Source organism: Oncorhynchus mykiss, chromosome 20 (genome assembly GCF_057628025.1).
Source record: "Oncorhynchus mykiss isolate SJ-2025 chromosome 20, ASM5762802v1, whole genome shotgun sequence".
Taxonomy (NCBI): domain Eukaryota; kingdom Metazoa; phylum Chordata; class Actinopteri; order Salmoniformes; family Salmonidae; genus Oncorhynchus; species Oncorhynchus mykiss.
Window position 1 is genome coordinate 3956410 of NC_143041.1, and position 72089 is coordinate 4028498.

Sequence of the window (72089 nt, forward strand, 5' to 3'; positions counted from 1 at the left end):
TATGCATAGTCACTTTAACTCTACCTACATGTACATATTACCTCAATTACCTTGACTAACCTGTGCCCCCGCAATTGGTACCCCCTGTATATAGCATCACTACTGTTATTTTACTGCCGCTCTTTAATTACTATTATCTATTTTTTACTGTTATAAGAAAAGTTGTATTAAAGATAGCCGGTTTGATGAACTAATAGCTCAATTCCCCAGCCAAGCAGATACAAACAAGTAGCAGTCATTTTGGTTGTGAAGAGAATTATCAAAAAGCTTTGTCCCTTCTTTATAACAAAATGCAATTTGTTACTTGGCTGTCTATTGTATCACCCTGTCACAGCCCCTCCCAGTCAACACCACCTCATAAGACGAGGAAGTACAATGTTTATGAGGATTGCCTGCTGCAGCTGTTCGAGAGTTTGCAGCCGAACATGCAACATAGAGAAGACAAGCAAGGGGACCCTCAGGATCACGCAGACATGCCCTCGCTGTGAACATTCCTGTAAATGGAACAGGGAAGACACTTGAATCAGGTTGGTGACAGTTTTGAGTTTTGTCCCAATTCCCTTTCATAACCTAGCCTGGTGGAATCAGCCTGATTGCTGTGTTTACCATTCTACCCGGGCATGGTCGATTACATTATCGATGGTGGTTATGATTAGCCTGGTGGAATCAGCCTGATTGCTGTGTTTACCATTCTACCCGGGCATGGTCGATTACATTATCGATGGTGGTTATGATTAGCCTGGTGGAATCTGCCTGATTGCTGTGTTTACCATTCTACCCGGGCATGGTCGATTACATTATCGATGGTGGTTATGATTAGCCTGGTGGAATGCGCCTGATTGCTGTGTTTACCATTCTACCCGGGCATGGTCGATTACATTATCGATGGTGGTTATGATTAGCCTGGTGGAATCAGCCTGATTGCTGTGTTTACCATTCTACCCGGGCATGGTCGATTACATTATCGATGGTGGTTATGATTAGCCTGGTGGAATCAGCCTGATTGCTGTGTTTACCATTCTACCCGGGCATGGTCGATTACATTATCGATGGTGGTTATGATTAGCCTGGTGGAATCAGCCTGATTGCTGCATTCACTTTTCTATTTCACATCAGATATCATAATTACATCGATAATGTAATCAGTGTGTGTGTGTGTAAGACCAGTATCTTTGATGAGGGGCCAGGAGCTGATCTACCAGCTATGCCCATTAATGGGGCGCTGGCAAAGACCTCAGCTCCAGTCTCGTCTCTTGCTTGTTTACCAGTTGTTGTCGATGGGGAGACCAGAATTAGGAAGGACACCCCCTTGGCGTTTTTCCTATTTTGTTGCATTACATCCTGTAATTTAAATGGATTTTTATTTCGGACAATATAGTCCAAATTTGGGAAGTGAAAAAAATAGCTTGCTTGAAAAAATAAAACAAAATTAAGAAAAGTGGTTTGTGCATATGTATTCACCCACTTTGCTATGAAGCCCCTAAATAAGATCTGGTGCAACCAATTACCTTCAGAAGACACATAATTAGTTAAATAAAGTTCACCTCTGTGCAATCTAAGTGTCACATGACCTGTCACATGATCTCAGTATATATACAGCTGTTATGAAAGGCCCTAGAGTCTACAACACCACTAAGCAAGGGGCATCACCAAGCAAGTAGCACCATGAAGACGAAGGAGCTCTCCAAACAGGTCAGGGACAACGTTGTGGAGAAGTACAGCTCAGGGTTTTGTTATTAAAAAAATATCAAAAACTTTGAACATCCCAAGGAGCACCATTAAATCCATTATTAAAAACATTGAAAGAATATGGCACCACAACAAACCTGCCCAGAGAAGGCCGCCCACCAAAACTCACAGACCAGGCAGAGCGGCAACAAAGAGATCAAAGATAAAAATAAGCAAACACGGTTGGTGTTCGCCAAAAGGCATGTTGTTGACTCCCAAAACATATGGAACAAGGTACTCTGGTCAGATGAGACTAAAATCACGCTTTTTGGTCATCAAGGAAAACGCTATGTCTGGCGCAAACTCAACACGAGAACAGCATCATGCTGTGGGGATGTTTTTCATCGGCAGGGACTGGGAAACTGGTCAGAATTGAAGGAATGATGGATGGAGCTAAATACAGGGAAATTCTTGAGGGAAACCTGTTTCAGTCTGCCAGAGATTTGAGACTGGGATGGAGATTCACCTTCCAGCAGGACAATGACCCCAAGCATACTGCTAAAGCAACACTCGGGTGGTTTAAGGGGAAACATTTAAATGTCTTGAAATGGTCTAGTCAAAGCCCAGACCTCAATCCAATTGAGAATCTGTGGTATGACTTAAAGATTGCTGTACGTCAGCGGAACCCATCCAACTTGAAGGAGCTGGACCAGTTTTGCCTTGAAGAACGGGCAAAAATCCCAGTGGATAGATGTGCCAAGCTTATGGAGACACACCCCAAAAATACTGGTTCAGTCTGCCTATCCTACAGTAATTGCCATTGGTAATAGACCAGTGACTATGTGTGCATGTACTCACAGAAACATGTATGGAGCCAACATACGGAGACTTGCAGACTTGACAGATGGGCTTGATACTGATGTCTCTAAACGGCACTCGGCATCACAATTTTACTTGACAACTTTTACTTATAATCTATTTCCTTTTCATTATTGAATTGAATGGTATCAGTCAATATGGGATGTGACTGAGAACCCTGTTTTTTCTGCAACACGATGAGGGAACTCCTGTTGCAGTGCCTTAAAAGTATTCATACCCCTTGACTTAAACCACATTTTGTGTTACAGCCTGATTTCAAAATGGATTAAATTGACACAATATCCCATAATGACAAATGTATTGAAAATTAAAACTGAAATCTTATTTACATATACATAACTTATTAGTCCATGAAACTTGTGACTTAAGCATATTTTTACTCATTTAGGCTTGCCATTATTCATTAATAAAACATTTTAAAAACATAATTCCACTTTGATATTATGAGGTATTATTGTGTGTAGGACAGTGACATAGTGACACAAAACAGAAATGGAATCAATTTTAAATTCTGTCTGTAACACAACACAATATGGGAAAGACTAAGGGTCTGAATCCTTTCTGAAGGCACTATATACTACACACGAAGGTATGACCACTGTCATGGGTTAAATGGAATAGTAACTGAAATCTGGACACTGACTGTAGGCCTATAACCTCTCACAGGTAGCAAAATATAATTTTTGCATTATGCATTTCTTGTAGTAAAAATATAGAACAAATGTTAATTTTATCTCAGGAACAGGAGCAGAGAAATATGGATTTCTTTCAGCGTAGAATCTCTTGAGAAAATGTGAATGCGCGCGTAGTTCATCTTTGACACTGACATGCAAGCAGACAGTATTTCAACCACATAAAATATGCACCCAAGAAAAACTGAAGTCTTAACAGAAACATGTTTAATTGTTTTCTCAGCTTTTCATTTCCTTAAAACCGGTCAAACTGATGACATTTTGCACAGGACCAATATTTCTGTTTTGTAGTTGTTTTCTCTCCGGTCCCTAAACGAAACAGACAACTTTAACGGTGTTAACTAGATTACTAATGCATTAATTCTCTCAATGTAAGACATTATTCTGGTGTCTGCTACTTTATTTAGTCTACAAGGGCAACAAGTTATGAAATTATAAGCCCAAACGTGTCTAAATTAGGTGTAAAAGTAGCCAGTAGGCTATACGGTCCATTATAAACTGGGTGGTTCGAGCCCTGAATGCTGATTGGCTGACAGCCCTGATATCAGACCTTATACCATACGTATGACACAACTTGCATTTGTACTGCTCTAATTACGTTGGTAACCAGTTTATAATAGCAATAAGGCACCTCTGGGGGTTTGTGATATATGGCCAATATACAACGGCTAAGGGTGGTGTCCAGGCACTCCGCTTTGCGTCGTGCTGAAGAACAGCCCTTATCCGTGTCTATATTGGCCATATACCACACCTCCTTGGGTCTTATTGTTTAAATATAGAGTATGAGCAAAATGTATTATGGAATTGCTATAGTGGATCGAACTGCGCAGGTAACCTACTTTTTGAAGTGATTTGTTTGACAATCAGATGAAAACATCATCACACAACAACCATGATATGTAAATTTGAGCATGCGCAACTGCGAAAAACAATCGTAAACGGGATGTTTACATGCCACTGTATCCCGTCTAAGATCAGCCTATCCCAGGCATCTTATCCGGGTTTCTCATAATTGGAATAGAAGCCTTTTCGGGTTATTGTAAACGGGATATGATGTTCATATGCGTCAACTCAAAAATAGAATACTTCAGGATTCTGAATAATAATGGAATATTGGTGTGCATGTACTGACCTATGCAAAGCTTCTTCCGGCATCTCACCATACCTACTGCCTGTAGCTATCGAACTCAACCTGCAGGAGGTTTGTTTGTTGTGACTGAGTGGGGGTTAACAGCTGTGGGCAAGGTTCTGACAGATTGGTGTGTCTTGGTGGTGGCAAGGACACACCCAAGGAACACTCACATCGACCCATATCCCAAGCCAACTCATGTTTGGCTTCTGTCATGGCAGCCAGCATTTCTTGAGGAGCAAGCCCAAAAATGAGGCCAAGTCTGCGGGTGCAGTTCCCTTTAAGTCAAACTCAACCTATGGGGACACGCCCACCCTCATAGGGACAGCAATCGCATCCTATTGACATACATACACTGAAAAAGGGAAAAGCAGCTCAGTTTCACAATTTGAGAACAAAATAGGCTAAATTCATTAAAATGGACAGGATAATACCTACGTACAGGTAGCTGCCAAAATAAAGGAAACATCAACATAGGGCGTTGAGCTACCATGAGCAAGAACAACGTCAATGCACCTTGGCATGTATTCTACAAGTGTCTAGAACTCTATTGAGGGAATGTGACACCATTCTTCCGCAAGAAATTCCATAATTTTGTGTCTTGTTGGTGTCTCAGGCACAACATCTCAAATGGGTTGAGATCTGGTGACAGACAGCCATGCAATATGGTTTCCTTTCTTATGAAACCATGTGGAGGTCCTGGGCTGGCGTGGTTACACGTGTTCTGCGGTTGTGAGGTCGGTTGGATGTACTGCCACAGTCTCTAACTACGTTGGAGGTGGCTTATGGTAGAGAAATTAACATTCAGTTCTCTGGCAACAGCTCTGGTGGTCAGCATACCAATTGCCTCAAAACTTAAGACATTTGTGGCATTGTGTTGTGTGACAAAACTGCACATTTTACTGGCATTTTATTGTCCCCAGCACAAGGTGCAATGATCATGCTGTTTAATCAGCTTCTTGATATGCCACACCTGTCAAGTGGATGGATTATTTTGGCAAAGGAGACATTCTCATTAAGAGGGATCCAAACAAATTTGTGCAGTTCAGAGAAATAAGCTTTTTGTGCATAAGGAACATTCGTGGGATCTTTTATTTCAACTCATGAAACCAACATTTTACATGTTGCGTTTATTTTTGTTCAGTATACATGAACCTAAGCATGATGGGATGTTAATTGATGAACTAACCCAGGAACCACACCTGTGTGGAAGCCCGTAGTTTCCATACACTTTGCAATCCTCAGTGTTTCCAGTAGCTACAGTAAAAACATTACTTTTAAAACATCTGATACTCCTGAATCTCTCGCTCTCCGCTCACTCTCTGTTCCATGGCTAGGAGGACCCCCCCCCCCTTGTTCAGGGACACATTGTTCAATTTATGTTAGTCACATGTCTGTGGAACTTGTTCAGTTTGTCTCAGTTGTTGAATCTTATGTTCATACAAATATTTACACGTTAAGTTTGCTGAAAATAAATGCAGTTGACAGTGTGAGGACGTTTAGAACTCTGGGACATACTGCAGTGTTGAGATTGAGGTCCACTGGGTCCAAACCACCTAGCATACAATCCCTGGAGCTACAGAGGGGCTATTATAATACAATAAAGCTCCATTACTGTAAACCATGGAAACTAGGTGGTGACTGAGATAATAGGAATGGATTTGGACTGAAGTGTTTCTCTGCCATAATCTCAGAAACCAGAACAAAATCACATGCATTTACGCTAAATCACGAGACCACCACTGCCAGAGTGATGGTGTTGGTGGTGGCAAACGGACATTAAGATGAGTGGAGAATAAAGAGGGAACTTGGGAATGGGACCTCTCCACAAGGTGAACAGCTATCGGTGGTGACTCAAGTGAATACAGTGGAATCAGTTTAAACTGCGTGGGTTTGCTTAGCTCTTGACAATGGATGTCTGTTTGTGAAACGTGTCGTTGCCATTTCAAGTTGGATCAGAAGTATTGGATGTTGTCACCTCAAGATCAATTATTTTGCATTGTGGACTGTTTAAAAAAAAATTGTACTGCTCATTCTTTCTCATTGTATGAGCTTGATGCAAGGTGACCCTGATTATTTGGCCTCACATGTCATTGACCTTCTAGCCCCGGTTATACCTTGCATTAAGATGTGGTTTTCGTAATCTGATGATTGGGTTGTGGGCTTGTAAAAAGTGGTTCACGACTTGTTGTTACAGCATAGGGCTCTACTAGGCCCTGCACAAACCAATGGATGAGATCTATTGGATGAGAGTGGAGAGAAGATGGGACACAAGGAATCGAGGAAAGAAAAGATAAAAAACCCTGGAATTCTGTTAAGAGGAGTAATTCCTTATTCAGGCTGGGATTCAATCAGAAACCAGGCTATATATAGCGCGTGACATTTAAAAGGTCATTTCCAATTGAGCCAACATCTGCAGTATTTACCTTGAATGCGGGGGGAGAGAGCCTGTATAGCCAACTCCTATAGTTGTGTAGGCTACCAAGCACAAACAGACCTTGGATCAGGCTACAGGAGAGAGGGTGGGAAAAAAATGGAAATGGGGGACTTGTTTCTCAGTGGGGAGACACCATTTTATTTTAGACTTAATTTTGGGTAACAATTATAAACCAATCTTAAAACAAAAGAGTAAAAATATACATGTTTGACTTTGCAGGTAAATATCTGCGTTCGGGTCCCAAAAAATCCCAAAGGTCTACTTCCAGAGTTTCTTGATGGACATGTTCTTCTCGCTGTCCTTCTGCATCACCTGGAAAGACACAGGGCAGGGGTCGTTAGCCAGTGATAATGGACCTCGTCATAAGGAGCCAAATTAAAATCAGTAATCAACAAAACAACAAACTCTGGGGAAAAGGGTCTGTCCATTTCAATCCCTAAAAGTATAAACCTTTAGTTTATTACAATGTAAAAGACATTCGTTTATTATAAAAGCTGAAATGCTGATACAAATACCAGTCATTGAAATTACAAAGTCATTTGTGGAATATTGGGTTTCTTTACTGTGTAAAAGCACTATTTTCATATTGAGATAAATTACATAGAAAATTGTACAAAATCTGCAAGAGATGTCATTCACTCATTGCTATTATCATTGATATCCTGTAGACCTAGTGCCTTCGGAAAGTATTCAAACCCCTTGACCTTTTCCACATTTTGTTTTACGTTACAGCCTTATTCTAAAATATATTAAATCCCCCCTCCCCCCTTCAATCTACACAATACCCCATAATGACAAAGCAAAAAACGTTTTTTAGAAAGTTGTGCCAATTTATAAAAAATACAACTGAAATATTACATTTACATAAGTATTCAGGGCCTTTACTCCGCACTTTTTTGAATCACACTTGGCAGCAATTACAGCATTGATTCTTCAAGGGTATGGTACTACGAGTTTGGCACACCTGTATTTGGGGAGTTTCTCCCATTCATCTCTGCAGATCCTCTCAAGCTCTGTCAGGATGGAATGGAGAAATGCGGCACAGCTATTTTCAGGTCTATCCTGAAAATATGTTCAATCGGGTTCAAGTCTGGGCTCTGGTTGGGCCACTCAAGGCTGTGTGCTTAGGGTCGTTGTCCAATTGGATGGTCAACCTTCGCCCCAGTCTGAGGTCCCGAGCAGGTTTTCATCAAGGATCTCTGTACTTTGCTCCGTTTAGCTTTGCCTTGATCCTGACTAGTCTCCCAGTCCTTGCCGCTGAAAAACATCCCCACAGCATGCTTGCTTCACCGTGGGGATGGTGCCAGGTTTCCTCCAGACGTGGCACTTGGCATTCAGGCCAAAGTGTTCAATCTGGTTTCTCATGGTCTGAGTGTCTTCAGGTGTCTTTTAGCAAACTCCAAGCAGTCTGTCATGTGCCTTTTTACTGAAGAGTGGCTCCCGCCTGATTGGTGGTGCGCTGCAGAGATGGTTTTCCTTCTGGAAGGTTCGCCCATCTCCACAGAGGAACTCTAGAGCTCTGTCAGAGTGACCATCGGGTTCTTGGTCACCTCCCTGACCAAGGCCCTTCTACCCCGATTGCGTAATTTGGCCTGGAGGCCAGCTCTAGGAAGATTATTGGTGGTTACAAACTTCTTCCATATAGGAATGATGGAGGCCACTCTGTTCTTGGGGACCTTCCATGCTATAGACATCTTTTGGTAGCCTTCCCCAGATCTGTGCCTCGACACAATGCTTTCTCGGCGCTCTACGGACAATTCCTTCGACCTAATGGCTTGGTGTTTGCTCTGACATGCATTGTCAAGTGTGGGACCTTATATAAACAGGTGTGTGCCTTTCCAAATCATGTTCAATTATTTGAATTTACCACAGGTGGACTACAACTAAGTTGTAGAAACATCAAGGATGATCAATGGAAACAGCATGCGCCTGAGCTTTATTTCAAATCTCATAGGAAAGGGTCTGAATACTTTTTATTTTTAATACATTTGCAAAAATTTCTAAACCTGTTTTTGCTTGTCATTATGGGGCATTTTGTGTAGATTGCTGAGGGATTTATAAGACTGTAACAATGTGGTCAAATTAGCTAGCAAGCCAATGATGTAATGACTGAAACGTTTTTAAACAAAGGGTTAACGACACCCGAGTCGTTTTAACAGCCCAGATTAAAACTACACGGGCGTGTGCTAGAAGCAAGCTGTTTCCGCTCTATAATGGTGCCATCGAATTTGCACTGACTTTTTCCCTCTAGGACAATCAGAAACAACGGTACAGCGGAGAATTATCATTAGAACAATTATCTGGGAGATTTTTTTCCTGGACACACAGCAAAATATTTTGTTGCATATGTAAACAAATTGGTCGTACTTTAGACCACTGGCTATAGCCCATAGAAATGCATGGAATAACTCATTGATACATGGTAAAACAGACAGTCAAAAAATAAATCATAAGAAAATAAGGTTTTGAAATGTCTGTCCTATATCTAGGAGATACAAGAAAGTACTTCCATACTTTCAATCTTTTTTAAACTGGTATCGGGTTACCTTCAGATGAGTCCTGTGACACTTGTAGGGGGCAACACGGAGAGAACACCACTGTGTTTGTGAGTCTCCCGTTTCCATAGTTTGGTCAGTGTTGCAATGTATACCGAAACATCTGTACTTTTTCTGATACCAAAACATGAAAAAACGTTTGGTACTTATGCCATGTGTCTCACATCATATACGGATTGAGAGGATCGAGTCTAGTAATTTTCTGAATCTTCAAGGGGGCAGTAGCTACAAGGATGCGCTTGCACATGCAGCTAACACAGTGAGAAGCAAGCCAGAGAGAAAATGCAGGCAGCGTGACTGGGTTAAATGCAAGAGACGCATATCAGTTGAACGCACTGTTGTACAATTGACTAGGTATCCTCCCTTTCACTCTCTTCTAATGAAAACACCTTACCACCATGCCCGCAGCTTGTTTACAAAACTGGCTAAAGAAGCAAACTATGGGAATACGTTGATTACAGAGCAGATGAGGGCCAAACCACAGAAACAACAAAAAGGTGCAACAAAGCAGTGCAAGGGAGGTTCAGTTCCAAAATGATTTTACACATGGCATTCATTGTAACGTTGTCGTTATTCCACTAAATGTGAATCATTTGAGTGACAATGACATGAACATATGTATTCTGCATGACATTCATGTGAGCATTATGATTACACAAAGCCAAAAGTAAATGTGAAATGCACTCAACTTCACAGCAATATACTTGAACTACTTTGTGTTTGTCTGGGCTTGCTAGCAGTAGCCAGCCCTGGAAGGCGCATTTGCACTCTCGGAAGTGAAATGCACTCTGGGAATCGTAGCATGATGTGTAAATTGCATTGTATTTCTATGGCATTTAGACTACATGTCTATTGCAATATAGAAGCTTCAGAAATGAGCTTCAAAGTGTTTGTCGTTTTGGAACTAAACTTAATTGAATACATTAAATTAATGAGCTGTAATGAATGCCATTAGACCAAATATTATGGCCACAGATTAACAAATTAACCCTGATAATGTAATTGTTCCATTATTTTGTCTGCTCTGAATAGTTTTGCATAAGGCAAATTGATGGTATTCTTCTGGTATTTAATATGGTGTTGTATTTTTGTAAGAAATGTAATACAGAGTAGATATTCTACTTGTTCGTCCAGTTACCAACATATTGCTCAATGTAAAAAATAAAAAAAGCCCCACAGTTCTTATTTTGTTGCTGTGATATCGTTTTGGTAATGAGTATCGTTAGGATAGAGTATTATGATACTAAACCTGGTATCCAACTAAAACATCTGGTGTCGCAACAACAGTCACTACAGACAGAAGTAGTTAGTACTGACTTCAGACGAGTCCCGTGGGGGTCGTAGAGCAAAACACTAAAGACACATTTCTGGGATGTCTCCTGATCTGACAAACAGAGCTGTAGCTCTGCCATCGCAGACGCGGAAGGCTGACATAGGTGCAGTGGATTGAAACGCAGTGTAAAACACTAAAGACACATTTCTGGGATGTCTCCTGATCTGACAAACAGAGCTGTAGCTCTGCCACCTGCCATCGCAGACGTGGAAGGCTGACATAGGTGCAGTGGATTGAGACGCAGTGTAAAACACTAAAGACAGATTTCTGGGATGTCTCCTGATCTGACAAACAGAGCTGTAGCTCTGCCACCTGCCATCGCAGACGTGGAAGGCTGACATAGGTGCAGTGGATTGAGACGCAGCGTAAAACACTAAAGACAGATTTCTGGGATGTCTCCTGATCTGACAAACAGAGCTGTAGCTCTGCCACCTGCCATCGCAGACGTGGAAGGCTGACATAGGTGCAGTGGATTGAGACGCAGCGTAATTGTTTTTAATAACCTGCCCAGGGACTGCGGTTGAAAATTAGCCAGCTGGCTAAACCGGACATTTTACTGAAACGTTGATTAATGTGCACAGTCCATGTAAAAAATAAAAAACTCAGACTAAAATAAATCCAACTTAAACACTGATTTTTATGGGTATTTTTGTATTGTATTAATGCAATTGACACGCTGACAAGATGGTCCAAAATCTGTTTGAGCTTTGTATAGTCACGTGTCAAACTGTTTGGCATGACAATGACCATAGTAGTTGGAAAGACTACAAACCGATCTGGGACCAGTATAGATCCTTTTTATTTTATACAAAATCTCTGATCAAGAGTAACTACACTGTACAAAAATAAACGCAACATGCAACAATTGCAAAGACTTTACTGAGGTACAGTTCATATAAGGGAATAAGGAAATTGAAATCAATTCATTAGCCCCTAATATATGGATGTCGTATGATTGGGTAAACAGATACGCATGTGTTGATCACAGATGACTTAAAAATAAAATAAAGTAGGGGCATGGATCAGAAAACCAGTCAGTATCTGGTGTGATCACCATTTGCCTCATGCAGGGCGACACATGTCCTTCACAGAGTTGATCAGGCTGATTGAATGGCACAACAATGGGACTCAGGATCTCGTCACGGTATCTCTGTGCATTCAAATAGCTATCGATAAAATGCAATTATGTTCATTTTCCGTAGCTTATGACTGCCCATACCATAATCCCACCACCACCATGGGACACTCTGTTGACATCAGAAAGCCGCTCGGCAGCACGACTCCACACACGCTATGCTCTGCATCTGCCCGGTACAGTTGAAACTGGAATTCATCCGTGAAGGGCACACTTTTCCAGTGGCCATCGAAGGTGAGCATTTGGCCACTGAAGTCGGTTACGACATCGAACTGTAGTCAGGTCAAGACCCTGGTGAGGACAATGAGCACACAGAGCACGCCGAAGAGCTTCCCGGAGACGGTTTCTGACAGTTTGTGCAGAAATTCTTTAGATGTGTAAACAGTTTCATCAGCTGTCCAGGTGGCTGGTCTCAGATGATCCTGCAGGTGAAGAAGCCGGATGTAGAGGTCTTGGGCTGGCGTGGTTACACATGGTCTGCAGTTGTGAGGCTGGTTGGACATATTGCTAAAATTCTCTAAAAATGACGCCGGAGGCAGCTTATAGTAGAGAAATGAACATTCACTTATCTGGAAAGAGCTCTGTTGGATATTCCTGCAGTCAGTTAATAATTGCATGCTCCCTCAACTTTAGACATCTGTGGCATTGTGTTGTGAATAAAAACTGAACATTTTAGAGTTGCCTATTATTGTCCCCCCAGCACAAGGTGCACCTGTGTAATGTTCAGCTTCTTGATATGCCACACCTGTCAGGTGGTTTGGCAAAGGAGAAATGGTCACTAACAGGGATATAAACATTTGTGCACAACATTTGAGCGAAATAAGCCTTTTGTGCATATGGGAACTTTCTGAAACATTTTATTTCAGTTCATAAAACATGGGACCAACACTTTGCATGTTGCATTTATATTTTTGTTCAGTGTAGTATTGATTACATTCAGCATAATATGGACAAAAGGGAGCTAGAGGTAAAATAGAGACAAACTGTCTCTTGGAGTGTTAAGACAGTAACATTGATAGAAGACTAACCTTGGCGACAGCCATCTCAAAGTCCTCCTGGTTGACGTGCACTCTCCTCTCCCTGAGGGCGTACATCCCTGACTCGGTGCACACACCCTGAGGAATGGAACAGAAACAAAAGGTTTATCCAAGGTGAAATAAGAAAAAGTAAGTAAGACCGACAGTGGTCAAACACTAAGGCACTCCAGGAACATGGTTACCAATCCCTGGACTTGGGGATGTTTCAGGATGGCTCGTTGTACATAGAGCTGTGGCGGTCATGACATTTTGTCAGACGTTTATTTGTCATGCAAAAGAATGCCGGTCTCATGGTAATTTACAGTCAATTAACATAAACACGTTTTGAATCTCCAGGCCTCCTGACGTCAACCGTATTGAACACCTTTGATGAATTGGAACGCTGACTATTAGTGCCCGACCTCACTAATGCTCATGGCTGAATGGAAGCAAGCCCCCACAGCAATGTTCCAACATCTAGTGGAAAGCCTTTCCAGAGGAGTGGAGGCTGTTATAGCAGCAAAGAGGAACCAACTCCATATTAACGCCCATGATTTTAGAATGAGTTGTTCACTACTTTTGGTCATGTAGGTGATCTTAAATCAGTTTTTTGTATTTGCTGTGTTTAATATGTGGTAGGCTATAACAGCACAATCATTATTTTAATACCTGTTTTTTTTTCAGGCTTGAGCTCATGCAGTATATAGGCCTATGAGTTTGCATAAACTCTAATATGTATATGGTTGAGTTTCATTAATCATCAACTTATAAAGAGCTGTCCATTTCATTGTTAGGCATTGAAACAACATCCTCAACAACTATGTTTCCCACTCAGTTTCAACCTGTTGTTGAACTTCTTGCTTCATATTGATCAATCACGGTGAGGTGAGTTTTAAAAGCACATACTGGTTTGATGATAAGTGTTTGTGATTTTCTAACTGCATCTGCATTGTTGTCAGAGTGGTTAGAGTGACAATATAGCCCTGAGTACCATCCATTAGCAACTTGAAGATCTTTAGCGAGTTGGGAACACATGTCCAGAGTGCATAAGAGGATATTATCATGATTTTACTGTGGTCATGTCTGATAATATGGTCACCGCCACAGCCATAGTTGTACATGTTCTGCCCTTGTGCATGTGCTAGCCCTAATGTGGTGGGCCCCATTCCATAACTTGTGGAGTATCAAGTCTGTGGTTATTCTATCCTGATATTCTACATATACCGTAAATGTCAAGCCCAGTTGGACATGTATCCACTACAATGAACCATTCCAAACTGTGGGGTAGGGGTCATCTCTGGACGGGGCCAAAGTTTTCCTTACTACCCATCATACACTGAACTGTCTGTGCTAGCCTTCATTTGGTGGGCCCCATTCCAAACTGTGCGTCTCTGTCCATTACCTTAACTTCAGCCCCAGAGGCTCCAGGCATCAGTTCTGCAATCTTCCTCAGGTTAATTCCACGCGTCAGGTTCATCTTCCTTGAGTGGATCTTCAGGATGTCCAAACGGGCCTAAGGAGGAGCAGACACTGTAGTAGCAAGCTGCTTACATGAAGCTGAATAAGTGTCAACGCAAATACAAAAATATTTGTGTGAGGAGACCGTAAAGATGTTGGACTAGACTCATTGGCATAAATCCTTAATTTAAATCATTTATTTTTTTTAAATGAACAAATGGTACAGAACACCAACAGATGTAATCATTACTACCAACAGTCTAAATATGTTGCACTGTGCTGTCTTGGCATACCGAGGCGGGGATTCAATTCAATCAGCATTATAGTGTGCTTGACATTTAAAGTTCATTTCCAATTGAGCCGACATATGCAGCGTTTACCGTGAATGAGGGGGGGTTACTGTGGTCGTCTTGTGTGTTCGCATGTGGCAAGCTTTTGTACAGCCACCCTGACAAAACAGTATGCAGTTATAGTCACTTACCCTTCTAGATAACTTGAAACAGTCTAACCAGGTCTTACGTCTTGAAGTCACCTAGTATAGCTAGTGCTAGTCAACTTCTTCTTCAACTAGCTTCAGCTGGCTGGTGTGCGACTGTGGCAAAATTGGTTTGACATTGGATAGTCTATCTCTGGGGCTAATTAGGGTCCGTCAATAATATTTTCCTGTTGCACATCTTTTAGTTGTCTCAAATGCTTTCGATATTTGTAGATGAATTTCTACAATTTATAGTTGGTTTGAGGTTAAGCCATTGAAATTTGGAGTTGACAGTTAAAAATATTGACCCATGTACATAGTGTAATTTATTGATGGCCTCTAGCTAGCCCCATAGGGATATCGAATGTCAAACCAAATTGACCATGGGCATTACGACTAGGTCTCGTGGTGCTGCGCTCAGAATTGATGATTACTTTGATGCCAGTTGTGGGCTGAATTTAAATAAATTAAATGTGTTTATGACGAGATTGACACTAAAATAAATGTATGACTCATATATTGATAAACACAATGTTTTAGGGGCAAAAAAATAAAATATGGGGCTGTACTGACCTCTTCATTGGGAGGGGGGAACTCGATCTTCCTGTCGATGCGGCCGGGTCGGAGCAAGGCAGAGTCTAGGATGTCAATACGGTTGGTGGCCATGATGACCTGAGGGAGTAAAAACACATTTAACATACAATTTTAGTCCTTTGGGTCTTATTCAGCTTTATTTTTAATTTATTTCACCAGGGAGGCCAGTTGAGAACAAGTTCTCATTTACATCTGCGACCTGGCCAAGATAAAGCAAAGCAGTGCGACAAAAACAACAGACTTACACAAACAAAAGTACTGTCAATAACACAACAGAAAAATCTATGTACAGTGTGTGGAAATGTAGACGATTTGGGTGGTAAGGAAATAAAATAGGCCATAGAGGCAAAATAATTACAATTTAGCATTAACACTGGAGTCATAGATGTGCAGATGATGATGTGCAAGTTGAGATACTGATGTGCAAAAGAGCAAGAAGATAATTAACAATATGGTGATGAGGTAGATGGGTGTGCTATTTACAGATGGGCTGTGCACAGTGATCGGTTGGCTGCTCTGACAGCTGATTTCTTAAAGTTAGAGGGAAATATAAGACTCCAGCTTCAGTGATTTTTGCAATTTGTTCCAGTCATTGCCAGCAGATAACTAGAAGGAAAGGCGGCCAAAGCAGGTGTTGGCTCTGGGGATGACCAGTGAAATATACCCGTGCTACGGGTGGGTGTTGCTATGGTGACCAGTGAGCTGAGGTAAGGCGGTGCTTTACCTAGCAAAGACTTATAGATGACCTGGAGCCAGTGGGCTTGGCGATGAATATGTAGCGAGGGCCAGCCAACGAGAGCATACAGGTCACAGTGGTGGGTAGTATATGGGGCTTTGGTGACAAAACGGATGGCACTGTGATAGACAGTGAGTAGAGTAGCTGAGTAGAGTATTGGAAGCTATTTTGTAAAGTTAGAGGGAGATGACATCGCCGAAGTCGAGGATCAGTAGGATGGTTAGTTTTACGAGGGTATGTTTGGCAGCATGAGTGAAGAAGGCTTTGTTGTGAAATAGGAAGCAGATTCTAGGTATAATTTTGGATTGGAGATGCTTAATGTGAGTCTGGAAGGAGAGTTTACAGTCTAACCAGACAGCTAGGTATTTGTAGTTGTCCACATATTCTGCCTAGTTTCCAGAGTAGTGGCGCTAGGCGGGCGGGCAGCAATTGATTGAAGAGCATGCATTTAGTTTTACTAGCATTTAAAATCAGTTGGAGACCACGGAAGGAGTGTTGTATGGAATTGAAGCTCGTTTGGAGGTTTGTTAACACTGTGTCCAAAGAAGTGCCAGAAGCAACATCATTGATTTATACAGAGAAAATAGTTGGCCCAAGGTTTTGAACCCTGCGGTACCCCCATAGAGACCGCCAGAGGTCCGGAAAACAGGACCTCCGATTTGACACACCGAACTCTATCTGAGAAGTAGTTGGTGAACCAGGTGAGGCAGTCATTTGAGAAACCAAGGCTGTTGAGTCTGCCGATAAGTATGCGGTGATTGACAGTCAAAAGCCTTGGCCAGGTCGGTGAAGGCGGCTGCACAGTACTGTCTTTTATTGATGGCGGTTATGATGTCGTCTAGGACCTTGAGCGTGGCTGACGTGCACCCATGACCAGCTCGGAAACCAGATTGCATAGTGGGGAAGGTACGGTGGGATTCAAAATGGCTGGTGATCTTTGTTAACCTCTCTTGGGTAGGGGGCAGTATTTTCACATCCGGATGAAAAGCCTGTTACTCAGGCCCAGAAGCTAGGATATGCATCTAATTGGTAAATTTGGATAAACAACACTTTACGGTTTCTAAAACTGTTAGAATAATGTCTGTCAGTGTAACAGAACTGATATGGCAGACAAAACTCCAAGGACAAACCATCCCCCCCAAAGAAATATTCAGCCTACCACTGCTTTCAATGGCTGTCACTTTTATTACAAGGCGAAATCGTCCCAAATTGCAGTTCCTAGATGTCTAATTTTTTGGGGAAAATGAGCCAGAAATTGTAGTTTTTCTAGGTGGCTCTCATTTTGGCTGTAGTGTTTCCAAGCAAGTGGAAGAGAGCGCATTCTTTGGTATTTTTCTCCAGTAAAGACAATAATGATTCTCCGTCTTAAATTTGATTGTTTATTTACGTATTAGGGTACCTAAGGTTTGATTATAAACGCTGTTTGACTTGTTTGGAAAAGTTTATTAGTAACGTTTGGAATTAATTTTGTATGCCTTTTGATGCAGGGAAACTGGGTGGATTGACTGAAGCGCGCTAGCTAAACTGAGTTATGGATATAAAAGGGAGGACATTATCAAACAAAATGACCATTTTTGATGTATCTGGGACCTTTTGGAGTGCCAACAGAAGAAGATCAAAGGTAAGGCATTTATTATATCGCTATTTCTGACTTTCGTGGCACACCTGCCTGGTTGAAATATGTTTTTCATGCTTTTGTATGCGGGGCGCTGTCCTCACATAATCGCATAGTGTGCTTTCGCCGTAAAGCCTTTTTGAAATCTGACACAGCGGCTGGATTAACAAGAAGTTAAGCTTTATTTTTTATGTATTACACTTGTGATTTTATGGAAGTTAAATATTTATAATTCTGTAGTTTGAATTTTGCACTCTGCAATTTCACCGGATGTTGGCCAGGTGCCCATAAGAAGTTAACTTGGCTTTCAAAGATTTTAGAAAAGGCAGGGCAGGATTAATATTTTTTATTTTTTTTATTTCACCTTTATTTAACCAGGTAGGCTAGTTGAGAACAAGTTCTCATTTGCAACTGCGACCTGGCCAAGATAATGCATAGCAGTGTGAACAGACAGACAACACAGAGTTACACATGGAGTAAACAATTAACAAGTCAATAACACAGTAGAAAAAAAGGAGAGTCTATATACATTGTGTGCAAAAGGCATGAGGAGGTAGGCGAATAATTACAATTTTGCAGATTAACACTGGAGTGATAAATTATCAGATGGTCATGTACAGGTAGAGATATTGGTGTGCAAAAGAGCAGAAAAGTAAATAAATAAAAACAGTATGGGGATGAGGTAGGTAAAATTGGGTGGGCTATTTACCGATAGACTATGTATAGGTCTATAACAGTTTGGGTCTAGAGGGGGATGACTGCGGCAGCTTTCCAATCTTTGGGGGATCTCAGATGATACAAAAGAGAGGTTGAACAGGCTAGTAATAGGGGTTGCAACGATTTCGGTGGATAATTTTAGAAAGAGAGGGTCCAGATTGTCTGGCCCAGCTGATATGTAGGGATCCAGATTTTTCAGCTCTTTCAGAACATTAGCGGTCTGAATTTGGGTGAAGGAGAAGCGGGGGGGGTGCCTTGCTGTAGGGGGTGCAGAGCTGTTGGCCGGTAGGGGTAGCCAGGTGGGGAGCATGGCCAGCCGCAGAAAATGCTTATTGAAAATCTGAAATATCGTGGATTTACCAGTGGTGACAGTGTTTCCTAGTCTCAGTGCAGTGGGCAGCTGGGGGGAGGTGCTCTTATTCTCCATGGACTTTACATTGTCCCAAAACTTTTGGGAATTAGTGCTACAGGATGTAAATTTCTGTTTGAAAAAGCTAGCCTTTGCTGTCCTAACTGGCTGAGTATATTGGTTCCTGACTTCCCTGAAAAGTTGCATATCGCGGGTGCTATTCGATGCTAATGCAGTATGCCACAGGATGTTTTTGTGCTGGTCAAGGGCAGTCAAGTCTGGGGTGAACCAAGGGCTATATCTGTTCTTAGTTCTATATTTTTTGAACAGGGCATGTTTATTTAAGATGGTGAGGAAAGCACTTTTAGAGCAACCAGGCATCCTGTACTGACGGAATGAGGTCAAGGATACCCGGGCCAGGTCGATTAGAAAGGCCTGCTCATTGGAGTGTTTTAGGGAGCGTTTGACAGTAATGAGGGGTGGTCGTTTGACCGCGGACCCATTACGGACGCAGGCAATGAGGCAGTGATCGTTGAGATCCTGGTTGAAGACGGCAGAGGTGTATTTATTCACCTTCTCCCTATTGGCTTCTTTGGTATGCCCTTCTTATCTATATACTGTACATTCGAAAAGTATCCAGACCACTTGACTTTTTCCACATTTTGTTACATTACAGCCTTATTCTAAAATGGATTAAATACAAAATGTTAAATATAAAAATCCTCAATCCACACACAATACCCTATAATGACAAAGCAAAACAGGTTTTTCAATTGAACATGATTTGGAAAGGCACAACCGTCTTTATAAAAGGTCCCACGTAATTCTTAAATGAAAGATGTTTGGAACCACCAAGACTTTTCTAGAGCTGGCCGTCCGGCCAACCTAAGCAATCGGGGGAGAAGGGCCTTGGTCAGGGAGGTGAGGCAGAGAAGAATCGGAGAAACTTCCCAAATACTGGTGTGCCAAGCTTGTAGCGTCATACCCAAGAAGAAGCTGTAATCGCTGCTAAAGGTGTAACAACAAAGCACCGAATAAAGGGTCTGAAAACGTATGTAAATGTGATATGTTATGGTCTGAATTTTAAATGTATTAAATAAATATTGTGTCATTGATCTACACACAATACCCCATAATGTCAAAGTAGAATTTAGTGTGCATTTTTAAAATTTGTATTAACTAAAAACTGAAATGTCTTGAGTCAATAAGTATTCAACCCTTTGTTATGGCAAGCCTAAAGTTCAGGAGTAAACATGTGCTTAACAAATATCATAAGTTGCATGGACTCATTCCGTGTTCAGTAATAGTGGCTAAAAATTTTTTATGACTTCTGCGTACCCCACACATACAATTATCTGCATGGTCCCTCAGTCAAGCAGTGAATTTCTATCACAGATTAAACCACAAAGACCAAGGATGTTTTTCAATGCCTCGCAAAGGGCACCGATTGGTAGATGAGTAAAAATAATAAAAAGCAGATACTGAATATCCCTTTGAGCATGGTGAAGTTAATAATTCGACTTTGGATTGTGTATCAATACACCCAGTAACCACAAAAGATACAGGTGTCCTTCCTAACTCAGTTGCCAGAGAGGAATGAAACTGCTCAGGGATTAGTGTGATAGGAGAAAACTGAGGATGGATCAACAACATTGTAGTTAGTCCACAATACTAACCTAAATGACAGAGTGAAAAGTAAGCCGTAGAGAATAATAATAAAAATATTCCAAAACATGCACCTGTTTGCAATAAGACACTTATAACCTTTTTGTCCTGAATACCAAGTGTCATGTTTGGGGCAAATTCAACAACACATAACGGCGTGCAAATCTTCATATTTTCAAGCAGGGTGGCGGCTGCATGGGTATTCTAGTCATCGGCAAGGACCATGGAGTTTATTTTAGGATTAAAAAAAACAGATACAGCTATAAGCACAGGAAAAATCCTAGAGGAAAACCTGGTACAGTTTGCTTTCCAACAGACATGGAGATTAATTCCCCTTTCAGCAGGACAATAACGTAAAACACAAGACCAAATATACACTGGAGTTGCTTACCAAGACAGCATTGAATGTTCTTGAGTGGCCTAGTTACAGTTTAGACTTAAATCTTATAGCGAGACATGTAAATGGCTTTCTAGCAACGATCAACTTGACAGAGTTTGAATCATTTTTAAAATAATAAATGGGCAAATATTGCACAGCAGTAATCGCCGCCAAAAGGTGCTTCTACAAAGTATTGACTTAGGTGTGAAATACTTATGTAATTTAGATATGTCTCCAATTTTAATAAATTAGCAAACATTTCTAAAAACATGCTCTCACTTTCTCATTATGGGGGTAGTGTGTAGATGGGTGAGAAATGTGTTTAATCCATGTTGAATTCAGGCTGTAACAACAAAATGTGGAATATGTCAAGGGGTATGAATACTTCATGAAGACAAAAGACTGCAGTGTGGGAAAAGTAGGTTGTAGATTGCAAGAACATTAGACCTAAAGGGTTTAGGAAATTAACACATCCGAACACAAATGACTCCCAGCTACTCCACACAACATTTGTTCTGTAAATTGAACAGAATTAGAAACATATGATAGGAAGATGAATCCTAACGTTATACTATAGTCTTAGGTGGTCTTGCTTTTACAACTGTGCCAATCTGTGCATTTTTTTTAGAGATTCGCTCAAGAAATTGAAACATTTCAAATCCAGGTATAGCAATCCAGGTACACGTGGGCATCATACAAAGCAGTAGAAAGAGCTCTGGGACTTAGTAAATCCAGAGTGTTGTCAGATTGAATACTCCGAGAGGACAGATGGACCGAGTGCACACCGGATGCTCTGGCCGAGGTTGAGCGTTCCGAGTGGCGCAACGATCTATGGCACTGAATCTCAGCGCTAGTAGCGTCACTACAAACTCCCTGGTTCGAATCCAGGCTGTATCACAACTGGCTGGTATTGGGAGTCCCATAGGGTGGCACATAATTGGCCCAGCGTCGTCCATCATAATTTGTTCTTAACTGACTTGCCTCGTTAAATAAAAGGTTAAATAAAAAATAAATAAAACAAACACTGTCAATTCCCTAAACCCAAGCTAACAGGCTAACGTTGGCTAGCTTGCTAGATACTTTCATATACAAATGAGAGAACAGCTTACTGACCATTTTACTAGCCATAGCAGAGCTGGTTAGACTGTTTTCATGTTATCCAGAGCGTTGGTGACTAACTGTGCTTCTGGCAACAAGTTAATTACGCTATTTCTTGCCAACATTTACCGACACCGGCCATATTCTACAGGTGTTGAACATTCGTAAATTCAACAATTATTCTGGCTCTGGCTCATTCAGATGAAAGTGCTCTGAAATCGGAGTAGATAGCCAGAATAAACCATGTCCATTGAGAATGCATAACGACGATAGAAACTCAGCTAAGAATGATGTGAATAATCAAGTTAATAAACGTTGGGTAGTTAGATAGCATATAGTTAATATACTGGCAAGTTCGATGTATTAGTAGCCAACTAACGTCATCAGCCAACATAACGTGTAATGTAACTTGTGAAAAGTCATTCATTTATTACATTGCTCAACATTTTCTTAACATTTCGTATAATAGGTTAAAGCAATGAATTTGTATCCCCTCTTGTTGTACTTCCGCTGCATATTGTCCTTCGTTTTCTTCAAATCTGAAAACGTTGTGAAGCCCCGCCCATTTCCTGAAGAACTGCATTATGGGCCCTGAAAGCATAGAAAGTGTCCACTGCTTGTATACTTCGTATCTTGGTGAATTTAGTACGACATCTGGGAACCTTTGGCATTCTAACTATATCCATACTATGACCAATAAGCATACTACATACTGAATTTTAAAACTGGCAGTTTTGTCACAACACAATGCCACAGATATCTCAAGTTTAGAGAGAGCGTGCAATTGGCATGCTGACAGCAGGAATGTACACCAGAGCTGTTTTCAGAGGATTGAATGCTCATTTCAACCAACATCGTTTTATAGAATTTGGCAATATGTCCAACCACGCCAGCCCAGGACCTCCACATCCGGCTTCTTCACCTGCGGGATCATCAGAGACCAGCCACCTGGACAGCTGATGAAACTGTGGACTATTTGTCTGTAATAAAGCCCTTTTGTGGGGGAAAACTCTTGATTGTCTGGGCCTGGCTCCACAGTGGGTGGGCCTATGCCCTCCCAAGGCTGCACCCCTGCCCAATGATGTGAAATCCATAGATCTGGGCCCAATTCATTTTTTTTCAATTGACTGATTTCCTTTTATGAACTGTAACTCAGTAAAATCGTTGAAATGGTTGCATTTATATTATTGTTCAGTATATGTAAACAGACCATAAATGTTTTCTTGGAAAGCAGTGAGTGCTATTATATGATACAATATCAGTATTTGTTGCATGTTCTACTTGTCCTAGCATCAACTAAAAGACAGTACTGTGCAGCCGTCTTCATAGACCTTGCCAAGGCTTTCGACTCTGTCAATCACCGTATTCTTATTGGCAGACTCAGTAGCCTCGGTTTTTCGGATGACTGCCTTGCCTGGTTCACCAATTACTTTGCAGACAGAGTTCAGTGTGTCAAATCGGAGGGCATGCTGTCCGGTCCTCTGGCAGTCTCTATGGGGGTGCCACAGGGTTCAATTCTCGGGCCGACTCTTTTCTCTGTATATATCAATGATGTTTCTCATGCTGCGGGCGATTCCCTGATCCACCTCTACGCAGACGACACCATTCTATATACTTCCGGCCCGTCCTTGGACACTGTGCTATCTAACCTCCAAACGAGCTTCAATGCCATACAGCACTCCTTCCGTGGCCTCCAACTGCTCTTAAACGCTAGTAAAACCAAATGCATGCTTTTCAACCGTTCGCTGCCTGCACCCGCACGCCTGACCAGCATCACCACCCTGGATGGTTCCGACCTTGAATATGTGGACATCTATAAGTACCTAGGTGTCTGGCTAGACTCTAAACTCTCCTTCCAGACCCATATCAAACATCTCCAATCGAAAATCAAATCAAGAGTCGGCTTTCTATTCCGCAACAAAGCCTCCTTCACTCACGCCGCCAAACTTACCCTAGTAAAACTGACTATCCTACCGATCCTCGACTTCGGCGATGTCATCTACAAAATTGCTTCCAACACTCTACTCAGCAAACTGGATGCAGTTTATCACAGTGCCATCCGTTTTGTCACTAAAGCACCTTATACCACCCACCACTGCGACTTGTATGCTCTAATCGGCTGGCCCTCGCTACATATTCGTCGCCAGACCCACTGGCTCCAGCTCATCTACAAGTCCATGCTAGGTAAAGCTCCGCCTTATCTCAGTTCACTGGTTACGATGGCAACACCCATCCGTAGCACGCGCTCCAGCAGGTGTATCTCACTGATCATCCCTAAAGCCAACACCTCATTTGGCCGCCTTTCGTTCCAGTTCTCTGCTGCCTGTGATTGGAACGAATTGCAAAAATCGCTGAAGTTGGAGACTTTTATCTCCCTCACCAACTTCAAACATCTGCTATCTGAGCAGCTAACCGATCGCTGCAGCTGTACATAGTCTATTGGTAAATAGCCCACCCATTTTCACCTACCTCATCCCCATACTGTTTTTATTTATTTATTTTTCTGCTCTTTTGCACACCAATATCTCTACCTTTACATAACCATCTGATCATTTATCACTCCAGTGTTAATCTGCATAATTGTAATTATTTGCCTACCTTCTCATGCCTTTTGCACACAATGTATATATAGACTCCCCTTTTTTCTACTGTGTTATTGACTTGTTAATTGTTTACTCCATGTGTAACTCTGTGTTGTCTGTTCACACTGCTATGCCTTATCTTGGCCAGGTCGCAGTTGCAAATGAGAACTTGTTCTCAACTAGCCTACCTGGTTAAATAAAGGTGAAATAAAAAAAATTAAAAAAAAATAAAACTGATTTGAACCAGTGTAGTTGTGGATTGACTGCATTGTTTGAATGGAATGTTGGCAGATTGGCAGTTAATTTGAAGAATTCATGGAATCATTCCTCTAAAACGGTCTGGCTAGCTCACACACATACAGTGCATATACATTCTTCACATTCATAGTTTAACACCATCTTATCAAAGCACTGGCAAACCATTGTTAACCAACTCCCTGACTAACATTGCCGACCTTAGGACCATCATAACAAGATTCATTTTAATTCCTAATTCTATTGTCCCCAGGCCCAGCTCAGTCACGTTCTTCACTGAACGACTTTTCTCTCATGGCAGAGGTAGTCATGTCACTGTATTATATATATACACTGAGTGTACACAAACAGTAGGAACACCAGCTCTTTTCATGCCATAGACTGACCAGGTGAATCCAGGTGAAAGCCATGTCCCCTTATTGATGTCATCCACTTTCAGTGCAAATGAAGTGGAGACAGGTTAAAGAAAGATACTTAAGCCTTGAGACAATTGAGACGTGGATTGTCTGTGTGTGCCATTCAGAGTGGGAAAGACAACAGCCTTTAAACGGGGTTTGGTGCCATGCTCACCGTTTTGAGTGTGTCAAGAACCGCAACGCTGCTGGATTGTTCACGTTTAACAGTTGCCCGGGTGTATAAAGAACACCCCTCAAAAAACATCCAGCCAACTTAACACAACATGGGCCAGCATCACTGTGGAACACTTGACACCTTGTAGAGTCTATGCCCTGATGAATTGAGACTGTCCTGAATGTTTTGTACACGGAGTACTGTACTGCTACAGAGCAACACAATTTCCCCTTTGATAGTGCTAAGGGTCTGATTGTCATACTGTGTGGTGTTGACCTACTCTTTCTTTCTCTGTCCATTCATCCCTCCTTCCCTCTAGCATCAGGAGAGGAGGAAGAGGGAGGTGGAGCAGGAAGAGAGCCTGCAGGAGCTCGCGGAACCCTTGGAGGTCAGGTTCGTCAAAAACGCTGCCGTTCTCTCAGACTTTCGGTCCACCCCCACCATCCCCAGAGAGGAGTCCCGCTGGCAGTTCTAAGGCCCTGAGGATCAAAGGTCACAGCGCCCCAGAAGATCTACCACTCAACGGTGGACTCCGTGCTGGCCAATGCCTCTGGCCAGCCCCACCGCTACAGCCTGGACCTGAGCAGCAGGATTAAGGTGCCCTAGATAGACGTGGACATCAGCTTGGAATCTGAGGCAGCCTCGGAGATGGAGTTCCAAGCACTGAACTGCTCAACATGGACATAGCTGCTTTTAGTCTTTAAACATCAAATGTATCGATTTTAAACACATTGGTATATTCTAAATATAAAAAAATTTAAAAAACTGTACTACTATTTGACACATTTAGACAATGAAATACTTGTAATCTGCATTTATTGCTAATTTCTATAGAATTGTCTTTAAAAAAATACTGGTTGTTTTGTCTATTTGTACAGAGAACACGCAAATACAGATTGAGAGGTTGTTGAGTGCTAGACTGCGTGGGAGGACAGTGAATAGAGAATAGAATATCTAGCGTGTGATTGATTGGTGAGCAGTGGAAAGAAAGTGTTGTCAGACAGTACTGACAGGAGAGCTGCAGATTGAAATCAGTGGAGAAAAGCCGCAGAGAAAGTGGTGTCAAGAGTGGTGTAGCAGAGTAATAGCATACAAATTAAGTAAGGGTGTAGACTGTGTGTGTGGTGTTATATAAGTGTGAGTTTTATTGTAGAGTAGAATTTATAAAGCATTATAAAGATGAGTGGTGTACGAGTCACCCACCTTGATGTTCTTGGTGGCCTCGAAGCCATCCAGCTGGTTCAGCAGCTCCAGCATGGTCCTCTGCACCTCGCTGTCGCCCCCACTGCCCCCCTCCAGACGTGACGAGCCGATCGAGTCAATCTCGTCCATGAAGATGATGGAGGGTGCGTGCTCGCGGGCCATGACGAACAGCTCGCGCACCATACGGGCACCTGGGATGAGGAAGAGAGCAGGGTTTCAGCCAGCAGCGTGATGCGAGTGAAATACTTATAATAACAGCTTCTGTTTTACGCATGGTGAGAGACATTTAGCCCACTACTTTCACTCATTGCGGTTCTCCATGAAAAAGTAGTAAAATGCACTTAAACATGCTTGAGCTAAGCAGCAGCTATTTGGAGAATGGAAGCAGCAAAACATATCTCCTTGATTCTGGAATTCCCTAACTTTAATTCCTTGTTATTACCGGAATTACTTCACGGTTGGGAACCCTGTCGAATGGTAACCGAAATGGCTGACCGTTGATGACTCACCCTCTCCAATGAACTTCTGCACCAGCTCTGAGCCGGACACCCTGATGAAGGTGCAGTCAGTGTGGTGGGCCACAGCTCTGGCCAGCAGGGTCTTCCCTGTACCTGGGGGGCCGTACAGCAGCACACCCTGGTGGAGAGACACACAACAAGGGGGGTTAGACAACCTAAGAGACATGACACAGAGTGCATCTCAAATTTCATGATGTATTTTAGGATTATTATGCTGGAATTAACTGGTGCCACTTTCTGTTCTTTCTGACAATCAAGACTGTTGAGGTTTATGTGATGAATGCTATGAGACATGACCAGAACAAGACCTTAGGGCACTGCCAACAACGTATGAAAAGTTCTGACAAAAGGTAGATTTTGGAGTGTTGCATCCCTTTCAGACATTGCCTACTCTATATGCTTATAAAGTAAACTCAAATGCAAAAGGTAATTGTTTGACTTTACATTGTAAGAGTGGTTAACATATACAGATGATACAACATCTGAATTAAGCAGGAACACAATAAGGGATTTATTCCATTTGGGCTACCCACCTTGGGCTGCGCAATGCCGAGAGCCTCGAAGAGCTCTGGGTGCTTGACTGGCAGCTCAATCACTTCCTTGATCTCCTTGATCTGCTTGTCCAGGCCACCAATCATCTCATAGGTGGAGTCAGGCACTTTCTCCACCATCATGAGGGAGACCAGCGGGTCCACCTTGTTGGGCAGGATCTTATGAAGGGTGTAGCTGTCATTGCGCAGTGCCACGCGGCAATTTGGAGTCACCTGTTGGAATGGGCAACGGGGTTAATCAGTGCATACATTCATGAATAATAATCTTCTGTCCAGCCATCTGGATAGGATCTGGATATGTTTTGCTTTTCAACTTAATTGTGTTAACAATTATTCCAATTTGACAAAAACAAATAAATGTGGTTAAAATATGGTTCCGGTGTGTTGATAATCTGAACTGTACACAGGTACATCTACCTTTGTACATAGAAACATTAAGTTCTCTCCACAATGTAGTGAAATATCAACAACAACGTTTCCATACTTACATCATTGATGTCAATATTCTTATCCACATCCACCACAAATTTTCCCTCTGGATGGACCTGGACACAATAGTACAGTAGACTGCCAATGTCATCTAAGAGCAACTACAGTTTATCACCTAAAAAAGTTTGTTACACATTTCAGCAAAAAAAAAGCTTCATACACACCTTGACCAGCACTTTCTTTTTGTCCATGGCCCTCACCACCTCTCCAACATAAGAACCCTGCTCCTGTAGCAACTGCAGCTCCTCACGAAGGAGACGCACTGGGGACAAAGCAAATAGATTTGAACAATTCATAATGTGCATGTTCCTGAGTGCAATCAAATTACAGTAGTCCGACACAGCATTGATAATTTATAATCCACACAATTATTGCTACATTTTTTTTTTCTTTAACTTTTATTTAACTAGGCAAGTTAGTTAAGAACAAATTCTTATTTTCAATGACGAACTAGGAACAGTGGGTTAACTGCCTGTTCAGGGGCAGAACGACAGATCTGTACCTTGTCAGCTCAGGGGCTTGAACTTTAGGCTTTGTCACAATGAATTAACTACTATCTAGTTAGCTACACTGCTATTTAGAAGAGAAGTTTAGCTGTTGTTGTTCTGGATAGATAACCATAATTCCTACCTTTTGCATTGAGTTCATTCCTCTGAGCCTGTAGACGTCTGAGATTCTGACTCTTGTCATTCACTGTCAACTGGAGGCAGAGAGACCAGTTACTTCTTAGCTTGACAGTTGTATTAGTAGTGTCACTACAGTGTCAACAGACAACATGTAACGTTAGCTAGTACATTTGGATTAAAACCTGTGTTTGCTTACCTGTAACTCTTCTATCTTGGACTGGTAGTATTGCCTGAGACCAGAACCACCTTTACTGTCCTCCATCTCCATCTGCAAATAGACCGATACATGTTTAATAACTGAGATAGTTGTTGGACAGTTGTCAAGTACACAATGTATATAACGTTAGCTAGATAATTAACATCAAGGTGACTAACGTGTATATATAGGCCTAACTAGCTATCTAGAAAGACGACTAGCTTAAGATAAGATCTTTACCAGTTTACTAACAAAAATGTCATACTAGCGGCTAACTAAATTAGCTAGCTAACGTTACTTAACTAGCTATATTTTTTTGTTGTCCATTATACTTAACTTATGCCAAGTTATGCATAGTCACAAAAATAAGGAATGTCACTGAAACAAACATAATTAATTCGATTAACTAGCTAGAAAGCAAACAGTTAGCTAGCTAGCTAGCTAAAAGTAGCTTACAATGAGACAGCAAACTGGCAGGATTCTCTATTTTTGACAGAACGTTTTGGTCCATTCAAAACAGTTCAACCGTCTTCTGACGAGCACCAACTTTACAGAACACACTGTTCAGTGTCTAATCAATGCCTTATCTACAATAATTTCTCAAAAGTGTGATAGTCATCCTAAAGACAACGAAATCACTTACATTATGGTCCATTCCTTCCAGCGCCATCTTGAAATTCTAAACTTCCGTTGGATGAAGGGGTACTTCCGACAGACGAACGTCTTCTTCATTAAATGTTCTACAATTAACATTGGATAATTACTGTAACCTGCTGTACTGTATAGTACAGTAAAACGCAACTGAAATTTTGCTAATAATGTTAAAAGTAAGAGTATGCTCTATTTCTGTCCTTTTTGCAATACCTTATCTATTTGGAGAAGCTATGCCAGAAACAGATATGTTGAATATTGTAAAATCCATTTGCATGGTCCTTTGAGTTGGCCTGATGTACCATATTACTGTAGCTATATCAATAGTGTGTAATAAGTGTGCAATATATAATATAGATAAAACATTATTTAACAGTTTTGATTGCATTTCAAAGAGACTGGCATTGAGGATGTGGTTTTTGACTTATCAGTTAAACAGACTGGCTTGTCTATTCCAATTATGTATTACTGTTGATCTTCTACCATGCTACAGAGAAACAAAAGTTTGTTCAAGCCAAGTCCCAGCAGCGCACAAGGACATACGTGTACTTAGTTTGGCTGTTATTTGAGGAGAGTAGTAAACCAACAATATTTGTTTAATATGGCGAGTTTCTTCAAGATTTAGTTTAGTTCTTGCTGCTGTCAGCTGCCTCCAATTCTAATCAATAGAAAACATTTTATTGCAATTTTTTACATAATTTGACCTGTTTCTCAATAACTAGGATTCCATCCAATTGGCAACAGATTTTCGTGCGAATATCTTAAAATCCACCTAAAACAATCAGGGGTGTTTATAAGATTTGAAGACACTGTGGGCTTAGCCCAAAGCCAGTCAAAGTCACTCTCGTGTACTCTTCACTCAGGCTAAAAAATAAAGAAAATGATTTCAACAGATAAATATATGAATTTGGTGCTCTTTGAAATGAACATTGAGCCATTCAAACATTGAGAGATTTGATATTTTTCATGTAACTTGCACCTTCCCACATGCCACAGCAGACACTGCTAGTACTCAATTACAGTTGCTACTGTGGGTCTCTCTACTCTGGAACACTACTCCACAGGAGGCTGCTGAGGGGAGGACAGCTCATAATAATGTCTGGAAAGGAGTTATTGGAATGTTATCTGTGTTTGATTGACCTTTATTTAACTAGGCAAGTCAGTTAAGAACAAATTCTTATTTTCAATGACGGCCTAGGAACAGTGGGTTAACTGCCTGTTCAGGGGCAAAATGACAGATTTGTACCTTGTGGATTTGAACTTGCAACCTTTCGGTTACTAGTCCAACGCGCTAACCACTAGGCTACCCTGAGTTTGATACCATTCCATTTATTCCGTTCTAGCCATTACTATGAGTCTGTCCTCCACAATTAAGGTGCCACCAACAACCTGCACTCTACTCTCTACTCTGGAACACATACAGTACCAGTCAAAAGTTTGGACACAACTACTCATTCCAGGGTTTTCTTTATTTTTACTACTTTCTACATTGCAGAATAATAGTGAAGACATCAAAACTATGAAATAACACATGTGGAATCATGTAGTAACCCAAAAAATGTTAAACAAAACTAAATATATTTTATATTTGAGATTCTTCTAAGTAGCCACCCTTTGCCTTGACAGCTTTGCACACTCTTGGTATTCTCTCAACCAGCTTCATGAGGTAGTCACCTGGAATGTATTTCAATTAACAACTGTGCCTTGTTAAAAGTTAATTTGTGGAATTTCTTTCCTTCTTAATGTGTTTGAGTTGTGGTGTGGTTGTGTTGTGACAGGGTAGGGGTAGTATACAGAAGATAGCCCTATTTGGGAAAAGACCAAGTCCTTATTATAGCAAGAACAGCTCAAATAAGCAAAGAGAAATGACAGTCCATCATTACTTTAAGGATCGGAGCCTTTTTTTTCAATTTTCACCAAAAATGACATACCCAAATCTAACCTTAGGACCTGAAGCAAGGATATGCATATTCCTGATACCATTTGAAAGGAAACACTGAGGTTTGTGGAATTGTAAAATTAAAGTAGAATAATATAACACATTAGATCTGGTGAAAGATAATACAAAGAAAATGTTTTTTTTTTAAACTCAAGAGAAAGGCAAAAAAATATTATTCCTGTTTAAGCACAATTCACATTTTGACCACTAGATGGCAGCAGTGTATGTGCACAATTTTATACTGATCCAATTAACCATTGCATTTCTGTTCAAAATGTTGTATCAAGTCTGCCCAAATGTGCCTAATTGGTTTATTAACTGTGCACTATCCTCAAACAATAGCATGGTATTCTTGCACTGCAATAGCTACTGTAAATTGGACAGTTCAGTTAGATTTACAAGAATTTAAGATTTCTGCCCATGTCAGATACGTCTATGTCCTGGGAAATTTTCTTGTTACTTACAACCTCATGCTAATCACATTAGCACACGTTAGCTCAACCGTCCCATGTGTGTGTGAGTGTGTGGGGTGGGGGGGAGGGGGGTGATCAGACATGAAGGTCAGTCAATATGGAACATTTCAAGAAATTTGAAAGTTTCTTCAAGTGCAGTTGCAAAACCCATCAAGCATTATGATGAAACTGGCTCTCATGAGGACTGCCACAGGAAAGGAAGACCCAGAATTACCTCTGCTCTAGAGGACACGTTCATTGGACTTAACTTCACCTCAGATTGCAGCCCAAATAAATGCTTCACAGTGTTCAAGTAACATACACCTCTCAACATCAACAGTCTGTGTGAATTAGGCTTTCGTGGTCGAATTGCTGCAAAGGAACCACTACTAAAGGATACCAATAAGAAGAAGAGACTTGCTCTGGCCAAGAAACACAAGCAATAGACAGACCGGTTGAAATCTGTCCTTTGGTCTGATGAGTCCAAATTTTATATTTTTAGTTCCAACCGCCGTGTCTTTGTGAGACGCAGAGTGGGTGAACGGATGATCTTCGCATGTGTGCTCCACCTTGAAGCATGGAGGAGTGATTATGTGGGGGTGCTTTGCTGGTGACACTGTCAGTGATTTATTTAGAATTTAAGGCACACTTAATCAGCATGGCTATTCCATCCCATCTGGTTTGTGCTTAGTGGGACTATCATTTGTTTTTCAACAGGACAATGACCCAACACACCTCCAGGCTGTGTAAGGGCTATTTGACCAAGAAGGAGAGTGATGGAGTGCTGCATCAGATGACTTGGCACCCACAATCATCCTACCTCATCTCAATTGAGATGGTTTGGGATGAGTTGGAGGAAAAGCAGCCAATAAGTGCTCAGCATATGTGGGAACTCCTTCAAGACTGTTGGAAAAGATTTCCAGGTAAAGCTGTTTTTTTTATTTTCACCTTTATTTAACTAGGCAAGTCAGTTAAGAACAAATTCTTATTTACAATGACAACCTACCGGGCAACAGTGGGTTAACTGCCTTGTTCAGGGGCAGAAATACAGATTTCTATCTTGTCAGCTTGGGGATTCGATCCAGCAACTTTCCAGTCACTGGCCCAATGCTCTCACCACTAAGCTACCTTCCGCACTGCCCCTCTCTGGTTGAGAGAATGCCAAGAGTTGGCAAAGCTTTCATCAAGGTGAAGGGTGGCTACTTTAAAGAATCTCAAATATGAAATATATTTTGATTTGTTTAAGACGTTTTTGGTTACTACATGACTTCATATGTGTTATTCCATAGTTTTGATGTCTTCACTATTATTCTGTAATGTAACAAATAGTAAAATAAAGAAAAACCCTTGAATGAGTAGGTGTTCTAAAACTTTGGACGTGTGTCCAAATTTTTGACTGGTACTGTACATAAACAAACTCTGACCTGTCCAATGAGCCAAGCTGATTAAAGAATCTCACAGTACCCAACCACACCTCTCTCTCTCACACACACACACCACACACAAACTGTGCAGTAATTAGAATCCATAGAGTAGTTTTAAGTGATACAGTGCTTAGCTCTATTCCATTTATTTGTATCCTAAAAAACGTCCTTGTCCTTGCCGATGACAAGCATACCCATAACATGATGCAGCCACCACCATGCATGAAAATATGAAGAGTGGTACACAGTGATGTGTTGTGTTGGATTTGCCCCAAACGTAACACTTTGTATTCAGGACAAAAAGTTAATTTCTTTGCCACATTTTTTGCAGTTTTACTTTAGTGCTTAATTGCAAACAGGATGCATGTTTTGGAATATATTTTACAGGCTTCCTTTTCAGTCTGTCATTTTGGTTACTATTGTGGAGTAACTACAATAGTGTTGATCGATCGATCGACAGTTTCCTCTGATCACAGCCATTAAACTTAAGATGGCGCCGTACTGGATGGCCACCGTTTTGCAAGCTCCGACCCAACTTTGCTATTTTGTGACAATTTTGTTGTTTATTTTTTGTCTATTTTCACATAATGTACCGCTATTATTTCTTGCAACCCACAAGAACTCTTGAACATCAGGTCGGCTTCTACTTTGACTCATCTGCCCAGAGCTCTCCTGTAATTCCAAGCCAATTGTCGGGCTACCCAAGAGGAAACGCTGGTATTACGGAGGCAAGAGAAGGGGCATCCTGGTGAGATTAAGGCGAAGGGAAAACCGCCCACCTCTTCCCTCCATTCTACTGGCAAATGGACAGTCACTTGATAATTAGATGGATGACCTCCGATCGGGGATTCGCTACCAACAGGACTCTCGGAATTGCAATATTATTTGCTTTCAGAAACATGACTCTTAGACAAGAACCCCTCATGGCTATCCAACTCAATGAATTCTCCAATCACCGGGCGGACAGGACAGTTGAGTTGTGGAAATCGAGGGGGGGAGGGGTTTGCCTCCTCATCAACTCCAACTGGTGTGCTAATTCCAGCGAGGTGGAAGTGCCAACCCAGTGTTCAGGTCTTGGAATACTTTATGGTCAAATGTCGGCCCTTCCACCTCCCGAGGGAGTTGTCAGCTGTAATCGCGACTGCTGTATACATTCCACCTCAGGACAATAAAAATAATAAGCTGGCGCTTAAATAACTGTACAAGGCATGAACAAGCAGGATACTCTACACCCAGAGGCTGCCTTTCTGATTCCCGACAATTTTATTTGCCCAACTTCCATCAACACGTCTCCAATGCCACTAGGGGCAATAAAGTCCTAGACCACTGCTATTCTACCCACAAGCAAGCATACAAGGCACTCCCTCGTCCGCGATTCGGAAAATCAGATCACGACTCCGTACTCTTGTTTCCCGTTTACAAGCAGAAACTGAAATCAAATCAAATCAAATTTATTTATATAGCCCCTCGTACATCAGCTGATATCTCAAAGTGCTGTAAAGAAACACAGCCTAAAACCCCAAACATCAAGCAATGCAGGTGTAGAAGCACGGTGTCTAGGAAAAACTCCATAGAAAGGCCAAAACCAAATCGTGATACCTCACATCTCAAAATAGGGCTACTTAATGTTAGATCCTTTACTTCAAAGGTAGTTATAGTCAATGAACTAATCACTGATCATAATCTTGATGTGATTGGCCTGACTGAAACATGGCTTAAGCCTGATGAATTTACTGTGTTAAATGAGGCCTCAACTCCTGGTTACACTAGTGACCATATCCCCCGTGCATCCCGAAAAGGCGGAGGTGTTGCTAACATTTACGATAGCAAATTTCAATTTACAAAAAAAAAATGACGTTTTCATCTTTTGAGCATCTAGTCATGAAATCTATACAGCCTACTCAATCACTTTTTATAGCTACTGTTTACAGGCCTCCTGGGCCATATACAGCGTTCCTCATTGAGTTCCCTGAATTCCTATCGGACCTTGTAGTCATAGCAGATAATATTCTAATTTTTGGTGACTTTAATATTCACATGGAAAAGTCCACAGACCCACTCCAAAAGGCTTTCGGAGCCGTCATCGACTCAGTGGGTTTTGTCCAACATGTCTCTGGACATACTCACTGTCACAGTCATACTCTGGACATAGTTTTGTCCCATGGAATAAATGTTGTGGATCTTAATGTTTTTCCTCATAATCCTGGACTATCGGACCACCATTTTATTATGTTTGCAATTGCAACACATAATCTGCTCAGACCCCAACCAAGGAGCATCAAAAGTCGTGCTATAAATCCTCAGACAACACAAAGATTCCTTGATGCCCTTCCAGACTCCCTCTGCCTACCCAAGGACGTCAGAGGACAAAAATCAGTTAACCACCTAACTGAGGAATTCAATTTAACCTTGCGCAATACCCTAGATGCAGGTGCACCCCTAAAAACTAAAAACATTTGCCATAAGAAACTAGCTCCCTGGTATACAGAAAATACCCGAGCTCTGAAGCAAGCTACCAGAAAATTAGAACGGAAATAGTGCCACACCAAACTGGAAGTCTTCCGACTAGCTTGGAAAGACAGTACCGTGCAGTATCGAAGATCATCCTATTTTTCCAACTTAATTGAGGAAAATAAGAACAATCCAAAATGTATTTATGATACTGTCGCAAAGCTAACTAAAAAGCAGCATTCCCCAAGTGAGGATGGCTTTCACTTCAGCAGTAATAAATTAATGAACTTCTTTGAGGAAAAGATCATGATTATTAGAAAGCAAATGATGGACTCCTCTTTAAATCTGTGTATTCATTCAAAGCATAGTTGTCCTGAGTCTGCACAACTCTGCCAGGACCTAGGATCAAGAGAGACACTCAAGTGTTTTAGCACTAAATTTCTTGACACAATGATGAAAATAATCATGGCCTCTAAACCTTCAAGCTGCATACTGGACCCTATTCCAAATAAACTACTGAAAGAGCTGCTTCCTGTACTTGGCCCTCCTATGTTGAACATAATAAACGGCTCTCTATCCACTGGGTGTGTACCAAACTCACTAAAAGTGGCAGTAATAAAGCCTCTCTTGAAAAAGCCAAACCTTGACCCAGAAATATAAAAAATGATCGGCCTATATAAAATGTCCCATTCCTCTCAGAAATGTTAGAAAAAGCTGTTCAGGAAGGCAGTGAGTTGCTGCGCAAGACAAACAATGCATACGAAATGCTTCAGTCTGGTTTTAGACCCCATCATAGCACTGAGACTGCACTTGTGAAGGTGGTAAATTACCTTTTAATGGCATCAGACAGAGGCTCTGCATCTGTCCTCGTGCTCCTAGACCTTAGTGCTGCCTTTGATACCATCGATCACCACATTCTTTTGGAGAGATTGAAAACCCAAATTGGTCTACACGGACAAGTTCTGGCCTGGTTTAGATCTTATCTGTCGGAAAGATATCAGTATGTCTCTGTGAATGGTTTGTCCTCTGACAAATTTCGATGTTCCTCAAGGTTCCGTTTTAGGACCACTATTGTTTTCACTATATATTTAACCTCTTGGGTATGTCATTCAAAAACATAATGTTAACTTTCACTGCTATGCAGATAACACACAGCTGTACATTTCAATGAAACATGGTGAAGCCCCAAAATTGCCCTCGCTAGAAGCCTGTGTTTCAGACATAAAGAAGTCTAGGACCCAAGAAACAAAGAGATCTTCTGTTGAATCTGACAATTAATCTTGATGGTTGTACAGTCATCTCAAAGACAACTGTGAAGGACCTCGGCGTTACTCTGGACCCTAATCTCTCTTTGACGAACATATCAAGACTGTTTCAAGGACAGCTTTTTTCCATCTAAGTAACATTGCAAAAATCAGAAACTTTCTGTCCAAAAATGATGCAGAAAAATTAATCCATGCTTTTGTTACTTCTAGGTTAGACTACTGCAATGCTCTACTTTCCGGCTACCCGGATAAAGCACTAAATAAACTTCAGTTAGTGCTAAATACGGCTGCCAGAATCCTGACTAGAACCAAAAGATCATATTACTCCAGTGCTAGCCTCCCTACACTGGCTTCCTGTTAAGGCAAGGGCTGATTTCAAGGTCTTACTGCTAACCTACAAAGCATTACATGGGCTTGCTCCTACCTATCTTTCTGATTTGGTCCTGCCGTACATACCTACACGTACGCTACGGTCACAAGACGCAGGCCTCCTAATTGTCCCTAGAATTTCTAAGCAAACAGCTGGAGGCAGGACTTTCTCCAACAGAGCTCCATTTTTATGGAATGGTCTGCCTACCTATGTGAGAGACGCAGACTCGGTCTCAACATTTAAATCTTTACTGAAGACTCATCTCTTCAGTGGGTCATATGATTGAGTGTAGTCTGGCCCAGGAGTGTGAAGGTGAACGGAAAGGCTCTGGAGCAACGAAACGCCCTTGCTGTCTTTGGCTGGCCGGTTCCCCTCTCTCCACTGGGATTCTCTGCCTCTAACCCTATTACAGGGGCTGAGTCACTGGCTTACTGGTGTTCTTTCATGCCGTCCCTATGAGGGGTTCGTCACTTGAGTGGGTTGAGTCACTGACGTGATCTTCCTGTCTGGGTTGGTGCCCCCCCCTTGGGTTGTGCCGTGGCGGAGATCTTTGTGGGCTATGCTCGGCCTTGTCTCAGGATGGTAAGTTGGTGGTTGAAGATATCCCTCTAGCGGTGTGGGGGCTGTGCTTTGGCAAAGTGGGTGGGGTTATATCCTGCCTGTTTGGCCCTGTCCGGGTGTATCATCAGATGGGGCCACAGTGCCTCCTGACCCCTCCTGTCTCAGCCTCCAGTATTTATGCTGCAGTAGTTTATGTGTTGGGGGGCTAGGGTCAGTTTGTTATATCTGGAGTACTTCTCCTGTTTTATCCGGTGTCCTGTGTGAATTTAAGTATGCTCTCTTTAATTCTCTTTTTCTTTCTTTCTCTCGGGGGACCTGAGCGCTAGGACCATGCCTCAGGACTACCTGGCATGATGACTCCTTGCTGTCCCCAGTCCACCTGGCCGTGCTGCTGCTCCAGTTTCAACTGTTCTGCCTGTGGCTATGGAACCCTGACCTGTTCACCGGACGTACTACCTGTCCCAGACCTGCTGTTTTCAACTCTCTAGAGACAGCAGGAGTGGTAGAGATACTCTTAATGATCGGCTATGAAAAGCCAACTGACATTTACTTCTGTGGTGCTGATTTACTGCACCCTCGACAACTGTGATTATTATTATTTGACCATGCTGGTCAGTTATGAACATTTGAACATCTTGGCCATGTTCTGTTATAATCTCCACCTGGCACAGCCAGAGGTCTCTAGGTTTCTTTCCAGGTTTTGGCCTTTCTAGGGAGTTTTTCCTAGCCACCGTGCTTCTACACCTGCATTGTGTCACACCCTGACCATAGTTTGCTTTGTATGTTCTATGTTTTGTTTGGTCAGGGTGTGATCTGAGTGGGCATTCTATGTTGGATGTCTTGTTTGTCTGTTTCTGTGTTTGGGCCTGATATGGTTCTCAATCAGAGGCAGGTGTTAGTCATTGTCTCTGATTGGGAGCCATATTTAGGTAGCCTGTTTTGTGTTGGGTTTTGTGGGTGGTTGTTCCTGTCTCTGTGTTTGTTACACCAGATAGGGCTGTTTTCTTTTTCCTCTCTCTCTTCACATTTCTTGTTTTGTATATTGTTCATTTATCATCTTCATTAAAGATGTATCACAATAACCACGTTGCGTTTTGGGCCGCCTCTCCTTCAACAGAAGAATCCTGTGACACATTGCTTGCTGTTTGGGGTTTTAGGCTGGGTTTCTGTACAGCACTTTGAGATATGAGCTGATGTACGAAGGGCTATATAAATAAATATATTTAAGTGTCACAAAACTGTTAGAATCAGAGGGCTCAAAAAATACTGTGTTGAAATGTTTAGGGAGGAAGTGGGTAAAATTGACTGATCATTTGTGCTGGATAGTATAGGGATAGACAGTGCCTGGGAAGCCAGTGTAGTAAGATTCAATCTTAGCCCTGTATTAAAACGTCTTTGGGCTGCAATCCCAATAACGGGATGATATGACAACAGCAAGTGAAGGTGCAGGGCACCAAATTCAAAACAACAGAAATATCATAATTAAAATTCCTCAAACATACATGTATCTTATACCGTTTTAAAGGTCCCACAGTTGACAGTGCATGTCAATGCAAAAACCAAGCTATGAGGTCGAAGAAATTGTCCATAGAGCTCCAAGACAGGGATTGTGTTGAGGTACAGATCTTGGGATGGGTACCAAAACATTTCTGCAGCATTGAAGGTCCCCAAGAACACAGTGGCCTCCATCATTCTTAAATGGAAGAAGTTTGGAACTACCAAGACTTTTCCTAGAGCTGGCCACCCAGGCAAACTGAGCAAACGGGGGAGAAGGGCCTTGGTCAAGGGGTGACCAAGAACCCGATGGTCACACTGACAGAGCTCCTCTGTGAAGATGGGAACACCTTCCAGAAGGACAAGTATCCCTGCAGCACTCCATCAATCAGGCCTTTATGGTAAAGTTGCCAAACGGAAGCCACTCCTCAGTAAAAGGCAACTGAAGGCCCGCTTGGAGTTTGCCAAAAGGCACCTAAAGACTCTCAGACCATCAGACAGATTCTCTGGTCTGATGAAACCAAGATTGAACTATTTTGCTTGAATGCGACCCTAAGCACACAGCCAAGACAACGCATGAGTGGCTTTGAGACACGTCTCTGAATGTCCTTGAGTGGACCAGCCAGATCCCAGACTTGAATAAGATTTAACATCTCTGGAGAGACCTGAAAATAGCTGTACAGCGAAGCTCCCCATCCAACCTGACAGAGCTTGAGAGGATCTGCAGAGAAGAATGAAAGAAACTCCCCAAAAATAGGTGTGCCAAGCTTGTAATGTCATACCCAAGAACACTCAAGGCTGCTGCCAAAGATGCTTCAACAAAGTACTGATGAAAGGGTCTGAATACTTATGTAAATGTAATGTTTGTTTTTTCATAAATTTGCAACAATTTCTAAAAATCTGTTTTTGCTTTATCATTATGGGATATTGTGTGTAGTTTGATGAGAAAAAAAACAATTTAATACATTTTAGAATAAAGCTGTAACATAACTAAAATGTGGAAAAAGTCAAGAGGTCTGAATACTTTCGGAATGCACTGTAAACATCACAGAAATGAAACACAGAGCAAAATAGATGATGATCTAATTTGCTGATAAAATCATTGAGAACAAACGACTACCCTAAAAAGCTTTGGAAATCATTTAAGGAACTAGGCTGTAGTAGTACTACCATAAACAAACTAAACAGTATTGGACTGAATATCTGGGGGGAGACAATATATGAAAAAGCAGAGGTTGCCAATTAATTAAACTATTTTTTTACTTCTGTTGCCAGCAAGCTGGTTAGCAAGCTGCCCACCAGTTCTGGTTTGTATGGAAACGACCAAGTCAAGAAGTATTACGCCGAGTTAGAGGTTCAGGCAAACTCTTTTTCTTTTGCAAAAGCAGCAACAGCCAAAAGAGCCAGTATGCTAGTGGAGCTTAAATGCTCCAAAGCCACAGGCCTGGATAATATTCCTGCAAGGTTTCTTAGAGATTCTAATGAGCAAATTGCCCCTTCTATTATGTATATTGTTAATCTCTCTCCTGAACAATGCACCTTTCCCAGGGGCATGAAACACGCTAAAGTTATATATCTGTATAAGAAGGGTATAAATTCTGACCCTGGGAATTATAGGCCTGCATCTATCCTCAGTATAGCATCAAAGATCCTGGAGAGAGTTTTACATGAGCAAATTCATGAATGTGTCTACAAACAAAGTCTAATGTATGATTTTCAGTCGGGTTTTAGAAAAACATACTCCATTGATTCATGTCTACTTTACTTGACTGTCTTCATCAGGAAAGAGATTGATGAGGTTCATTTCTGTGGAATGGTACTGCTTGACCTATAGAAGGCCTTTGATACAGTTAACTACTGTCTCCTAATCTCCAAACTGGAGGCACTGAGGTTAAGCAGTCTCCCTCTAGGCTGGGTAAAGTCCTATTTCTCAGGTAGGGAGCAAGTAGTAGAGGTTAAGGGTTCACTGTCTCAGGCAAAACCAATGAGTTGTGGTGTTCCGCAGGGGAGCGTGCTTGGGCCTCTACTGTTTTTATTGTATATAAACTATATGAAAGATGATTGTTCTTGCCATCTTTTCCTTTTTGTGGATGACTACACTTCTAGTGTCTCACAAAAGTAAAACTACGTTGGAGAGCATACTTTGGACAGAGCTTACTAACAGTAGCAAATGGCGAGGAGATAATAAGCTATCTCTGTACTTAGGTAAAACTGAGGCAATTATTTTGGGATCCAGACCTAAATTGTGTTGGTCCTCTGAAATCAGAGTGGAGTGTGAGGTGCTGACTACTAAAACCTCTGTTAGCTACCCGGGATGTATCCTTGAAGGAAGCTTGGGAGTTGTGAGCATGGCCACTAAAGTGCTAGGGAAGGTTAATGCCAGGACTAAGTTTTTGTCTAGAACGTCCAAGCTGCTTGATAAGGACTCCATGAGAGTGCTAGCCACTGCCCTCATCAATGCCATTTTGACTATGCTAGTACTTCCTGGTTTGGGGGCTTATCTAAGTTTATGAAGGGGATAGCCCAGAATACGCTGATCAGGGTAGTATTGAAGGTGAGTCCACATACTCACATAGGCAGGAACTGCTTTCAGGAACTCAATTGGCTGCCTGTTGAGGCTAGGGTGTCCCAGATTAGACTGGGTTGGGTTTATAGGAGTATTTATGGTTCTGTGCCCAAATTAGATATGCAACATATTAGGGACGCAACAATTACAGCACCAGATCAGGTGTTGCTAATATGTGCTTATACAGGGTTCAGGAGTAATGCTGGGAAATGTACTTTCTTGTATAGTAGAGCTAAAGTAAAACTAAAGTAAAAAACAGTTTGATGTCTTTCTGTGCCCATATGAATGTACCCTATGATGAAAAAAATTAGATACATTTTCTTCTTCGTTTGTATGTTTTATTATCGCGCTGTCATACTTTGTTCAACTGTGTTTGATCTTGTCTAGCCATCTTGTTTCAAGAAGACAACAATTGAAATAAGTCCCAGACTTTACTCTGTTTTGTCCTCAATGATTTTACTAATGTGCATGTATGGCTTTTTCAAGTTTTATGTGTGCTTGTTTTTTTAAATGGTTGAATTAATAAACTAAACAAAAAAAGATCTACAGTACCAGTCAAAAGTTTGGACACACCTACTCATTCAAGGGTTTTTCTTTATTTTGACTATTTTCTACATTGTAGAATTATAGTGAAGACATCAAAACTTTGAAATAACACATATGGAATCAGGTAGTAACCAAAAAAGTGTTAAACAAATCAAAATATATTTTAGATTCTTCAAAGTATCTACCCTTTACCCCAATGACTGCTTTGCACACTCTTGGCATGCTCTCAACCAGCTTCATGAGGTAGTCACCTGGAATGCATTTCAAGTAACAGGCATGCCTTGTTAAAAGTTAATTTGTGTTAATGCTTAATGCATTAACGACTTGACCAATATCCTTATGAATACTATTGAAATGTTTTCTGAAACCTGAGTATGTTGAAAACTGCGGTCTTCAACCATCTGGAGCACAGACCAATCTAAACTTGGTGGCGGAATAGAAGCTGTGATCAATTCTCAAATTCGATATCAATGACTGGCTGTTTCTGTGCAACACTTGACAACAAAAGCACCGCAAGATACATTTATCTAGTTAAGAAGTTTTGTCCTGAACTATCATGCTAGATGCCTCTTGTTTTGCCTATATCAATGTTGTAGATGGTTGTCTGCAGAGGTTATTCTGTAGAAGTTGACAAGAGCATCATCATACGTCAAGTTAAAGACAAAGTGGGCTGTGAACAGTAGTTAATCAAACACACGCAGACTACTAGTTGCCTGGCACCACGATGTTGTCAATCTGGCTCGGTCTTCTACCAACGGCAAGGAGGTACGGCTGTCGACCATGGCTCCCATCATGATGTTCTTCAATGCTGCAGCATGACTGCAACACACAAAGGGTCCTTCTAAGTCCCTTTCCACATGTTAAGACAATGAAGAAACAACCCAAAAAATGTATTACACAATTACTGTATCATCTTACCTTCTGAAAGTGCACTAGTCTACCCACAGCATCACTGGCACTGATCTTGGTCCTCTTCCCTCCTGCTGCTGGTGGGAGGAGATGAAGCAGCAGCAGGGAGGACATATCATTGTCCCAGTTTGAGTGCAAGAAAAGGCAAAACACCCCAAATCACAAAAAATAATATCGCTGAGTTTGAAACATTGCACTATCCACGAGAAAATCCACTTACTGGTTTCGCAGTCATTCTCTGGTGGTTTTTCTGCAGACTTCAGGAGGCGACGCAAATCGGTGGTTGTAGTCATGGATTTTGCCAGTTTGATGACTTTAGGCTTCAATATTGCGTCCCACTTTTCAAGGAGCTTAGAGGATGTTTCATCGTCGGCAAAAAGTCCTGATTCACCTAAAACAAAGTGGATCAACTGAACTTCATGACCAACACAAAATCATGTTCTCAATCAGACAAATAGCCTTTAGTTCTGATTCCAACACATACCACATGCTACATCACTCACCAATCCTTTGATGTCCAGAAACTTGGGAAAGACTGTGAGGACATCTGTGCTTCTGTCTGGACTATAAACTGGCTCCTGGCGATCCTGGAACACCCCCTTCATCGTCTGATAAATGTGTTTTTCATTGGCCGAGTGGACAAGGAAGGAAAGGGCCTCCTTGCATGCATCACCAACAAGCTGGTGGTCCAGGTCAGTCTTCCTCCTATGGGTTGGGCCTCCCGACTGGGGTGAAATACTCTTCTTGATGAGTCTTCCTTGATGCCGTCTTCAGGCGATAATTCAGATATCCTTTGCCCGTGTAAGGATCATAGAAGGGTTCCTTAGATGTGGGAAAAGATTACCAACATGGTAGTCAAATGGTTAGTATTTTTAGACTTGATTCTATGACTGTTTGGTGTCCTGTTCAGTCCACAGAACAAGTGTCAAAATATTAAAGCAAGCAAGCTCTACCAGCACTTACATATCCGTTTTCCCCCAAAGGCTCTCTCAACGAAGGAAAGAGGGTCACAAGTCACAATTGGAAATCATCAAAAATGTTTATTTGTGCTACAAAAAAGAGAGACTAATCAGAACACATAAGCTACACAGGGGGAAACAGAATGGGTCTGACACAAATCAAGCCCAAGGGTTCAAGAAAGAAAATACATCAGACAGTTCATATTTTCACCTTGATCTCCATAAGAGAAGGTTGCAACTTCATGAACTTCTTGCATTTTTGGTATTGGGCCTTCACCAACATGTTACACTGCACTCCTGCAAAATGCAATTACACACAATGTCATTTTGAAGTTATGGTGTAGCTGTACATCATACATCGTACAAGATTCCCCTTTATACCCTCTCCCCTTTGTCTTCCCTGCAGTGGATCAACCATTTGTTCCAAATTCCACTTGAATGATGTAAAAGGTGTCCGCCTGCCTGCGGATCTGGAGCTTGGCAAGGCAATATTCCAGTGAAATCAACCAACATATCTAGCTAGCTATCTGACTAGCTACAAACAGTTACCACAACCACTCAAATCTATAGGAAAGAAATTGGGAAATACATTTCAAGCCGTACTGGCTTGAACACAATGCCTGATCTGTGATCAACAACAAGCACACACCCAAAGACATGTTAATCTAAATGACCGAGGACAACCCTATCACGTCTGGCCACGTGCCCTAGCTAGCTAACGTTAGAGCTAAATTACAAGATGTTGAGGTCAGTGTTGTAGCTATGCGAGGGTCCCCGCTCTAGAGCCGCCACCTAAGTGGGCCAAGCCAGAGGTGGAGCGGGGTCTACGTCCCTCAGCAGAGCCGCCACCTAAGTGGACCAAGCCAGAGGTGGAGCGGGGTCTACGTCCCTCACCAGAGCCGCCACCGCAGAGAAATGCCCACCCAGACCCTCCCCTATAGGTTCAGGTTTTGCGGCCGGAGTCCGCACCTTGGGGGGGAGGGGTACTGTCACACCCTGACCTTAGAGCTTTTTATGTCTCTATTTTGGTTTGGTCAGGGTGTGATTTGGGTGGGCATTCTATGTTCCTTTTTCTATGTTTTTGTATTTCTTTGTTTTGGCCATGTATGGTTCTCAATCAGGGACAGCTGTCTATCGTTGTCTCTGATTGGGAACCATACTTAGGTAGCTTTTTCCCACATGGTTTTTGTGGGTAGTTAGTTTCTGTTTAGTATTTTGCACCTTACAGGACTGTTTCGGTTATGCTCTTGTTATTTTTGTTTAGCGGTCAGTGTTAATAAAAAGTCATGAACACTTACCACGCTGAGCTTTGGTCCGATTCCTCTTCAGAAGACGACACCCGTTACAGGAAGTTAAAGCTTGGTCGCAAATGGGTCTTCCAAATGGACAATGACCCCAAGCATACTTCCAAAGTTGTGGCACAATGGCTTAAGGACCACAAAGTCCAGGTATTGGAGTGGCCATCACAAAGCCCTGACCTCACAAATGCGTTAGAAGTCAAAAGTTTACATACACCTAAGCCAAATATATTTCAACTCAGTTTTTCACAATTCCTGACATTTAATCCTAGTAACAATTCCCTGTCTTAGGTCTGTTAGGATCACCACTTTATTTTAAGAATGTGAAATGTCAGAATAATAGTAGTTATATATTTCAGCGTTTTTCTTTCATCACATTCCCAGTGGGTCAGAAGTTTACATACACTCAATTAGTATTGGGTAGCATTGCCTTTAAATTGTTTAACTTGGGTCAAACGTTTCAGGTAGCGTTCCACAAGCTTCCTACAATAAGTTCGGGGAATTTTGGCCTACTCTTTCTGACAGAGCTAGTGTAACTGAATCAGGTTTGTAGGCCTCCTTGCTCGCACACATTTTTTCAGTTCTGCCCACACATGTTCTATAGGATGCTGTTTGAAGGAGAGGACCAAGGTGCAGCGTGGTAAGCGTACATGATCTTTTAATGATCAAAATGACACCAACAAAACAATAAACAATACCAAAACAAACCGTGAAGCTCAAAGGCAAAGTGCCATAAAGAAAGTCAACTTCCCACCAAGACAGGTGGGAAAAAAGGCACCTAAGTATGGTTCCCAATCAGAGACAACGATAGACAGCTGTCCCTGATGGAGAACCATACCTGGCCAAAACATAGAGATAGAAAATCATAGAAACACAACACATAGAAATGCCCACCCCAACTCACACCCTGACCAAACCAAAATAGAGACATAAAAAGGATCTCCAAGGTCAGGTTGTGATGTATTGAGATGTTGCTACAATATATCCACATAATTTTCATTTTTCATGATGCCATCTATTTTGTGAAGTACATCAGTCCTTCCTGCAGCAAATCACCCCCACAACATGATGCTGCTACCCCCGTGCTTCACGGTTGGGATAGTGTTCTTCGGCTTGCAAGCATCCCCCTTTTTTCTCCAAACATAATGATGGTCATTATGGCCAAACAGCTCTATTTTTGATTCATCAGACCAGAGGACATTTCTCCAAAAAGTACAATATTTGTCCCCATGTGCAGTTGCAAACCATAGTCTGGCTTTTTTTATGGCGGTTTTGGAGCAGTGGCTTCTTCCTTGCTGAGCTGCATTTTAGGTTATGTCAATATAGGACTAGTTTTACTGTGGATATAGATACTTTTGCACCTGTTTCCTCCAGCATCTTCACAAGGTCCTTTGCTGTTGTTCTGGGATTGATTTGCACTTTTCGCACCAAAGTACGTTCATCTCTAGGAGACAGAACGCGTCTCCTTCCTGAGCGGTATGACGGCTGCGTGGTCCCATGTTTATACTTGCATACTATTGTTTATACAGATGAACGTGGTACCTTCAGGCGTTTGGAAATTGCTCCCAAGGATGAATCAGACTTGCGGAGGTCTACAATGTTTTTTTCTGAGGTCTTGGCTGATTTCTTTTGATTTTCATATGATGTCAAGCAAAGAGGCACTGAGTTTGAAGGTAGGCCTTGAAATACATCCACTGGAGGAAATGGAGGAAATCAAAAGCTCCAGCTGAAATGGAGGAAGTCAAGAGCTCCAGCTGAAATGGAGGAATTCAAGAGCTCCAGCTGAAATGGAGGAAGTCAAGAGCTCCAGCTGAAATGTCATTATCCGTTGTACGACGAGAGAGGGGAATAAGAGTGTACATAGTGTGATTATAGATCAGAGACCATAAGTCTCAGAGGTGTAAATATACAAATCAACTGTGAATGTTAATCAGGTTTCATTTCTTGTTAATTTATGTCATTTCCAAGTTAATGTAATTTTAAATAGCATGGCGTTAACTGTTAAAAGTGAGATCTGTTGGATTCTATCTTCTAACTTGAAATATCCTTATTCGTGTTACCATATTATAACTGAGTGTATGGAAATCTACTGAGTGAGAATGGGGGTACAGAAAGTTTACATTCTGTCAGAACATGTTATTGTTAAATCTCATGTATCCTATGGAGAGGAGAAGGAAAACAGTCTGGTTTCTGCCACTGATAAGGTAGAACAGCCGTGAGTTAGGGAGCAGTGAGGAATGGGCGCCGAGGTCATGTCAGATGAAGTGAGAAGGAACAGTCACCACTTGAGTTCCTGCCTAGCAACAGAGATGTATTGGCTGTCCAGATGTGCAAGGAGGAGCCTCCGCCAAGGAGGGTTTACATATATGTGCTTGTGTAAACATGTCTTTGTCTTTTCAGCTGTTTGACCCAGTGGGTGAATAAACTTGGTTTGATCTTTGAATAGTTGTCCATTAGTTTTTTACTCTGTTTGTCACACCCTACAGTATATTGAAACTAATATCACAATCATAATATTCATAATAATAATAATATGTGGCCTAAAGACAATATTAAATCGAGAATGTCTGATGTGTGACGATATTATCAATTGTCGAATAGAGAATGAAGAGACTAATGACCTGTGCAGAGTACATTGACAGCTTGCATTGACAAATAGCACTTCTTCCATTTCATGCTAGAGGTCCATGCAGGCCAGTTGTTTTGATTGCTATACCCTATCAGAAATAGCAGATTCCAACGTTTCTAATGAACCTATTTTTGCAAAACAACTGTACAAATTGTGCGGATGGTCTCTGTTTCAGAATATTACTTTTTCCTAGAATTTTTCATGTCAGTAGGCTACTGGTGACAATCAGCAATAGCCATTTGGGATAGTCCATTCTATTCTTACTGTAAAATATGTCTGTTGACTGTGGTAGGGCCTGTGATGTCTGCTAAACGAACAAGTTCATTTTATTGGCATGGCGCATCCATAGCCTTGATTACTAAGCACAGATATTCTGTTGTTTTGAAATAAATTGCCTTGTATCGTTTTTTTATGACCTTCCTAAACAAAATGTTAATGGATTTATGGACTGTGTAAATTAACATCTGAAAGGCAGAGAGCGTCATAATGTCTCAAAATAAATGTAAATGTTTAATTTCTCTGCAGGAGAGGATTGGCCACCCCTCAGAGCCTGGATCCTCTCTATGTTTCTTCCTAGGTTCTGGCCTTTCTAGGGAGTTTCTCCTAGCTACTCTGCTTCTACACCTGCATTGCTTGCTGTTTGGGGTTTTAGGCTGGGTTTTTGTACAGCACTTTGAGACATCAGCTGATGTAAAAAGGGCTTTATAAATAAATGTGATTTGATTTGATAATTAGGTAATCACCAATTGTGAATAAAGAACAAGAAGGGCCATTCTATTGTACTCATCTGTTCTAATTATAATCTCACAATGGTGTACACCATATCAGTCCACCGAATTCAAGCAGTTTTATTAGCCTACTCTAGGCCAACTTGGAGTAGGCTACACAGTGAGAGCGTGCATTTTACAATGGCAAGACCAAGATGAATGGATGCACATGGTGCATTAGTGTTGCTACAAGATGTGAATGAAAACGACTGGACGATGGAAGAACTGGATCATGACATCTCTGATGATTATTATTCTGATTCATGCTTAATGGTTTTTCATATCTGGGAAAGGATCCATATCGGGCTGCAGGTAAGCGAGTGTCGGATAATGGTTTGGATCAGATGGCACGGCTGTACTAGGTGAAAGGAGGAACTCGCTGGCCTGTTGCTGTGTTCTACAACATGCTTGACTTGGCTGCTATCAACATACAGGTGTTGTTTAAACAGTGCATGAACAACACCCTTCTGCATGAGCAGAAGAGACTTCATCGTGAGTCTGGCACATGGGCTACGAGAGAAACATATGAGAGCCGAAGCAGCAGCAAAGATTCCATGCGAGTCATTGAGCACATCGATCCACTTTTCATTTTCCATGTGTTTTGTCTTGTTTTTCCTCACACCTGGTTTCAATTCCATAAATCACTTGTTGTATATTTAACCCTCTGTTCCCCCCATGTCTTTGTGTGAGATTATTTCTTTTAAGTGCTTGTGCACGTGTTTATTGGTGCGCGACGGGTTTTTGTACTCAATATCTTGTTATTTTTATGCCGTTGGTTTTGCTATTAAACTGCTCCGGCTATTACCAAGTTCTGCTCTCCTGCGACTAACTTCCCTGCCACCGGTTTGCACCCCTTACAAAAGTAACAGTCAGTATCTAGTGTGGCCACTAGCTATATTAAGTACTGCAGTGCATCTCCTCCTCATGGACTGCACCAGATTTGCCCGTTCTTGCTGTCAGATGTTACCCCACTCTTCCACCAAGGCACCTGCAAGTTCCCGGACATTCCTGGGGGAATGGCCCTAGCCCTCACCCGCTGACATGCACAGTCCGATGATGCTGTGACACACCGCCCCAGACCATAACGGACCCTCCACCTCCAATTCAATCCCGCTCCAGAGTACAGGCCTCGGTGTAACGCTCTGTCCTTCGACGATGAACGCGAATCCGACCATCACACCTGGTGAGACAAAACCGTGACTCGTCAGTGAAGAGCACTTTTTGCCAGTCCTGTCTGGTCCAGCGATGGTGAGTTTGTGCCCATAGGCAACGTTGTTGCCGGTGATGTCTGGTGAGGACCTGCCTTACAACAGGCCTACAAGTCCTCAGTCCAGCCTCTCTCAGCTTATTGCGGACAGTCTGAGCACTGTTGGAGAGATTGTGTGTTCCTTGTGTAACTTGGGCAGTTGTTGTTGCCATCCTGTACCTGTCCTGCAGGTGTGATGTTCAGATGTACCGATCCTGTGCAGGTGTTGTTACACGTGGTGTAAGGTCGTTCGTCTGTAGGAGGAGGAGAAGCGGACCAAAGCGCAGCGTGGTGGTTGTTCATATTTTAATAAATCACTACACATGAACAAACTAACGAAAACAAGAAATGTGAGAACGCAAAACAGTCCTATCCTGTGACGACAAACACAGTGACAGGAACAATCACCCACAAACACACAGTGAAACCCAGGCTACCTAAGTATGATTCTCAATCAGAGACAACTAATGACACCTGCCTCTGATTGAGAACCATACTAGGCCGAAAACATAGAAATGCCCCAAAACATAGAAAAACAAACATAGACTGCCCACCCAACTCACGCCCTGACCATACTAAATAAATACAAAACAACAGGAATAGAGGTCAGGTACGTGACAGTACCCCACCCCCCCCAAAGGTGCGGACTCCGGCCGCAAAACCTTGACCTATAGGGGAGGGTCTGGGTGGGCGTCTGTCCGCGGTGGCGGCTCTGGCGCGGGACGCGGACCCCACTTCACCATTGTCTTAGTCCGCCTTATTGTCCGCCTCCCTGGCTTACTCACCATGGCCACCCCTCTCAATGACCCCACTGGACAGAGGGGCTGCTCGGGACAGAGGGGCAGCTCGGGACAGAGGTGAAGCAGCTGCTCGGGACAGAGGGACAACTGCTCGGGACAGAGGGGCAGCTGCTCGGGACAGAGGGGCGATAGCAGCTCGGGACAGAGGGGCGATAGCAGCTCGGGACAGAGGGGCGATAGCAGCTCGGGACAGAGGGGCGGCAGCTGCTCGGGACAGAGGGGCAGCTGCTCGGGACAGAGGGACAGCTGCTCGGGACAGAGGGACAGCTGCTCGGGACAGAGGGGCGGCAGCAGCTTGGGACAGAGGGGCGACAGCTGCTCTGGACAGAGGGGCAGCTGCTCGGGCGGCCCCTGGCTGACTGACGGCACTGGCGGCCCCTGGCTTACTGGCGGCCCCTGGCTGACTGGCGGCACTGGCGGCCCCTGGCTTACTGGCGGCCCCTGGCTTACTGGCGGCACTGGCGGCCCCTGGCTGACTGGCGGCACTGGCGGCCCCTGGCTGACTGGCGGCACTGGCGGCCCCTGGCTGACTGGCGGCACTGGCGGCCCCTGGCTGACTGGCGGCACTGGCGGCCCCTGGCTGACTGGCGGCACTGGCGGCCCCTGGCTGACTGGCGGCACTGGCGGCCCCTGGCTGACGGGCGGCACTGGCGGCCCCTGGCAGACGGGCGGCACTGGCGGCTCCTGGCAGACGGGCGGCACTGGCGGCTCCTGGCAGACGGGCGGCACTGGCGGCTCCTGGCAGACGGGCGGCGCTGGGCAGACGGGCAGCACTGGCGGCGCTGGGCAGACGGGCAGCACTGGCGGCGCTGGGCAGACGGGCGGCACTGGCGGCGCTGGGCAGACGGGCGGCACTGGCGGCGCTGGGCAGACGGGCGGCACTGGCGGCGCTGGAGAGGAGGAAGGCTCTGGAACCGCCGGACTGACGGGCGGCACTGGCGGCGCTGGGCAGACGGGCGGCGTTGGCGGCGCTGGGCTGACGAGCGGCACTGGCGGCGCTGGAGAGGAGGAAGGCTCTGGAAGCGCCGGACTGAGTAGCTCTCGTAGCGCCGAACAGGCGGGAGACTCCGGCAGCGCTGGAGAGGAGGAAGGCTCTGGTAGCGCCGGAGAGGCGGGAGACTCCGGCAGCGCTGGAGAGGAGAGAGCCCCTGCAAGGATGGGCCGGAGAGACAGCCTGGTACGGGGGGCTGCCACCGGAGGGCTGGTGCGTGGAGGTGGTGACGGATAGACCGGGCCGTGAAGGCGTACTGGAGATCTTGAGAGCAGGGCTGGCACCAACCGCCCTGGCTGGATCTTCACCCTAGCCCGGCAGATGTGGGGAGCTGGGATGTAGCGCACCGGGCTAAGCACGCGTACTGGGGACACCGTGCGCACAACTGCATAACACGGTGCCTCATATCACTCTCCTCCAATCTCCCCATTAACTCCTTCACAGTCTCTGCTTCGCTCACCTCCAACACCAGCTCTGGTTCTGAGCTCCTCCTTGGCTCCTCACGATAAACGGGGGGAGTTGGCTCAGGTCTGACTCCTGACTCTGCCACACTCCCCCTGTGCCCCCCCCCAAGAAATTTTTGGGGGTGACTCTCGGGCTTCCGTCCGCGCCGCCGTGCTTGCTTCGCCAACCTCATTCTCCTGTAACCTTCCGCGCACTGTTCCATCGAATCCCAGGCGGGCTCCGGCACTCTCCCTGGGTCGACCGCCCACCTGTCTATCTCCTCCCAAGTTGTGTAGTCCAGATTCTGCTGCTGCCTTTGCTGCTGCTGCTGTTGCTCCTGCTGCACCAGTCGCTTCTCTTGCTGCTGCTGTTGCTCCTGCTGCACCAGTCGCTTCTCCTGCTGCTGCTGTTGCTGCAGCCTCTGTTTACCACGCCGCTTGATCCTTGGTGGGTGGGTGATTCTGTAAGGTCGTTCGTCTGTAGGAGGAGGAGAAGCGGACCAAAGCGCAGCGTGGTGGTTGTTCATATTTTAATAAATCACTACACATGAACAAACTAACGAAAACAAGAAATGTGAGAACGCAAAACAGTCCTATCCTGTGACGACAAACACAGTGACAGGAACAATCACCCACAAACACACAGTGAAACCCAGGCTACCTAAGTATGATTCTCAATCAGAGACAACTAATGACACCTGCCTCTGATTGAGAACCATACTAGGCCGAAAACATAGAAATGCCCCAAAACATAGAAAAACAAACATAGACTGCCCACCCAACTCACGCCCTGACCATACTAAATAAATACAAAACAACAGGAATAGAGGTCAGAACGTGACACGTGGTCTGTCACTGCGAGGGCGTTTAGCTCTCCATCCTGTCTCCCTGTAGTGCTGTCTTAGGCGTCTCACAGTACGGCCATTGTAATTTATTGCCCTGGCCCCATCTGCAGTCCTCATGCCTCCTTGCAGCATGCCTAAGACACGTTCACGCAGATGAGCAGGGACCCTGGGCATCTTTCTTTTGGTGTTTTTCAGAGTCAGTAGAAAGGCCTCTTTAGTGCCCTAAGTTTTCATAACTGTGACCTTAATTGCTTACCATCTGTAAGCTGTTAGTGTCTTAACGACCGTTCCACAGGCGCATGTTCATTAATTGTTTAAGGTTCATTGAACAAGAATGGGAAACAGTGTTTAAACCCTTTACAATGAAGATCTGTGAAGTTACTTGGATTTTTAAGAGTTTTCTTTGAAAGACAGGGTCCTAAAAATGGGACGTTTCTTTTTTTGTTGAGTTTAGTTGTAACAAAGGCACTCCACGCCTACAGAAACAGAAATTAATGAAAATGTTGTTATGTTCTTCCAAATATTTACATTTGGTATTCTAATGTTACCTAACACCTTCATAAGCAAACCAAATATTTACATTTGGTATTCTAATGTTACCTAACACCTTCATAAGCACAACCAAATTGCATTGGCACTGGGGTTCCAATGAGGCCAGGTTCTAGTGTTAAATTGAGATTTTGTGTCACTGATCTACACCCCATAATGTCAAAGTGGAATTATGTTTGTTTAACCTTTTAGAAATGAATACAAAATAAAAAGCTGAAATGTCTTCAGTCAATAAGTCAATACCCCCTTTGTTATGGCAAACCTAAATAAATTCAGAAGTAAAAATGTAAGTAGTTATTATTCTGTGTTCAATAATAGTGGTTAACATGGCTTTTGAATGACTACCTCATCTCTTTATCACACACATACAATTACCTGTAAGATCTGTGAGGGAAATGCTGTTGTCTGAAGACATAGGCTTGAATTGTACATCTTGTCTCATTGGTTCCTGTAGGTGCTGGGTAGAGATATGAGGGGGAGACGGTCATGACCCCCTCCTCAGACCTTTTGGCAGAACGCCCAGAACATGTTCTATAAGTTAAGATAGGAAATGGTGCCAGTCACATGCAGGAAGCAACCCTTTGAACCATATCTATGTAGCTTGTCTATGGAACTACTATATAAGAGGGGCGGCAGGTAGCCTAGTGGTTAGAGCGTTGGGCCAGTAACCGAAAGATTGAATCCCTGAGCTCACAAGGTAAAAAATATGTTGTTCTGCCCCTGAACAAGGCAGTTAACCCACGGTTCCCTGGAAGGCTGTCATTTTGCTCTTAACTGACTTGCCTAGGTTAAATTAAAAAAAGAGAACTAACAGGACTGTCCTGTGAGAGCTCCTGATTGACGTGCCCTATGGTGCATTAAGTTTGTTGGAAGCTCTCCAGCTTGCTGATAATAAAGAATGATTTGTTTAAGCTTGACTTGGAGTCCATGGTGGTAATTTCAATGACAGATCCCTCAGTCAAGCAGTGAATTTCCACCACAAAGACCAGGGGAGGTTTTCCAATACTCGCAATGAAGGCCACCTATGTGTGACCACTGTTGTGTCATCAGCAAACTTAATGATGGTGTTGGAGTCATGCCTGGTCGTGCAGTCATGAGTGAACAGGGAGTACAGGAGGGGACTGAGCACGCACCTCTGAGGGGCCCCCGTGTTGAGGAGCAGCGTGGCGGATGTTTTGTTACCTACCCTTACCACCTGGGGGCGGCCCGTCAGGAAGTCCTGGATCCAGTTGCAGAGGGAGGTGTTTGGTCCCAGGGTCCTTAGTTTAGTGATGCGCTTTGAGGGCACTATGGCGCTGAATGCTGAGCTGTAGTCAATAAATAGCATTCTCACAGAGGTGTTCCTTTTGTCCAGGTGGGATAGGGTAGTGTGGAGTGCAATAGAGACTGCACACTCTTGGCTTCCCTTAACCAGCTTCATGAGGAATATTTTTCCAACACCATTAAAGGAGTTTCCACATTTGCTGAGCACTTGTTGGCTGCTTTTCCTTTACCCTGCGGTCCAACTCATCCCGAACCATCTCAATTGGGTTGAGGTCGGGTGATTGTGGAGGCCAGGTCATCTGATACAGCACTCCATCACTCTCCTTGGTAAAATAGCCCTTGACTTATTGTCCTGTGGAAAAATAAATGATAATCCCACTAAGCGCAAACCAGATGGGATGGCGTATCGCTGCAGAATGCTGTGGTAGCCAGGCTTGTTAAGTGTGCCTTTAATTCTAAATAAATCACTGAGTGTCACCAGCAAAGTACACCCACACCATCACACTTCCTCCTCCATGCTTCATGGTGGGAACCACACATCTGGAGATCATTCGTTCACCTACTCTGTCTCACAAAGACATGGAGGTTGGAGGCAAAAATCTCAAATTTGGACTCATCAGACCAAAGGACAGATTTCCACTGGTCTAATGTCCATTGCTCGTGTTTCTTGGTCCAAGCAAGTTTCATATTCTTATTGGTGTCCTTTAGTAGTGTTTTTTATTTATTTTTTACATCAATTCAACCACGAAGGCCTAATTCACGCAGTCTCCTCTGAACAGTAGATGTTGAGATGTGTCTGCTACTTGAACTCTGTGAAGCTATTATTAGGGCTGCAGTTTCTGAGGCTGGTAACTCTAATGAACTTATCGTCTGCAGCAGAGGTAACTTTGAAGAAACTTTCAAAGTTCTTGAAATTTTTCGGATTGACTGACCATCATGTTTTTAATGAATGATGGACTGTCGTTTCTCTTTGCTTGTTTGAGCTGTTCTTGCCACATGTTCTTTTACCAAATAGGGCTATCTTCTGATTGACTCAAATGCATTAAGGAAAGAAATTCCACAAATGAACTTTTAACAAGGCACACCTGTTAATTGAAATGCATTCCAGGTGACTACCTCATCAAATCAAATTTTATTTGTCACATACACATGGTTAGCAGATGTTAATGCGAGTGTAGCGAAATGCTTGTGCTTCTAGTTCCGACAATGCAGTAATAACCAACAAGTAATCTAGCTAACAATTCCAAAACTACTACCTTATACACACAAGTGTAAGCTGGTTGAGAGATTGCCAAGAGTGTGCAAAGCTGTCATCAAGGCAAAGGGTGGCTACTTTGAAGAATCTCAAATTTAAAACACTTTTTTGGTTACTACATGATTCCATATGTGTTATTTCTGATGTCTTCACTATTATCCTACAATGTAGAAAATAGTAAAAATGATGGAAAACCCTTGAATGAGTAGGTGTGTCCAAACTTTTGACTGGTCCTGTTAATCTTCACCAAATCAATGCAAACTGGTATTGTTCCTAAAGATTTGAAAATTGCCAAAGTTATCCCCCTCTACAAATCTGGGGATTCCAGATCTTTTACACATTATCACCTAATATCTGTACTAACACGTTTGACTAAAATCCTAGAAAAATTGGTGCATAAGAGAATGTTGAAACATTTAAATCAGCACTTTATTCTATATGAGCACCAATATGGTTTTTGTAAAAACGACTCCACAGATGTGTCTCTTTTGCAACTTGTGGATAAAATCGTTACAGCCCTGAACAACAACGAATACGCACTTGCCGTTTTTTTAGATGTATCCAAAGTGTTTGACACGGTTGATCATGAAATATTATTTATTGAATTGCATTATTACGTTTTCATGATTATACATATAATTGGCTATAACTTTATGTTTGTGATAGAGAACAATTTGTTCATACAAACATCTGTGCACCTACCAGGGCCAAGATATCCTGCCACAGGGTTCAATAATTGAACCTTTTTTTATTCCTAATCTATGTCATTGACCTTGCTGCTGTGTATTCTACCATACTTGTCATTCTCTTTGCTGATGACACCAATTTGATTTTATCACACAATAATTTGTATTCACTAATTAATGAAGCCAACTCAGGCATGGCCAAATTATCTTTAAATGTTAACAAATGTAACTTTATTGTATTAATCATTAATAAAAATAAGCATGGTAAAAAATAAAAAAAGAGCCAGAATCTTAATTGGTGGGAATGAAATGGAACATCCAGTAGATTCCGATTCTGAGTTCTAATTAATGAAAAGTTATCCTGGAAACAGCATACTTAATTTTCCTGCAGCAAAGTGATGAAATCTGTTGGTATCATCAGACAGTTTAGTGGTTTGGTTCATCAAGCTTGCTTCCTAACTCTATACTAAAGCTGAATTTACCCATATCTCATTCACTGTAATATTGTCTGGGCCAGTATATACTGTATGCCTCCTACCTACACAAATTACACATCATACAAAAGTCATTTGCAAGACTAGCCTCCTCTAATTACCTGGCTCCATCTGAACCTTTGTTTAAGAAACTCAATATCTTGTCTAATTACGACATTAATGTGAGCCCATTATGTACTTTCATCCGTTTACTCAAATAAAAAAAATGCTCATCTCACACTTAATATATTTTACTTGTCAGAGATACCACAGATGTTGTTACCAGTTGCATGCCACCGCCCACCATTCTCATTACACCTGATCTGACATTGACAAAAAATCCTTAAGACTATCTATCTCAAGCATGTGTGTGACAGACACAAACACCAAATAAATAATGGACACCCCTCACCTCATCTGTTTAGTCGTTTTACTTTTAATAGTAAACATTACAAAATAACATGATCTCTACTTCATCTACAAAATAATAACTTAATATTCATGATCGTGGTAAGCGTCAAAAATGGTTTGGCTCCAACAACTGTTCATAAACATGCATACTGTTGAAATATAAAAATAGAAATACATCCCATTAATGTCCTTAATAAATCCATGACTAAGATTTTAAATAGTTCAGAATAAAATAATTAAAAACGCAGTTGAGTACAATAAGGCATTAAGATGTATCGCAAGAGCTGTACAGGTTCATAGAATATAGTTAAAAAATATAATTTGTTTTGCTTAATGCGGGAACCCTAAAATAACTTTGATTAAATCACTACTTTTCTCAACAGGAAGAACAAGTCTCAAATTTTTTTCAAGCTAACATACCAACACTAAACAGATGAAATGAAGCACTTCGGTACAAAACCAGGACTTATTGAAAGCATACCAGGGGTGGGGCACAGAACACAAGTAGTACCTGGATATACTTATCTCAACCTGACCTTTGACCTTTAAAGACCTTCCATGACATCACACCTTAACCACTGAAAAAGTCTAACAACCAAAATTATCTGAGGAAAAGTGATCTTTCTCAGATTCATGGGGAGCAGTAAGTCATAATATGAGTTGTGATCAGAACGCTGTGCGCATATACAGTGGGGCAAAACAAGTATTTATTCAGCCACCAATTGTGCAAGTTCTTCCACTTAAAAAGATGCAAATAAATTCATTAAAAATCCTACAATGTGATTTTCTGGATTTTTTTTCTCATTTTGTCTGTCATAGTTGAAGTGTACCTATGATGAAAATTACAGGCCTCTCTCATCTTTTTAAGTGGGAGGACTTGCACAATTGGTGGCTGACTAAATACTTTTTTGCCCCACTGTACATGGTGGTGTCTAGAATTTGAATGAATGAGTTTTAATCATGTGAACTTGTACAAGGAACAAAACAAAGGAGACTATGGCAATGACAGTTACAAACAAAGAAAATGGCAGACATGGGTACAATTAATTTGACTGAATCAATGGCCACTTGATCTGTAGTGTAAGGGGGACTGCGGCTAACGTTCTTGTAGCATGATAACTTTACTTTTCCTAAACGCAAAAAGTTGTCTTAGTTTCACTTTCATGCAAATTGTGTTTTAGGTGCAAGTGAACTGTGTCATGAGCCTGGCTGTACAGTAGCAGTCATGAGCACCTCATTGTGTATTAAAATGTGGCCGTGCCCAGAGAGGAAGACGCAGAGCAAATACCTGTCTGAACCTTCGGCGAAATTAAACATCAACATTTGTAAGGTGCTTGATACTCCTTAACTCAACTTTACCAATGTTTTTTTCTCTCTACTGTACCTGAAACAAATAGATGAAGTACACTGTTCATAATCACCATTACAGTATGGGCTAACCTCCAGATACATCGTTGGCCCTATTTAAAACAGACATACTCTGTGAAAACACAATTTATACACAGTGTCTACTCCTGTCCATTTCTGGAAGGTAGCAGCCCCTGACTTATGTGCTATTCTCCCCCTCAACTTTTCATTCTCTCTCAGAATATCCTACTAATATACGCAACCTTTTGTAAGATAATTTCCCTGTTACTCTTTTATATCATCCCCCAACTTCTTACTACGAGCCTTTCTTTTGAAGGCTCGGAAAAGAGAGCGACAAAAAGGAGACAAAAGGAAAGTCTTTCTGACATACACATTACTAGCAGAGGGGAGTAGTTGCTGGGACTGAGGGAGACCAAGGGTGGAAGGAGGGAGGGAGAGGGATAGAGTAGACGCACACAAGACCACATATAGGAGTCATAGGAGTCCTGAAAGTGCAAGAAAGTTCAGCCACGTTGGGGAAACTCACTTTCGTATTTGTCGTTGTCTCGGGTTATCGAATCAGCAGCGTACGTCCCCCTCTCGCCACATTCTCCTAACTGTTCTCACATACTTTCTCTCTGCCTCTGTCTCCCCTAAGCCAGCCCGCTCTGTCCCTTTCCACCTTTTCCACTAGCTATGGGACTTTGAGTAGCCACATTCTTTACTGTGGCTCTCCCCTAAGCAAGCCCCCTTTGTCCTCCTAACCTCTCACTATAGGACTTAGGGACTCAAGGGGATGTGGTTCAAATGAGGCTCCACTCTGCTAACTGTGGGACTGAGGCTGGATGCTGGAGCAATCCGACACTAGCAGGTCCACCACCGTGTTGCCGCTGATGTAGAAGTTTGGGGCGGACACCATGTTGCCAAGGGACATGGAGGAGCTGGATGCCCCACTAGAGGTGACAGGGCTGGGAGATCCCCCTTGGCCCCCTGTGCTGTGGGTGCCCATGTGGCCCTGCAGCTGGGTGGGGGTCTTGCAGTGCACCCCGCACAGCTGGCACACAAGGACACCGCCGGAGCCCGTGCCGCCGAAGACGCCAGCGCTCTCCTTCCACTCCTGGCCGTGGTGCTTCTGGGCGTGGACGCGCAGGTAGGTCAGAGTGGTGAAGCCTGGAGGAGACACAGAGAGTTAGCGGTTAGTATCATTTCAAGGCTGTACAAGTAATGCTTTATAGCGTGGCTCCCCAAAAGGCAGGTGATTTTATTTGGCCCCCCAAGTTTTCTGAGCAAAAAAACAAACATTGTTGGACTAAGACTGTAAAAACAACAGCAAATCTGCTGCAAGTGATTTTGATTTTAGAAGTCCGTTCCAAATGATTCCCACGCATGATAAAGAGATATAAGGTACCAGTCAAAAGCTTCTCATTCAAGGGTTTTTCTTTATTTTTAAAAACTTTTTTCTACATCGTAGAATAATATTGAAGACATCAAAACTATGAAATAACACGTATGGAATCATGGAGTAACCAAAAAAAGTGTTAAAAAAATCTAAATATATTTTAGATTCTTCGAAGTAGCCATCCTTTGCCTTAATGACAGCTTTGCAAACTTTTGGCACTCTGCGGTCCAACTCATCCCAAACCATCTCAATTGGGTTGAGGTCGGGTGATTGTGGAGGCCAGGTCATCTGATGCAGCACTGCATCACTCTCCTTCTTGGTCAAATAGCCCTTACACAGCCTGGAGGTGTGTTGGGTTATTGTTCTGTTGAAAAACAAATGATCGTCCCACTAAGTGCAAACCAGATGGGAAGGTGTTTTGCTGCAGAATGCTATGGTTGCCATGCTGGTTAAGTGTGCCTTGAATTCTAAATAAATCACTGACAGTGTCACCAGCAAAGCACCCCCACACCATCACACCTCTTCCTCCATGCTTAACGGTAGGAAACACACAAGCAGAGATCATCCGTTCACCTACTCTGTGTCTCACAAAAAACATGACGGTTAGAAAATCTCAAATTTGGACTAATCAGACCAAAGGAGAGATTTCCACCGGTCTAATGTCCATTGCTCGTGTTTCTTGGCCCAAGCATGTCATTTCTTCTTATTGGTGTTTGTTAGTAGTGGTTTCATTGCAGCAATTCGACCATGAAGGCCTGATTCACGGAGTCCCCTCTGAACAGTTGATGTTGAGATGTCTGTTATTTGAACTCTGTGAAGCATATATTTGGGCTGCAATTTCTGAGGCTGGTAATTCTAATGAACGCATCCTCTGCAGCAGAGGTAACTCTGGGTCTTCCTTTCCTGTTGTGGTCCTTATGAGAGCCAGTTTCATAGTGCTTGATGTTAATTGTGACTGCACTTGAAGAAACTTTCAAAGTTCTTGAAATTTTCCAAATTGACTGACCTTCATGTCTTAAATTTCTCTTTGCTTTTTTTTTACCTGTAATTGCCATAATATGGCCTTGGTCTTTTACCAAATGGAGCCATCTTCTGTATACCACCCCTACCTTGTCACAACACAACTGATTGGCACAAAGGCATTATGAAGAAATTCCATAAATTAACTTTTAACAAGGCACAGTTGTTAATTTAAATGCATTCCAGGTGACTACCTCATGAAGCTGGTTGAGAGAATGCCAAGAGTGTGCAAAACTGTCATCAAGGCAAATTGTGGCTACTTTGAAGAATTTCAAATATAAAATATATTTTGATTTGTTTATGATTTTAATTGGTTACTACATGTCACTTCCTAGTTTTAATGTCTGAAAATAGTAAAAATAAATAAAAACCCTTGAGAGAGTAGTTGTGTCCAAATTTTTGACTGGTACTGCATGTGATCGTATTGTAGTGAACATTGTTGTGTCTTCTGTGAAGATGCTGTGAAGTTTGAAGAAGAGGTGAGAGCAATCCTTGCCATGTATAATCAAAGTAGAATACTCTCCGGCCATGATAATAAAGATCTGTTCATTTAACTTTGAAATTGTGAAATTGAGGAAATACTCCGTCTGTGTTTGAAGTTCAAGTGGAACCAGTGTAAAGGAGGTTGGAACAGTGATGCCAACTGTGCTGACCAACTCACTGCTGTGTTAAATAATGTAACGACAACAAACCCAAAGCACACAGACTAACAGAAAATACATTCCACCATGATGAAGGCCGGTGAGAGCTTTTAGGACTATCAGGAACGAATGGAGATCTTCCTCCAGCACTCTGGTCTGACCCCTGACAAAGACTCATTCGGCAGTCTGCTGTGTCATGCAGTGGTTACTGGCCTGCGACAAGACCAGAAGACAGCTGTGACCACTACATGCATTGGGTGGGAGACAAAGACCCTTGCTGATGTCAAACCTCACATCCCCATGCAGAAAGACAAATCAGGTCTAAGAACTCCAAGGCTGGTGCTTAACTACAAGCTGCACAGTTGATGTTATTTGCTGGAGGAAGAGGATACTGTGGAGGTGGAGGTCAAGGATGAGGCAGATGGCCTCGGTAGAGGTAGAGGCAGATGGCCTCGGTAGAGGAAGGGGAAGAGGCAGATGGTGAGGAGAGCAAGGCACCTCTGGAAAGAGAGACTGGAGCTGCTACAACTGTGGCAAGCCAGGACATTTTGCAAGGGACTGTCCTGGTGATGGTAATAACCTTCCATATTTGCCCAGAAAATGGCGAAAACCTGGAAGATTTCATTCCCCCTGGAGGTAGTACTGTGGTTCAATATGTTGATGACCTGTTGGTCTGTTCCACATCTGAGGAAATCTATCACAAAGATACATTGTTGATGTTCTTAGCTGAAAATGGTCATAAAGCTTCCCTCTCTAAGATGCAGTTGTGTAGAAGTTATGTTAAATATTTGGGTCAGGACATTACTTCTGAGGGCAGGGCCCTCTCTAAAGATAAGCTTGTGGCGATAAAGTCTCTGCCTAAACCTGTTCCTAAGCAGCACAATGTCGCTGTTGGGAGTGGCTTGCTACTGTCGTCGATGCTTGAAAGACTGTGCGGAGACAGTACAGCCTCTGCAGCAGGAAGACATTATGGAAGAAAGATGGAAATGTCTGAAGTGGTGACTTTAAAGCTCTAATGTTGTGTTGACACAGTACCACAGAGTTGGCTGTAGGCCTGTGGGGTACTACTCTTAAGCGTTTAGACACTTATCCGAGGCATAGTATCCTGCCTCCGCTCTGTTGCAACTCGGTTTTGACATGTTCTGATATTGTAGCAATATATATAATATATAATATAATATCTACACCGATAGTCGATTTGCATTTGGTGTTGTGCGCGATTTTGGCATGTTGTGGAATAGACAATTTTTTACTTAGTCTGGAAAAACTATTGCTCACAGTGATTTTGTCTCCTCTTTGCTGACGGCCATTCAGCTTTCCTCATCTTTTGGAGTGGTTAAAGTGCCAAGCACACACTTCTGCAAAGGACAGCTTTTCATCCAAAATTCAGAATGCTGCCCCCTACCCTAGAGAAGTTAACGACCGTTCCACAGGTGCATGTTCATGAATTGTTTATGGTTCTTTGAACAAGCATGGGAAACAGTGTTTAAACCCTTTACAATGAAGATCTGTGAAGTTACTTAGATTTTTACGAATTATCTTTGAAAGACAGGGTCCTGAAAAAAAGAGAAGTTTCTTTTTTTGCTGAGTTTATATGTCATTAATTTCCACTGAACCAAAAATAGAAATGAAACATGCAACAACTTTAAAGATTTTACTGAGTTATAGTTCAAATACTTATTTTCCACCATAATTTGCAAATAAATTCATTAAAAATCCTACAATGTGATTTTATCGATTTTTTTTTCTCATTTTGTCTGTCATAGTTGAAGTGTACCTATGATGAAAATTACAGGCCTCTCTCATCTTTTTAAGTGGGAGAACTTGCACAATTGGTGGCTGACTAAATACTTTTTTTGCCCCACTGTAACTACTCCTCAGCACCCCCCCTCCCCTCCACACACACACACTTTAAAGTGGCCTTTTATTGTCCCCAGCCCAAGGTCCATCTGTGTAATGATCTTGGTGTTTAATCAGCTTCTTGATATGGCACACCTGTCAGGTGGATGGATTATCTTGGCAAAGGAGAAATGCTTACTAACATGGATATAAACAAATTAGTGTACAAATTGAGACAAAAAAAAGCATTTTGTGCATGGACTTGACACATTTTTCCATGCCAGGACTTGACAAATGTTTATTACCTCTAAATAAACCATTTATAAACTTTGAATGTTTATTAAGATCAGATAAACCACTTATAAACTCGAAACGTTTCTTAACATCTTCACCCATCAAACAATCTGGGGTGTTGACAGACACTCACTGCGGTTACAGAGATGGCAGGCGTGGTGCTGCGATTGGTTGTGGACCCTCATGTGATCGGTGATGTAGGCAGCAGACAGGAGCTTGCCGCATATGTGGCACGGGACCTTCTCCTCGTGGCGGATCATATGGGCACGTAGCCGGTCCCTCGTGGCGAAGCTGGATTCGCACGTCTAAACACATCAAGAGATATGAGGAATGACTGGTTATCCATAAAGATACAGAGGAAGCAGTAGTTTAAGCCTATAGAGGTTAAGCCCCGTCTAAGCCGGGCAGGTTTTGATTTATTTTAAGACCGCTTAATGTATCCAAGAGATGTATAAAAAACATTATTGGATGAATTTGGCATTACTGCTATTAGCAGTGAATAACAGGTTCACTGGAATCAACAAATAGTCCCCACAAAAAAATCTACAGGAAGTTTGTTCTGAAGCGCCTCTCCTATATCTGAGAGATAAGGAAGATCAGGAAACATTTTGTTGTTTTTAAACATACACTGCTCAAAAAAATAAAGGGAACACTAAAATAACACATCCTAGATCTGAATGAATGAAATATTCTTATTAAATACTTTTTTCATTACATAGTTGAATGTGCTGACAATAAAATCACACATAAATTATCAATGGAAATCAAATGTATCAACCCATGGAGGTCTGGATTTGGAGTCACACGCAAAATTAAAGTGGAAAACCACACTACAGGCTGATCCAACTTTGATGTAATGTCCTTAAAACAAGTCAAAATGAGGCTCAGTAATGTGTGTGGCCTCCACGTGCCTGTATGACCTCCCTACAACACCTGGGCATGCTCCTGATGAGGTGACGGATGGTCTCCTGAGGGATCTCCTCCCAGACCTGGACTAAAGCATCCGCTAACTCCTGGATAGTCTGTGGTGCAACGTGGCGTTGGTGGATGGAGCGAGACATGATGTCCCAGATATGCTCAATTGGATTCAGGTCTGGGGAACGGGCAGGCCACTCCATAGCATCAATGCCTTCCTCTTGCAGGAACTGCTGACACACTCCAGCCACATGAGATCTAGCATTGTCTTGCATTAGGAGAAATCCAGGGCCAACATATGGTCTCACAAGGGCTCTGAGAATCTCATCTCGGTACCTAATGGCAGTCAGGCTACCTCTGGCGAGTACATGGAGGGCTGTGCGGCCCCCCAAAGAAATGCCACCCCACACCATGACTGACCCACCGCCAAACCGGTCATGCTGGAGGATGTTGCAGGCAGCAGAACGTTCTCCACGGCGTCTCCAGACTGTCATGTCTGTCACATGTGCTCAGTATGAACCTGCTTTCATCTGTGAAGAGCACAGGGCACCAGTGGCGAATTTACCAATCTTGGTGTTCTCTGGCAAATGAAAAACGTCCTGCACAGTGTTGGGCTGTAAGCACAAACACCACCTGTGGACGTTGGGCCCTCATACCACCCTCATGGAGTCTGTTTCTGACCGTTTGAGCAGACACATGCACATTTGCGGCCTGCTGGAGGTCATTTTGCAGGGCTCTGGCAGTGCTCCTCCTGCTCCTCCTTGCACAAAGGTGGAGGTAGCGGTCCTGCTGCTGGGTTGTTGCCCTCCTACGGCCTCCTCCACGTCTCCTGATGTACTGGCCTGTCTCCTGGTAGCGCCTCCAAGCTCTGGACACTACGCTGACAGACACAGCAAACCTTCTTGCCACAGCTCGCATTGATGTGCCATCCTGGATGAGCTGCACTACCTGAGCCACTTGTGTGGGTTGTAGACTCCGTCTCATGTTACCACTAGAGTGAAAGCACCGGCAGCATTCAAAAGTGACCAAAACATCAGCCAGGAACATTGGAACTGAGAAGTGGTCTGTGGTCCCCACCTGCAGAACCACTCCTTTATTGGGGGTGTCTTGCTAATTGCCTGTAATTTCCACTTGTTGTCTTTTCCATTTGCACAACAGCATGTGAAATTTATTGTCAATCAGTGTTGCTTCCTAAGTGGACAGTTTGATTTCACAGAAGTGTGATTGACTTAGTGTTACATTGTGTTGTTTAAGTGTTCCCTTTATTTTTTTGAGCAGTGTATATTTAACCCCTTATTTTAGGCAATAAACTACAAGATATACAGTGCATTCAGAAAGTATTCAGACCCGTCTACTTTTCCCACATTTTGTTATGTTACAGCCATATTCTAAAATGTATACAATATTTTTTTCCCCAGCTTCAATCTATACCCCATAATGACAGAGAACACCACCACGTTCGTGAGAGTCATCTTTCAACAGATTGATCTTAATACTTTGTAGGCCAAACCGGTCGGACGCTACAGACGTTTTATGAGAACAGCAATGTTCGGGATGTCTCATGGTCTGACAAACACTGCTCTAGCTCTGCCACCACCACAGATGCGGAAGGGCAATATCAGCGGATGCACAGCTTAAACAGATGGATTTTGATTGGGATTTTTTTATTATGTTAATTACATTTCCGCTGGGAAGCGGAAATTGTAGGCTCAGGGTTAATAGCAAAATGATCTTTCATTTTGATTTAATTCAGGGTTGGAGTCAATTCCATTTCAATTCAGTCAATTAAGGAAGTAAACTCAAATTCCAATACCAAAGAAAATTGGAATTTCAGTTCACTTCCTGAATTGACTGAATTTAAATGGAATTGATCCCAACCCCAATTCTATTACAATGGATAGTTATGGTACGAAGGATTTAAGGTACAGAGAAGCAAATTGATGGTTAACAATGACTGTATTGAGATGTGTAAAAGGATATAAAATAGCACAAACATCAAGTACCGGACACTTGAAGGGTCGTTCAGAAGAGTGGACTTGTCTGACATGACTGTTGAGATGGTCGGGCCTGAAAGAAGTGAGACAGGAAGAGTTGAGACCACAACACCTTGTTATACACTTTCTCCAGCTGAAAATGTGAACTTTCAAATTCAAAACTTTGTCAGATGTCTTAAGATAAGTTCAAGTCCCAGGGCGTGTTTTGTGTAGATTCAGCTAAATGCCACAACCCAATATGAATGAAAAAGATACAAAATTTGTGGTGCTTAAATTTTCCATTCATTTTGGGTTGAGCCTTACAGCTGCATCTACACAACTCATGGCATGGGATGTGGACTCATCTTGATCTTCATCTACTTTTGAGGTCTAAAACATCTGACAAACTCGTTGGATCACAGACACAAAGTGTAAGAAAGCGAAATACAGAGAGAGAGAGAGGCAATATATGAAAACATTTTCTTTGTCTGCCCAAATTAACACAACCATGCTCTCTGGCCTATAGCGTGCCATTCTCACCTGGAGAAAGCCTTGGCACAGTGGGGGCACACGTAGGGTTTCTCCACACCACCTTGGTGAGAGCGCACGTGGTGGCTCATGCGGTCCTTCCTCTTGAACCTCTGCTGGCAGATGGGGCAGGAGAAGGGTTTCTCATCCGAGTGGGAGAGACGGTGTCGGTTAAGGTGGTACACGTCTCGGAAGGCCTTCCCGCACGTTTCACAAGCGTGATTCTTCCGCACAGGGTTTGGGTTCGATGGCCGCTGGGGGGGAGGGGGTGAGGAGAACAAACATTGTTTGTGAGGAGTAAAAACAGTTTTTTATGCATTGTCGGACATGACTATTACACATGCCTTGTTGATTATTTACATATCATATAGTCGAGTCTCTGTGTCTTTCCGAACCACGCAGACAAACATGGCTCGCTACACCTAGATAATTTCTTTGGACCGTTTGCATAAAGTGCTGAATTCCCTCTATTGAAAATAAGGCTTTTCCACAATCTCCATAAAGACCATGCAAGAGAAAGCTAAAGTCTAGTTTTCCTTTTCACGGACGACGACAACAACAACCTCCAGAAGCACCCTGACCCACCTGTGCTGTCGCCCCCGCCCCCATGTCAACAGCTGCAGGAGGAGCATGGGGGTTAACGCTAGCCACTACGCTTGCCATGGCAACCTCTTCGCCATCCTGACTACCCACAGCTGGCTGCTGGGACGCCAGCACGCTGGGAGGGGGGAGAGGGGGAGGAACGGAGAGGTGGAGCAGGGTGAGGGGGACCGTGTACCTCTCCGTCCTACCTCCCGACACCACCTGCGCTGGGCCGGCACCATTGCCACCCTCCTTTGCCCCCTCCTCCTGCTCCCCTGCTCGCTTCATGCGTACCCCGGTGTGGACCGACTGGTGCCGCCGCAGGTTGTAGTTGTTCTTGAACTGCTTGCTGCATATGGCACAGATGTGGGGCACACGGGCAGGCCGGGACACCGTCTTCACTGTAGGACGGAAGACCGGAAGAAGAGAGGGAATGAAAGAGGAAGACAGGGAGAGGAAATGCACATTAATAATAATATCCCTATCAATTCAAAATATAATAGTATGAAGACTAACACATTATGCTTATAACAGGATAACAGACCACTTGTTTGGCAATCTACATTACTTCCTTTTCAACTTAATTGCTGATAACGGCTGAAGAAGCAATGGTATTTCACAACCCATGATTCTCTCACCAGGTAAGGGTTCTTCATTGAGGGCAGCAGTGTCCACCGTGGAAGGAGGATGGACAATGTGCTCTGTGGGAGGAGTCTGAGGAGAGGCCATATGGACTGGTAAGAGTTCTGATTGGAGGGTCCCCTCCACTTGGTTTTGGGTGGGAGTAGTCTGGAGAAATAAACACAGCCATCAGCAGAAAGTCACTGCATTGTCTAGGGCAGGTATTCCCAAACTGGGGTACCCCCAGGAATAGCGCAATGCCGTCGGGGTTCACCAAATAAAAAATGTGATTCGCATTTTTTAATTTTTTTTTATATTATTTAAAAAATATATACATATATATAAAAAACATTCTTCACATTTTAAAAACATTTATATTTTCCAACGGGGCAATACATTTTGGTGAGGTCTTTTTCGCCTGAGTAGCCTCGTTTCACTGCAAAAATCAAATGAAACCATCTAGTGTTCAGGGAAACAACAACACAATGTGAAATACAGGTAGCCTCGTCAAATAATCAACATCCAATCACATTAACCGTTACTCTGGTGGGAATTCCACTAACGATCAGTACGTAGCTGCTGCTCATTCCATTTGCTCAAAAATTGATAAATGGTTAAAAAAAAAGTAAGGCCATAGAGACGGATAACAGCTCTACTGGTAGTACTGCTACTACCAGCAGTACTGTACCTGCACCTGTCGACAACAGAAGTTGTTCTGCTTCCACGAGCACATCCAATGCTAGCATCAGTAATTCTACATTCGGTGTTAGCCCAGCTAACATGGACACTGACAGTTGTAAATCTGATGCAGCCGAAGAGCTACTGCCCCCTTCCCCAGGAAAGCACCGAACAACAGACAGGGACATTGGACCATCGAAGACGCAAATATGATGAGAACTACATTGATTGGGGTTCACTTATATTGGGAGTAGTGCCTTTCCTCAGCCACAGTGTGTTATATGTTCAAAAGTACTATCTCACAACTCGATGAAACCTTCACTCTTAAGCAGACATTTAGAAACAAAACAGACCAATTTGAAAAATAAGCGACGGGAGTTTTTTGAGCGAGAATTAAGACGACTTTCGAGTAGTAAGACATGTATAAAAGCAACAGATGCCATTAATAAGGAGCTAGAAGCGTCTTATATAGTGAACTACCAAGTGGCTAGGATAGGCAAGCCCCATACTATTGTGGAGGACTTAATTCTGTCGTGGATATAGCTGGGACAATGCTGGGGGAAAAGGCACAAAAAACTATACAGACAATGCCTTCATCAAATAACACAGTTTCACCACGCATCAGTGACATGGCAGGAGATGTTCTGAAACAATTACTGCTTCGTATACAAGCCAGTGAATTCTATGTGCTACAGCTTGATGAGTCAACACATGTGGCGGGCCTGGCACAGCTCCTGGTACATGTCCGTTACATTTATGGGAGGACAATTAAGGAAGACATCCTATTCTGCAAACCACTGGAAACCAGGACAACAGGAGAGGATATGTTTAAAGTACTGGACAGTTTTATGACATCAAATGGACTTTGGTGGTCAAGATGTGTTGGTATCTGTACTGATGGCACAAAAGCCATGACAAGGGGACATAGTGGAGTGGTGACGCGCGTGCAAGCAGTTGCTCCCGACACCACTTGGGTACACTGCAGCATCCACCGAGAGACTCTTACTGCCAAAGGAATGCCTGACAGCTTGAAAGACGTTTTGGACACTACAGTGAAAATGATTAACTTTGTTAAAGCAAAGTCCCTGAACTCTCCTGTATTTTCTGCGATATGCGATGATATGGGCAGCGACCATGTTACACTTATACAACATACAGGAGTGCGCTGATTATCCAGGGGCAAAGTATTGACACTTTTTTTTTTTTTTATAAAATTGAAAGACGAGCTTAGTTTTCTTCACTGACCATCATTTTCACTTGTCTGACCGCTCTCATGATGACGAGTTCCTCACAAGACTGGCCTACCTGGGTGATGTTTTTCTCACCTGAATGATCTGAATCTAGGATTACAGGGGACTCTCCGCAACTATATTCAATGTACGGGACAAAATTGAGGCTATGATTAAGCAGTTGGAGCTCTTCTCTCTCTCTGCACTAACAAGGACAACACACAGGTCTTTCCATCATTGTATGATTTTTTGTGTGCAAATGAACTCAAGCTAACGGACAATGTCATATGAGATATAGTGAAGAACCTGAGTGAGTTTGGTGCAAATTAGGCAGGTACTTTTCCAAAACGGACGGCACAAACAACTGGATTCATTATCCCTTTCATGCCCTGCCTCCAGTCCACTTGCCAATATCTGAACAAGAGAGCCTCATTGAAATTGCAACAAGCAGTTCTGTGAAAATTTAATTTAATCAGAAGCCACTGCCAGATTTCTGGATTGGGCTGCGCTCAGAGTATCCTGTCTTGGCAAATCGCGCTGTTAAGACACGGACGCCCTTTCCAACCACGGACCTCGGCCCGCACTAGCATGAAAACTACATACAGGCACAGACTGTGAGTGGAAAATTATTTAAAACTGAGACTCTCTCCAATACAACCCAACATTGCAGTTATGTGCATCCTTTCCAGCACACCCTTCTCAATTAACCTGTGGTGAGTTATTCACAATTTTCTAGGAACAAAAAGTTGTATATGTAAGATGGTTAAATAAAGAGAAAAATTATTGATTATTATTATATTATTATTTGTGCCCTTGTCCTAGAAGAGCTCTTTGTCACTTCCCACGAGCCTGGTTGTGAC

The 72089-nt window shown here is 42.7% G+C and overlaps 2 protein-coding genes and 1 pseudogene across 6 annotated transcripts in view; all 3 read right to left on the minus strand.

The window, feature by feature from the left end:
- Positions 1 to 6919: 6919 nt before the first annotated feature.
- Positions 6920 to 29657, minus strand: LOC110498814 (26S proteasome regulatory subunit 8). Of its 2 annotated transcripts, none has more exons than XM_021575446.3 (12): positions 29564 to 29657; positions 28921 to 28992; positions 28729 to 28798; positions 28263 to 28360; positions 28098 to 28154; positions 27592 to 27822; positions 27050 to 27176; positions 26541 to 26731; positions 15351 to 15449; positions 14247 to 14357; positions 12857 to 12943; positions 6920 to 7117 (listed from the first exon to the last, which is right to left on the minus strand). In XM_021575446.3, the coding sequence occupies exons 1-12, from the start codon at positions 29588 to 29590 to the stop codon at positions 7064 to 7066; spliced, it is 1224 nt and encodes a 407-aa protein (XP_021431121.1). In that variant the 5' UTR covers positions 29591 to 29657; the 3' UTR covers positions 6920 to 7063. The 2 variants fall into 2 exon arrangements, with proteins under 2 accessions (XP_021431121.1, XP_021431122.1); XM_021575447.3 differs by having other exon boundaries at positions 29377 to 29609.
- Positions 29658 to 43198: 13541 nt separating this feature from the next.
- On the minus strand, positions 43199 to 44790 carry LOC118942026 (uncharacterized; annotated as a pseudogene).
- A 13378-nt stretch (positions 44791 to 58168) lies between these two features.
- The window catches only part of LOC110498813 (myc-associated zinc finger protein), a 15990-nt gene continuing 2069 nt past the window's right edge, over positions 58169 to 72089 (minus strand). The window contains exons 2-7 of one of the 4 annotated variants that reach the window (XM_090212023.1): positions 69340 to 69490; positions 68996 to 69102; positions 68132 to 68373; positions 67622 to 67685; positions 64837 to 65008; positions 58169 to 60680 (exon numbers count right to left, since the gene is read on the minus strand). In XM_090212023.1, the coding sequence (XP_090068149.1) occupies positions 60334 to 60680; positions 64837 to 65008; positions 67622 to 67685; positions 68132 to 68373; positions 68996 to 69102; positions 69340 to 69490 (1083 nt within the window). In that variant the 3' untranslated portion in view covers positions 58169 to 60333. Of the gene's footprint in view, positions 60681 to 64836; positions 65009 to 67612; positions 67686 to 68131; positions 68374 to 68704; positions 69103 to 69339; positions 69491 to 72089 lie in introns of all 4 variants that reach the window. The other 3 variants (XM_021575445.3, XM_021575444.3, XM_021575443.3) reach the window with 3 other exon arrangements.

Coding starts and splice junctions, on each gene's coding strand:
- LOC110498814 (XM_021575446.3), bottom strand. CDS start 29,590: ATGGCGCTGGAAGGAATGGACCATAAT. Junction 28,361..28,728: donor GAATGAACTCAATGCAAAAG/GTAGGAATTATG, acceptor CTTTGTCCCCAG/TGCGTCTCCTTCGTGAGGAG. Junction 27,823..28,097: donor AGAATATTGACATCAATGAT/GTAAGTATGGAA, acceptor CCATTCCAACAG/GTGACTCCAAATTGCCGCGT.